Here is a 72089-nt window from a genome sequence, read left to right as displayed (position 1 = left end):
CACACAAACTCTCACACACACAGTCAAACACAGATATACACTCTCAGACACACACACACACACACACACACACACACACACACACACACACACACACACACACACACACACACACACACACACACACACACACACACACACACACACACACACACACACACACACAGAGACAGCCCTACCTGCAGACGTCGACGTCCACCTGCCGGCCCGGGGGCGGGGCCACCTGGGCGGCGCCCAGCGGGGGTTTGAGGGCGTCGGCTGCCGTCATGTTTCTCGGCATCATGATCTGGGGGAGGGGCCTGGGGGGCGTCTCGGCGCCCCCCCCTCCGTCCTCCACCTCGGCCTCCTTGGGGGGGCCCCGGGGCCTCCCCCCCCTCCGTGCGCGCCGGGCGGGGGGGGGCGGGTCGGGGCAGGCGTCCTGGTCCAGGCGGTCCGGCCGCGCCCCGCAGCAGTAGCGGGCGTGGCAGGTCCCGCAGCAAGAGGCCCCCGGGCAGCGGGCGGAGGCGGCGGCCCGGCCCCCCAGGTCCCAGTGGCCCCTGCACAGCCCCCCCCCACAGGTTAGAGGGGTCCCCATGACACCCCCCCCCCACAGGTTAGAGGGGTCCCCATGACACCCCCCCCCCCCACAGGTTAGAGGGGTCCCCATGACCCCCCCCCACAGGTTAGAGGGGTCCCCATGACACCCCCCCCCCACAGGTTAGAGGGGTCCCCATGACACCCCCCCCCCCCACAGGTTAGAGGGGTCCCCATGACCCCCCCCCCCACAGGTTAGAGGGGTCCCCATGACACCCCCCCCCCCCACAGGTTAGAGGGGTCCCCATGACCCCCCCCCCCACAGGTTAGAGGGGTCCCCATGACACCCCCCCCCACAGGTTAGAGGGGTCCCCATGACACCCCCCCCCCACAGGTTAGAGGGGTCCCCATGACCCCCCCCCCCCCACAGGTTAGAGGGGTCCCCATGACACCCCCCCCCAGGTTAGAGGGGTCCCCATGACACACCCCCCCCCACAGGTTAGAGGGGTCCCCATGACCCCCCCCCCAGGTTAGAGGGGTCCCCATGACACCCCCCCCCACAGGTTAGAGGGGTCCCCATGACACCCCCCCCCCCCACAGGTTAGAGGGGTCCCCATGACACCCCCCCCCAATAGGTTAGAGGGGTTCCCATGACACCCCCCCCCCCACAGGTTAGAGCGGTTCCCATGACCCCCCCCCCCCCCCCCCACAGGTTAGAGTAGTTCCCATAACACAGCCCCCCCCCCCCCCCCCCCCACAGGTTAGAGCGGTTCCCATGCCCCCGCCCCCCCCCACTCCACAGGTTAGAGCGGTTCCCATGCCCCTGCCCCCCCCACTCCACAGGTTAGAGGGGTTCCCATGCCCCTGCCCCCCCCCACTCCACAGGTTAGAGCGGTTCCCATGCCCCTGCCCCCCCCCACTCCACAGGTTAGAGCGGTTCCCATGCCCCCGCCCCCACCCCCCCCTCGTAAGAGAGCACTTGGTCTGGGAACATCTCCACAGACGTAAGAGCAGGACCACAGGGGCTCTGAGGAACCCGGGTCCACTGCTGGCGGGCGGGGAGGAGGTCTCTCCTCTGGTGACATCCCAAGTGGGATGTGACTCCCCTTTGTGACGTCACCAGTGGACGGGTTTTGAAAGGGCTTGAAGCATCACAGCTGCTGGGGGAACAGAGGCTGAGCTTCATGAACAACCTCCGACCAGCGGGGGGAGATGAGTCAAAGGGGTTTGACAGTCAGTCATGAATGGGGTGGAGAGGACCTCTTTATTTATTCTCCATCAGCTCCTGAACAGAGGTGACCTCATCTCCTGCCTTTCAAACATCCCATAATGAAAAAGTGACGAGCTGTCAGTGTTGACTCCTCCTGACCGCCTTTCTGCTCCAAACATTTTCCCTTTTGGACCCAATAAACATCTGCCCGTCACATCAGGAGCAATCGGTGCTGAGAGCAGCTAAAAGCAGCATCTGTAGAGAGACAGCGTCTGTAGAGAGACAAGCAGCGTCTGTAGAGAGACAAGCAGCGTCTGTAGAGAGACAGCGTCCGTAGAGAGACAGCGTCTGTAGAGAGACAAGCAGCGTCTGTAGAGAGACAAGCAGCGTCTGTAGAGAGACAGCGTCTGTAGAGAGACAAGCAGCGTCTGTAGAGAGACAGCGTCTGTAGAGAGACAAGCAGCGTCTGTAGAGAGACAAGCAGTGTCTGTAGAGAGACAAGCAGCGTCTGTAGAGAGACAGCGTCTGTAGAGAGTCAAGCAGCGTCTGTAGAGAGACAGCGTCCGTAGAGAGACAGCGTCTGTAGAGAGACAGCGTCTGTAGAGAGACAAGCAGCGTCTGTAGAGAGACAGCGTCTGTAGAGAGACAAGCAGCGTCTGTAGAGAGACAGCGTCTGTAGAGAGACAAACAGCGTCTGTAGAGAGACAGCGTCTGTAGAGAGACAAGCAGCGTCTGTAGAGAGACAAGCAGCGTCTGTAGAGAGACAAACAGCGTCTGTAGAGAGACAGCGTCTGTAGAGAGACAGCGTCTGTAGAGAGACAAGCAGCGTCTGTAGAGAGACAGCGTCTGTAGAGAGACAACGTCTGTAGAGAGACAGCGTCTGTAGAAAGACAGCGTCTGTAGAGAGACAAGCAGCGTCTGTTGAGAGACATGCAGCGTCTGTAGAGAGACAGCGTCTGTAGAGACACAGTGTCTGTAGAGAGACAAACAGCGTCCGTAGAGAGACAGCGTCCGTAGAGAGACAGCGTATGTAGAGAGACAGCGTCTGTAGAGAGACAGCGTCTGTAGACAAACAGCGTCCGTAGAGAGACAGCGTCTGTAGAGAGACAAGCAGCGTCTGTAGAGAGACAGCGTCTGTAGAGAGACAAGCAGCGTCTGTAGAGAGACAACGTCCGTAGAGAGACAGCGTCTGTAGAGAGACAAACAGCGTCCGTAGAGAGACAGCGTCCGTAGAGAGACAGCGTCTGTAGAGAGACAAGCAGCGTCTGTAGAGAGACAAACAGCGTCCGTAGAGAGACAGCGTCTGTAGAGAGACAGCGTCTGTAGGGATGCATCCAAAGCTGTCGGCCGTTACCATCGGAAACTCACGGAAACCCTAGCAACATACGGTAACTGTGGCATCGTTCGGTAACCATAGCAAGTGTCCATAACAACAGCCACTTACCATAGAAACAAGCAGCAACCCTAGCAACGCACAGCAAAGTTCAACCAAACCCCCACAGTACAGATCTGTTACACAACCTCATCTATCTGACCAACAGTCACACACACATTGACACACACACAATAACACACACAACCACACACACACACACACACACACATAGACAGGCACATTAACACACACAAACACACACACACACACACAGGCACACAGAATGACACACACACAGACACGTAGAATGACGCACACACACACACACACACAATGACACACACACACACACACGTACCTGCAGTCCTCGCCGTCTCCCAGTGGGGGCTCGTGGGCGTCGGCCGCGGTCTCGTAGTGCGGCAACGTGATCCGGGGGAGGGGCTTAGGGGGGAGGGGCTTAGGGGCCGTCTCGGCATCCCCCGCCTCCCCGGGGGGCGCCGTTGGAGACGGTCGCCGTGGCGACGTGAGTCCGGTCAGCAGGGGCATGGCGCCACGCCGCCCCGCGTCTCCGTGGTCGCCGATCGCCACGGAGACGGCAAGGAGCAGCAGGAGGAGGGGGAGGGGCGTCGCCCCCTGGTGGCGGGCGGAGGTCATTCTCTTGAGGAGGTGTTCTTGGACGAGTGTCTTTAAGTAAACATGCCCCCCCCCCTCGGTGAGCAGCTTCCTGTAAACGCTGAGGCCGATGGGGGCTAGCTAGCTAATGGCTATTGTTTATAAACACTGACCGATGGGGGCTAGCTAGCTAATGGCTATCGTTTATAAACACAGACCGATGGGGGCTAGCTAGCTAATGGCTATCGTTTATAAGCACAGACCGATGGGGGCTAGCTAGCTAATGGCTATCGTTTATAAACACAGACCGATGGGGGCTAGCTAGCTAATGGCTATCGTTTATAAACACAGACCGATGGGGGCTAGCTAGCTAATGGCTATCGTTTATAAACACAGACCGATGGGGGCTAGCTAGCTAATGGCTATCGTTTATAAACACAGACCGATGGGGGCTAGCTAGCTAATGGCTATCATTTATAAACACAGACCGATGGGGGCTAGCTAGCTAATGGCTATCGTTTATAAACAAAGGCTCTCAGCCCAAACCGCAGCTAGCGGAAATCTGTTTTTACGAAATAGTCAACAAGTTCCGAAGTTCATCGACTTGTCCGATGTGTAAACAAAGTGCAGACTTAAACAGAGTCGAGGGACCAAAGGTCTGACGGCCGCACGACCCGACGCTCAGCAGGAGACGGGCGGTCAGCGTTGTAAACATGTAGCGCAGGGCGTAAACTTTACTCAGGTTCCTTTGTGTTCCTTTGAAATGTTTTCTGGTTTGGCACTTATATCTGGGGGGCGGTCCTCCGCCTTTCTCCCCTCAATCTCTCTGTAAACACGGTCTGACCTCCAGGTGAGACCTCCAGGTGAGCCCCCAGGTGAGACCTCCAGGTGAGACCTCCAGGTGAGACCCCAGGTGAGACCCCAGGTGAGACCTCCAGGTGAGACCCCAGGTGAGACCCCAGGTGAGACCTCCAGGTGAGACCTCCAGGTGAGACCCCAGGTGAGACCTCCAGGTGAGACCTCCAGGTGAGACCCCAGGTGAGACCCCCTGCTGTCCCCAGTGGAGACGGGACCGGTCTGCTGCCTCTGACCCGTCGGCCTCCGGACCAGGAGAGCCACTCAGGAGGGGTTCACCGTCAGCAGTGCTAACAGTCAGTGCTAGCAGTCAGCGCTAGCAGTCAGTGCTAGCAGTCAGTGCTAGCAGTCAGTGCTAGCAGTCAGTGCTAGCAGTCAGCGCTAGCAGTCAGTACTAGCAGTCGGTGCTAGCTGTCAGCGTTAGTTAGGTACCATGTAGTATGAGTTCTGCTCTGGTGCACCTCCTGCAGGGTGAAGGGTCAGGGTGAGGAGGAGGTGGAAGGAGGTCTATGTGCGCGGACCGTGGTCGCAGGGTCTCTGCTCTGAGCTCAGTGCTGCCCAGCGGAACAGGACGAAGGCGGGGCGGGCTCCGGCTCTGGAGGGGCGGGGCTCGGACCACACGACACGCATGGAAATATCTCGACTCATCCGTCGATGGGAAGGGCACACTCCAAAACCTCTGAACCTCGCTGTGGGAGGGGCCTAACCTCGCTGTGGGAGGGGCCTAACCTTGCTGTGGGAGGGGCCTTACAAGGTCAGCGCTCTCTTGAGGAGGAGTTACGAGCCGGAAAATCGGTGTACAAAAATCCACTTATCACCAAAAGCCTCTGAAGGTTGGAGGCTGAGTGGAGGCTGAGTGGAGGCTGAAGGTTGGAGGCTGAGTGGAGGCTAAGTGGAGGTTTGGTGGAGGCTGAGTGGAGGTTTGGTGGAGGCTGTGTGGAGGTTGGGTGGAGGCTGAGTGGAGGCTGAGTGGAGGCTGAAGGTTGGAGGCAGAAGGTTGGAGGCTGAGTGGAGGCTGAGTGGAAGCTGAAGGTTGGAGGCTGAGTGGAGGCTGAGTGGAGGTTGGGTGGAGGCTGAGTGGAGGCTGAAGGTGGAGGCTGAAGGTTGGAGGCTGAAGGTTGGATGCTGAGTGGAGGCTGAGGGTGGAGGCTGGAGTGTGAAGGCTGAGGGGGAGGCTGAAGGTTGGAGGATGGAGGCTGAAGGTTGGAGGCTGAGGGTGGAGGCTTAAGGTTGGAGGCTTAAGGTGGAGGCTGAAGGTTGGAGTGCGTCTCCCTCCCTATGGCAGGTCTCATATGGCTTTAGGCTCTGCTGCTCTGAGGGGTGACAGGGCGTGGCCCCAGAGGGCGTGGCCTCCTGGGGGGACCTGGGGAGTCCGGGCGGGTCCTGGGGAGTCCGACGGGGTCCTTGGGGTCCTTGGCCTCAGCTGGCGGCCCTCGGACCGGCTCCGAGGGAAGGCCTCATGTCGGCGGGAGGAGGAAGAGGACGAGGAGGACGAGGCCGAGGACGAGGAGGGGGTCACGCTGATATAGTGATCGACCTCGCAGCGGAGGAGGGGAGGCGTTGCCGGGGGCGATGGTCGCCGTAGGGACGCTGATGCTTTGGTTTGATTGGAGGAGAAGGGTTCCTTCTGGAAGCTTCTTCTACCGACGACGGCCCTAAGAAATACTGGAACACAGGAGGGGGGGGGGGGGGGGACAGGTCAGAGGGAGGTAAAGGTCAGAGGTCAGAGGGAGGTAAAGGTCAGAGGTGGGTAAAGATGCAGTATGGCGGGTTATGCGTCCTAGCGGGGAGGTTGCAGATGAGTCTAACAGAACCCTCCTCCCCCCGCCCCCCCACTGTGCCCCCCCCCCCAGCGGCCAGCGACGCAGGAGGCGGAGCTACAGAGGCCTGCCAGCCTGTGGACGTAGAGGAGCGTGTTCTGTAGCCAGTGAGTCACTATGGACACTATAGCTCCAACACGGAGATGACCCATATACACACACACACACACACACACACACACACACACACACACACACACACACACACACACACACACACACACACACACACACACACACACACACACACACACACACACACACACACAGGGCCTCAGCTGCCTGAATCCTGACCTTGATAAAGTGAGAGTCACCATATGGAAAGAGAGTGTGTTTGGTGTGTCTGTGTCAGTGTGTGTGTCTGTGTGCTTGCGTGCATGTGTGTGTGTCTGTGTGTGTGTCTGTGTGTGTGTCTGTGTGTCTGTGTGTGCAAGGTTAGAGAGAGGAAGTGGGTGTGAGAGAGAGAAACGGAGAAAGAAGAGCAGAGTGGGCGAGCGAGGCAGAGCGGGAGAGGCCACAGATGTGGGTCCTCCTCGGTCCTGTTCAGCCTCCTCTCCTCTCAGACCTCCTCTCCTCTCCTCTCCTGTCCTCTCCTCTCCTCTCAGACCTCCTCTCCTCTCCTACTCTCCTCTCCTCCTCTCCTCTCAGACCTCCTCTCCTGTCCTCTCCTCCTCTCCTCTCCTCTCAGACCTCCTCTCCTCTCCTCTCAGACCACCTCTCCTCTCCTCCTCTCCTCTCCTCTCAGACCTCCTCTCCTGTCCTCTCCTCCTCTCCTCTCCTCTCAGACCTCCTCTCCTCTCCTCCTCTCAGACCTCCTCCTCCTCTCCCCTCCTCTCTCCTCTCTCCTCTCCTCTCCCCTCCTCTCCTCCTCTCCTCTCCTCTCCTCCTCTCCCCTCCTCTCCTATTCCTCTCCCCTCCTCTCCTATTCCTCTCCCCTCCTCCTCCTCTCTCCTCCTCTCCTTTCTCCTCTCCTCTCTCCTCTGCCCTCCTCTCTCATCTCTCCTCTCCTCTCCTCTCCTCTCCCTCTATGAGGCTGGCCTCTCTGCCTCTATGAGGCTGGCCTCTCTGCGTCTCTCCTCTCCGCCTCTATGAGGCTGGCCTCTCTGCCTCTATGAGGCTGGTCTCTCTGCCTCTCTGCCTCTATGAGGCTGGTCTCTCTGCCTCACTCCTCTCTGCCTCTATGAGGCTGGTCTCTCTGCCTCTCTGCCTCTATGAGGCTGGCCTCTCTGCCTCTCTGACGCTGGCCTCTCTGCCTCTATGAGGCTGGCCTCTCTGCCTCTATGAGGCTGGCCTCTCTGCCTCTATGTCTCTCTGCCTCTATGAGGCTGGCCTCTCTGCCTCTATGAGGCTGGCCTCTCTGCCTCTATGAGGCTGGTCTCTCTGCCTCTATGAGGCTGGCCTCTCTGCCTCTATGAGGCTGGTCTCTCTGCCTCTATGAGGCTGGCCTCTCTGCCTCTATGAGGCTGGCCACTCTGCCTCTATGAGGGACACACACAAAGCACTTTGACTCCCATTCGTCCTCATTAGAATGACCAGATTAACTGAAACTATTTATACATACATGTCAATCTATAATGTATGATACATCATTTATGATGTTTAATGTATGATTTTTAATGTATGATATATAATGTATGATTAGATAGATACATAAACCTTTATACATAATTACAGATATTTTCTTTTGAATATTTATAGTTATTTATAGATTAATTTATGCATCCATGTATACATTTGCGTGCTTACATTTTCAGATATTAAGATATTTATTATTGTATGTATAAATAATAAATGATTTATAGGTATTCGTTTCACTTATTTAGATACGGTATGCAAAACACGTGACCAGAGTTATATATGTGATATAAAATGTGATTGTTATTCACTCATTTATTGATCCACACACCCCATGGAGTCCGAACATATACCAGCATGCTTTGGGCTCCCGTGAGCTATGACACCAGTCAAGACTCAGTCAATAGGAGTGATCAATTAAACTTAAACCCAAACCAAGGTGTAGGGTATTGGAACCCGAGCACATTGCTAAACGGTTGCTAGTGCAATACTAGCCTGTTGCTAGCTGTAGGTGCTAGCGCTGGGCCGCTGCCTCCTCATTTCTTGTTGCGTCAGAAACATCCCTTTGGGTAATGACAGTCCCTCAGTGACACCAGTAATGGCCCGTTCAGATTGTCGGGAATTATGGGGAAAACCTTTTTGCGACGTTGGAAGGTTCTGGTGAACAACACCTCATGACGCTCTGATGATTCGACTTCCTTTCGGCAACTGGGGCCAGATTTTGCCAACAGAGTTGCTGGTTGGTGACATATTGTTTACTGGTGACATGACACCCATGAACATGGGGCACCACAAGGCAAACATTTTTTGATCCGTGCGACAGTTTAACTCAAAATAAAAGAATCAACCATCATATCACATATTTTCCGCCATGTCTACACTTTATTATTGTCTAAACTTTACTATTGATGTTGTAACCGTCTGTTGGCATCGACTTTGCTCAGTTTTAAACGTTGTGTACTGGTAAACCCTCTCTAGATAAGGGCAAGTGCAGCCTTCCATACAGTCACAATACAATGTCTTCTCATCAATAAAAGCAAAAGGACAGTAGGTGATGGGTTCTGTTTTGTAGCCTATGTACGTTTCTGACTTGTACGTCTGTAACTTGGAAGGTTCTAACTGGTACGTCTCTAACTTGTAACTTGTACATCTCTTTCTTGTAGGCTCTAACTTTTAACTGGTACATCTTTAACTTGTAACTTGTACATCTCTTACTTGTACATCTCTAACTTGTACATCTCATACTTGTACGTCCCTTACTGTTAACTGGTATGTCTCTAACTGTTACAGCTCTAACTGTTAACTGGTATGTCTCCAACTGTTACAGTTCTTACTGTTAACTGGTATGTCTCTAACTGTTAGGTCTCTAACTGTTAACTGGTGTGTCTCTAACTGTTAACTGGTATGTCTCTGACTGTTAACTTGTATGTCTCTAACTGTTAACTGGTATGTCTCTAACTTTAACTGGTATGTCTCTAACTTGTAACTGGTAGGTCTCTAACTGTTAACTGGTATGTCTCTAACTTTAACTGGTATGTCTCTGACTGTTAACTTGTATGTCTCTAACTGTTAACTGGTATGTCTCTAACTGTTAACTGGTATGTCTCTGACTGTTAACTTGTATGTCTCTAACTGTTAACTGTATGTCTCTAACTTTAACTGGTATGTCTCTAACTTGTAACTGGTAGGTCTCTAACTGTTACTGGTAGGTCTCTAACTTGTAACTGGTATGTCGCTAACTGTTAACTGCAGACGGCTCGATGTCAACATGTGAGTCGTATCTAGGGGCCGATCTATCGTTGTGGAAACGGGACCAGTATAACCCTAACCCTAAACCTACCCCAGGTACCGATGTAACCCCACCCCTACCCCAGGTACCGATGTAACCCCAACCCCTACCCCTAACCCAGGTACCGATGTAACCCCAACCCCTACCCCTAACCCAGGTACCGATGTAACCCCAACCCCTACCCCTAACCCAGGTACCGATGTAACCACCAACCCCTACCCCTAACCCAGGTACCGATGTAACCCCAACCCCTACCCCTAACCCAGGTACCGATGTAACCCCAACCCCTACCCCTAACCCAGGTACCGATTTGTAACCCCAACCCCTACCCCAGGTACCGATGTAACCCCAACCCCTACCCCTAACCCAGGTACCGATGTAAACCCCAACCCCTAACCCAGGTACCGATGTAAACCCCAACCCCTACCCCAGGTACCGAGTAACCCCAACCCCTACCCCAGGTACCGATGTAACCCCAACCCCTAACCCACCAGGTACCGATGTAACCCCAACCCCTACCCCTACCCCAGGTACCGATGTAACCCCAACCCTACCCCAGGTACCGATGTAACCCCAACCCCTAACCCAGGTACCGATGTAACCCCAACCCCTACCCCAGGTACCGATGTAACCCCAACCCCTACCCCTAACCCAGGTACCGATTGTAACCCCAAACCCCTACCCTAACCCAGGTACCGATGTAACCCCAACCCCTACCCCTAACCCAGGTACCGATGTAACCCCAACCCCTACCCCAGGTACCGATGTAACCCCAACCCCTACCCCTAACCCAGGTACCGATGTAACCCCAACCCCTACCCCTAACCCAGGTACCGATGTAACCCAACCCCTCTACCCCTAACCCAGGTACCGATGTAACCCCAACCCCTACCCCAGGTACCGATGTAACCCCAACCCCTACCCAGGTACCGATGTAACCCCAACCCCTACCCCAGGTACCCGATGTAACCCCCAACCCCTACCCCTAACCCAGGTACCGATGTAACCCCAACCCCTACCCCAGGTACCGATTGTAACCCCAAACCCCTACCCCAGGGTACCGATGTACCCCAACCCCTACCCCTAACCCAGGTACCGATTGTAACCCCAACCCCTACCCCTAACCCAGGTACCGATGCCTCGCGGGTCTTAGAGGATGGAGACTGGGCTCACCTGCTGGACCGGAGGACTAGAGGGACTCTGAGGATCAGGAAGACCAGGGGGGACCAGGGAGACCAGGGAGACCAGGGGGACCAGGGAGACCAGGGAGACCAGGGGGACCAGGGGGACCAGAGGGACCAGGAGGACCAGAGGGACTAGAGGGACTCTGAGGACCAGGAGGACCAGGGGGACCAGGGAGACCAGGGGGACCAGGGAGACCAGGGGGACCAGAGGACCAGAGGGACCAGGAGGACCAGGAGGACCAGGAGGACCAGGGGGACCAGGGGGACCAGAGGGACCAGGAGGACCAGAGGGACTCTGAGGATCAGGAGGACCAGGGGGACCAGGGGAGACCAGGGGGACCAGGGAGACCAGGGGGGACCAGGGGGACCAGGGAGACCAGGGGGACCAGAGGGACCAGGGGGACCAGAGGGACCAGAGGACCAGAGACAGAGGGACCAGAGGGACAAGGAGGACCCAGGAGGGCCAGAGGGACCATGAGGACCAGAGGACCAGGAGGACCAGAGGGACCAGAGGGACCAGGAGGACCAGGAGGAGCAGAGGGACTCTGAGGACCAGAGGGACCAGGAGGACCAGAGGGGACCAGAGGGACCAGAGGGACCAGGAGGACCAGAGGGACCAGGAGGACCAGGAGGAGCAGAGGGGACTCTGAGGACAGAGGGACTCTGAGGACCAGAGGGACCAGGAGGACCAGGAGGACCAGAGGGACCAGGAGGACCAGAGGGAGCAGGAGGACCAGAGGACCAGAGGGACCAGGAGGAGCAGAGGGACTCCGAGGACCAGAGGGACGAGGAGGACCAGGAGGACCAGAGGGACCAGGAGGACCAGAGGGACCAGAGGGACTCTGAGGACCAGGAGGACCAGGGGGACCAGAGGGACCAGGAGGACTAGGAGGACCAGGGGGACCAGGAGGACCAGAGGGACCAGAGTCCCTCTAATGCCATGTGACTGAGAGTCCCGCCCCCTCTCAGGACTCTAATGCCATGTGACTGAGAGTCCCGCCCCCTCTCTGTACTCTACTCGCCATGTGACTGAGAGTCCCGCCCTCTCTGTGAACTCTACTGCCATGTGACTGAGAGTCCCGCCCACTCTCTGTACTCAACTGCCATGTGACTGGGAGTCCCGCCTCTCTGTACTCTAATGCCATGTGACTGAGAGTCCCGCCCTCTCTGTGTACTCTAATGCCATGTGACTGAGAGTCCCGCCCTCTCTGTGAACTCTAATGCCATGTGACTGAGAGTCCCGCCCTCTCTGTGTACTCTAATGCCATGTGACTGAGAGTCCCGCCCTCTCTGTGAACTCTAATGCCATGTGACTGAGAGTCCCGCCCTCTCTGTGAACTCTAATGCCATGTGACTGAGGATGATTCTCCTCCGGTCTGTGAACTCTTTATTGTTTACCCTCGTCGGCTGAACTTTAACAGACATTAACGTTAGTTTGCTCAACAAGTGTGAGGGGACAATTATCTCATCTCACACACACACACGCGCACTTAGGTAACTGCGCACCTGTCCGCGAGGCAGCAACACCGGTCGGGGGGCTCACACGCATTAGCTCCATCATGAATGCTAATGATGCTACATTAGCATTCATGAGGACACGGTGGTCGCGCTCGGAGCAGAGCTGTGGTCTGAAGGAACACGCACACACAGATGGTATCCGTTTATAGGCAGTGGTGCATTCAGAGAGAGAGAGAGAGAGAGAGAGAGAGAGAGAGAGAGAGAGAGAGAGAGAGAGAGAGAGAGAGAGAGAGAGAGAGAGAGAGAGAGAGAGAGAGAGAGAGAGAGAGAGAGAGAGAGAGAGAGAGAGAGAGAGAGAGAGAGGGAGAGCACGGCAGAAGGCCCTTGGAGCAGAACCAGAGACTACACGTTACTGCAGCCACACACACACACACACACACACACACACACACACACACACGGAGGGCCTTCACCTGGGTGCCGTGTTGAACCAGGATGATCGAGAACATTCTCCATTAAATATGAAAGTTGGATTCAGCCCTTGGAGGACGACACGCGGTGTAACGGCTTCAACAGGCATCTCACCACACACACACACACACACATACACGGCAGTCGCCACATGCACACACACATACGCGCAAAACATGGCAGTCCACTCACACACATACGCGCAAAACATGGCAAGTCCACACACACACACACACACACACACACACACACACACACACACACACACACACACACACACACACACACACACACACACACACACACACCACACACACACACACACACACACACACACACACACACAACACACACACACACACACACAGACGCGCGCGCGCCCTCCTCGACATACAGAATAAAACGCCACATAGCGCGAGACAATGCCGACCAGTTCCCCGCCAACCGAGCGACGCACCGACGACCTCGCGGCGTTTCGGACGACGACGTGCGCGCGGGTTTATCAATGCTCTGGGTTGTGTTTTACGGGCGAAAATCCGCCGATTGCCTTTGAAGTTGGAGGAGGAAGGAAGCGCGCTCCGTCCCGGAGGGTTCATGACGGTACCTGTAGGTCTCTCTCTCCCTCTCGCGCTCTCGCTCTCTCTCCGGGGGGTCGGCAGTCGTTCTGGGGCTGGCGCGCGTGTCGTCTACATGTTTCATTGTAATCCCAGGTATGGAAGAAATCCGGTGGAATCCACCGGGGAAGACCGAGACCGCGTCAGGATCCTCTGGTGTGGAAAACCAGACCGAGGTACAAAAGCTGCATGGGGGGGCGCGCGCGCGTTAAAAAGATCGCGTGCGCGGGTCCGCGTGAAGCGCTGCCGGTGAAGCGGCAGTCGCTCCTTGTCTGATGCCAGAACCTCCACGGAGCGCGACGATGTTCTCATAGACCCCCCCCCCCCCAAGCCCTCTCATAAACCCCCCCTCCTCCCCCACCGATGGCTTTCAACAAGGTCCGCTGCGCCCCGCGCGCGTGTCATTGATTGGACGATATGGCACGTGCCTTCGTTTGCATTCGCCGAACGGCGAGCCAATTGGGCAACGCGCGGGCGTTCTACCGCCTGAGACGCGTTCCCGCTCCAGTCAAACCGTCGAGGACACGTACAGCCCGAGTGTCGTCCGATCCGCGGTAGTGCGCGTGTCCATGCGCTCGCGTGCGCGCAGGGAAAGGGAAGACAAAGGGGGACGCGGCGTGGCGGCGTAATGCGCGTGGCTCTGATTTAGCGACACAACCCGCGCGAGCTGTTGAGGGCGGAGGTTATTACGCGCGCGCGATCGAACCTGCTGCACTGACGGCTCATCGCTCATGGCCAGCAGGGCGTGGAGCCTTTAGGGGCGTCAGGGGCCCGTTGAGGGGGGGGGGGGAATAATGCAGTGTCATCACTTCCCATGAGAACCCCCATGGCCCACAATCCTCCGCGTTAATTAGGATTTCGCCGGAGAATTAACAGAGAATCTTGATTGGCCTTTCCACAACCCCCCATCCTGTAAATTTCCTATAGAACATTTCTTTTTGCTCAATACCTTCCATGGTATGGGACCAAAACATCCCAAACCAATACAGAACTGTTCGATTAGGTGGGACTTAATATGTCCAAACAAAGATAATAGCATTCTTTGGAACTACAATTTTATTTAAAGAATCCTATTTTTGCTCAATAGCTTCTATGTTCTGGGACCAAAACACCCCAAACCTGTGCAGAACTGTTCTACTAGGTGGTACTCATTAGACACACCCAAGGATAATAGTTTGTTTGCACCTACAATTGTATCTAATAAAATAGAAAATATTCCAACGATACGAAGCTTAATGCAAATAGGTGAAGTGTTCCTTTAAGGAATAAAGTGCATCTTGGCAGAAGTTGTCGTGGCCCCCCCATCCACATGCAGCATGTTGCTTTCTTCTAAGTGTCCCGCAATGACATTAAATTGCTTGTTCATACCAACAATTTAACAGATTTGCATGATTGAGTTCTATAGCATCATTGAAAGTCTTGGTTTTTCATAGCTGTTCTTACACTTTAACTGGTTGCAAAAGCGGCACTCTTGGTTTTGTGTTGGCCCTTGACGGTGTATATTTTACTGTATGTGGCCCATAAGCAAAAAGGTTTGGCCACCCTGACAGCAGCATGCAGAAGAACTACATACATCACGCAAAGAAACAGGGTCGTAGCCAGGATTTTTCAAATGAATGAGGTCAACATAAAAGTTGGTGCGTATGGATAAGGGGGATCTGGGGGGATCATTTTGAATTCGGTAGATGTGATTTCCTTTATTCTGTTGCATTTTGGGGATGGCCAATACCTAAATTCAATTAGATTCACATCCTACAGGGTGACCTGCAGGGAGAAGCTTCCACTGCATACATTCCTACGATACGGCCATTCCCCCAGCCATGGCTGACCATGGGGTTGGAGCTGTTTTAACAATGGGTGCCTTGGCTTTGCTGCTTGGCCCACCATAGTAATATAATGAGCCACCACACTCAGGTTGGCTGAAGGAAGGCCTGAGGACCAGCAGGTGGCGTCCATGAGCTCGATTGATGCCGACCTTAATGTACATGAAGAAAGAGTTGAGAGCGCATGGAAGAGGAGTTGAGTTGAGCAGTACATGGAAGTTGATAATGGGGCGGTTCCAACGTGGACAGAAAAACGAATGAACAGCCCTCCGGCGACAGGCAGTAGGAAGAGATGGCATCGCCAACTCTTTCATTTGTCACAGGTTTGGAGAGACAGCAGAGCAGGTCCTCTGTGACGCTAGCTGTGGTCAACAGAGAGAAGGCGTCTTCAGACGGGGTGGGGTCGACGGCCTAACCCTAACCCTAACCCTAGCCCTAACCCTAACCCTAGCCCTAACCCTAACCCTAACCCTAGCCCTAACCCTAACCCTAGCCCTAACCCTAGCCCTAACCCTAGGGTCGACGGCCTAACCCTAACCCTAGCCCTAACCCTAGGGTCGACGGCATGACAGACAGGAGTCCGCACTGAGGTGATGCAAAAAGGTTAGCTACCACCAAAAATGAATTTGTGAACCTTAGCAGCAGTAGGGAGGAGCTAAGGTGCACTGATATAGAGAGATATTAAAGCAGCAGTAGAGCTAAGGTACACTGATATAGGAGATATTAAAGCAGCAGTAGAGCTAAGGTACACTGATATAGGGGATATTAAAGCAGCAGTAGAGCTAAGGTTCACTGATATAGGAGATATTAAAGCAGCAGTAGGGAGGAGCTAAGGTACACTGAAATAGGAGATATTAAAGCAGCAGTAGAGCTAAGGTACACTGATATAGCGGATATTAAAGCAGCAGTAGGGAGGAGCTAAGGTACACTGATATAGAAGATATTAAAGCAGCAGTAGAGCTAAGGTACACTGATATAGGGAGATATTAAAGCAGCAGTAAGGAGGAGCTAAGGTACACTGATATAGGGAGATATTAAAGCAGCAGTAGGGAGGAGCTAAGGAACACTGATATAGGAGATATTAAAGCAGCAGTAGGGAGGAGCTAAGGTACACTGATATAGGAGATATTAAAGCAGCAGTAGAGCTAAGGTACACTGATATAGGAGATATTAAAGCAGCAGCAGGGAGGAGCTAAGGTGCACTGATATTGAGAGATATTAAAGCAGCAGTAGAGCTAAGGTACACTGATATAGGAGATATTAAAGCAGCAGTAGGGAGGAGCTAAGGTGCACTGATATAGAGAGATATTAAAGCAGCAGTAGAGCTAAGGTACACTGATATAGAGAGATATTAAAGCAGCAGTAGAGCTAAGGCACACTGATATAGGAGATATTAAAGCAGCAGTAGAGCTAAGGTACACTGATATAGGAGATATTAAAGCAGCAGTAGAGCTAAGGTTCACTGATATAGGAGATATTAGAGCAGCAGTAGGGAGGAGCTAAGGTACACTGATATAGGAGATATTAAAGCAGCAGTAGAGCTAAGGTACACTGATATAGGAGATATTAAAGCAGCAGTAGAGCTAAGGCACACTGATATAGGAGATATTAAAGCAGCAGTAGAGCTAAGGTACACTGATATAGGAGATATTAAAGCAGCAGTAGAGCTAAAGTTCACTGATATAGGAGATATTAAAGCAGCAGTAGGGAGGAGCTAAGGTACACTGATATAGGAGATATTAAAGCAGCAGTAGAGCTAAGGTACACTGATATAGGAGATATTAAAGCAGCAGTAGAGCTAAGGTACACTGATATAGGGAGATATTAAAGCAGCAGTAGAGCTAAGGCACACTGATATAGCGGATATTAAAGCAGCAGCAGTAGAGCTAAGGTACACTGATATAGGGGATATTAAAGCAGCAGTAGAGCTAAGGTACACTGATATAGGGAGATATTAAAGCAGCAGTAGAGCTAAGGCACACTGATATAGGAGATATTAAAGCAGCAGTAGAGCTAAGGTACACTGATATAGGAGATATTAAAGCAGCAGTAGAGCTAAGGTTCACTGATATAGGAGATATTAAAGCAGCAGTAGGGAGGAGCTAAGGTACACTGATATAGGAGATATTAAAGCAGCAGTAGAGCTAAGGTACACTGATATAGGGGATATTAAAGCAGCAGTAGAGCTAAGGTTCACTGATATAGGAGATATTAAAGCAGCAGTAGGGAGGAGCTAAGGTACACTGATATAGGAGATATTAAAGCAGCAGTAGAGCTAAGGTACACTGATATAGGAGATATTAAAGCAGCAGTAGAGCTAAGGCACACTGATATAGGAGATATTAAAGCAGCAGTAGAGCTAAGGTACACTGATATAGGAGATATTAAAGCAGCAGTAGAGCTAAGGTTCACTGATATAGGAGATATTAAAGCAGCAGTAGGGAGGAGCTAAGGTACACTGATATAGGAGATATTAAAGCAGCAGTAGAGCTAAGGTACACTGATATAGGGGATATTAAAGCAGCAGTAGAGCTGAGGTACACTGATATAGGGAGATATTAAAGCAGCAGTAGAGCTAAGGTACACTGATATAGCGGATATTAAAGCAGCAGTAGGGAGGAGCTAAGGTACATGGATATAGGAGATATTAAAGCAGCAGTAGGGAGGAGCTAAGGTACACTGATATAGGAGGTATATTAAAGCAGCAGTAGAGCTAACGTACACTGATATAGGAGATATTAAAGCAGCAGTAGGGAGGAGCTAAGGCACACTGATATAGGAGATATTAAAACAGCAGTAGAGCTAAGGCACACTGATATAGGAGATATTAAAGCAGCAGTAGAGCTAAGGCACACTGATATAGGAGATATTAAAGCAGCAGTAGGGAGGAGCTAAGGTACACTGATATAAGAGATATTAAAGCAGCAGTAGGGAGGAGCTAAGGTACACTGATATAGTAGATATTAAAGCAGCAGTAGAGCTAACGTACACTGATATAGGAGATATTAAAGCAGAAGTAGGGAGGAGCTAAGGCACACTGATATAGGAGATATTAAAGCAGCAGTAGAGCTAAGGCACACTGATATAGGAGATATTAAAGCAGCAGTAGGTAGGAGCTAAGGTACACTGATATAGGAGATATTAAAGCAGCAGTAGGGAGGAGCTAAGGCACACTGATATAGGAGATATTAAAGCAGCAGTAGAGCTAAGGCACACTGATATAGGAGATATTAAAGCAGCAGTAGAGCTAAGGTACACTGATATAGGAGATATTAAAGCAGCAGTAGAAATCGGTCGGACTAGGAGGGCTGGTCTGGAAGCTTGCCGAGCTCGGTCCCAGCGTAGGGGAAGGGGTCTCATTGGGTTAGGGCTCTAGTTGGGGAAGGGGTCTAGTGAGCCAGGCGATCCAGTCCTTGGCGGGGGGCCCCGGGCCTGGGGGCCTGGTCCAGATCCAGGTCGATTCGTAACCTAAACTCACACTTGCCTTGTTTGGTTTGAACCAAACCAAAAAAACGCTGGTGCGGACCTTTTGGGCTGGTGTGAATACAAACCATCAAACTCTGGGGCGGACCAAACAGCCGGACCGAGACCCAGCCAGAGATGTGGTCTCGGTTCACTTCCAAACGAACCCTGGAGGAATTCGCTTGAGATGTGAAAGCGAACGCACCTCAGTCAGATCCAGTTCTAAAGATCAAACGCCTCTTTTGGTGTAACAGACACCCGCTCAGCCGCACGCATTATGGGAATTATTGTTTGATTAGCTGTAACTCAAGATAAGCAGCACATTGCTGGACCGTCGGGTGAAAATGAGCTGAGGCTCAACATGGAGCCAAGAGGAGACGGAACGTCTGTTTGATATTTGGGTCCGATAGAAGACACTCAGTCTCCCCTTAGCTCCATGTTGACGCCATCACGCTGGATATCCATGATTGTTAACTTTCACTGGTGCATTACCCCGCCCCAGACCTTTTTGGCCAATGATTGAACAACCTTTGCACACATGTGGGTTTGTTGTCAAATTCTGGGACTGTTGCGAAAATTGCAATGTGAAAAGGAACCGAACCAAACCAAAAAATAAACATTGTATTTTGGACCGGACCAAAGAGCGAACTAAAGGGCGTTCTTGGTGTGAACACGCCCTCAGTCTGCTGTCGCTGGCTCCATCCCCCTCCTCCTCCTCCCGGGACCAGCACCTAAGGTCCCCTGGTGGCTGATGCTGGTAGTACATCACTAATATCAGGAGCTCCGAGACAGAGAGACAGATCGAGTGAGAGCAAGACAGACAGAGAGAGACAGAGACAGACAGACAGACGGAGAGAGCGACACAGAGAGAGAGAGACAGAGAGCAAGATACACAGACAGAGAGACAAACGGACGGAGACAGACAGACAGACAGACAGACAGACAGACAGACAGACAGACAGACAGACAGACAGACAGACAGACAGACAGACAGACAGATAGACAAACAGACAGACAGAGAGAGAGAGAAAGATTGACAGACAGAGAGAGAGAGAGACAAAGACCGACAGACAGGGAGAGAGAGCAGCTCTTGTAACACACAGGGATGAGTCAGTCCTGGGGCCAACACACACACACACACACACATATATATAGAGACATACACAAACACACACACACGCTTACATGTACACACAAATCAGGACACAAACGCTTACACGTACACACAAACAACCATACATACACAACCCTGGACAGAAAGCACACACACGTTCATGTACACACAAAAGCTTACACACACACACACACACACACACTAGACACCTACATGTTCACACACAACCATACACGTATGCATGCAAACATAGCCATACACAAACACACGCACCCATTATTGTTGTTGGACTTGAACTGAGTCACTCTGTAGTCATCTGGTTTATTAAAGCAGCAGTGAGTCCAGACCAGCTCATTAAAGCTGTGCTATAGAAGGCTGAGGAAACAGCCTGGCTGAGCGGACCTCCCACCTCCAACAAACGAGACACGCCCCCAAAACACGGGACACGCCCCCAAAACACGAGACACGCCCCCAAAACACGAGACACGCTCGCTAGCGTCAGCATATTCTGATGGAAGTGGCATGAGAGCATGGGCAGGTAGACGGGTAGGTAGTTGGACAGACAGGTAGGACCGACAGGCGGCTAGGAAAGACAGATAGGTAGGACAGACAGAGAGACAGGTGGGACAGACAGACGGGTAGGACAGACAGACAGACAGACAGGTAGGACAGACAGAGAGACAGGTGGGACAGACTGACGGGTAGGACAGACGGAGAGACAGGTCAGACAGACAGGTAGGACAGACAGACGGGTAAGACAGGCTGGCCACAGATCCCAGATTGTTTTCTTTTGCCTGACAGTTGGATGGCTGAAGTGATAAAGGGCCAACCCTATATCTAAGGAGCAGGGAGAGAGGGCTAACCCTAGCTCTGGGGGGGGGCTAACCCGAGGGGGGGGGGGGGGGGCTAACCCTAGCTCTAGGGGGGGCTAACCCTAGCTCTAGGGGGGGCTAACCCTAGCTCTAGGAGGGGGGGCTAACCCTAGCTCTAGGGGGGGCTAACCCTAGCTCTAGGGGGGGGGGCTAACCCTAGCTCTAGGGGGGGGGGCTAACCCTAGCTCTAGGGGGGGGGGCTAACCCGAGCTCTAGGGGGGGCTAACCCTAGCTCTAGGGGGGGCTAACCCTAGCTCTAGGGGGGGGGGCTAACCCTAGCTCTAGGGGGGGGGCTAACCCTAGCTCTAGGGGGGGCTAACCCTAGCTCTAGGGGGGGGGCTAACCCTAGCTCTAGGGGGGGGGGCTAACCCTAGCTCTAGGGGGGGCTAACCCTAGCTCTAGGGGGGGGGCTAACCCTAGCCCTAGGGGGGGCTAACCCTAGCTCTAGGGGGGGGGGCTAACCCTAGCTCTAGGGGGGGCTAACCCTAGCTCTAGGGGGGGGGCTAACCCTAGCTCTAGGGGGGGCTAACCCTAGCTCTAGGGGGGGGGCTAACCCTAGCTCTAGGGGGGGGGCTAACCCTAGCTCTAGGGGGGGCTAACCCTAGCTCTAGGGGGGGGGGCTAACCCTAGCTCTAGGGGGGGGCTAACCCTAGCTCTAGGGGGGGGGCTAACCCTAGCTCTAGGGGGGGCTAACCCTAGCTCTAGGGGGGGCTAACCCTAGCTCTAGGAGGGGCTAACCCTAGCTCTAGGGGGGGCTAACCCTAGCTCTAGGGGGGGCTAACCCTAGCTCTAGGGGGGGCTAACCCTAGCTCTAGGAGGGGGGGCTAACCCTAGCTCTAGGGGGGGGGGCTAACCCTAGCTCTAGGGGGGGCTAACCCTAGCTCTAGGGGGGGCTAACCCTAGCTCTAGGGGGGGCTAACCCTAGCTCTAGGAGGGGCTAACCCTAGCTCTAGGGGGGGCTAACCCTAGCTCTAGGGGGGGCTAACCCTAGCTCTAGGGGGGGCTAACCCTAGCTCTAGGGGGGGCTAACCCTAGCTCTAGGGGGGGGCTAACCCTAGCTCTAGGGGGGGCTAACCCTAGCTCTAGGGGGGGCTAACCCTAGCTCTAGGAGGGGCTAACCCTAGCTCTAGGGGGGGCTAACCCTAGCTCTAGGGGGGGCTAACCCTAGCTCTAGGGGCAGGGGGAGGGCTGGAGGCCAACCCTAGCGTGTGCTGGGGAGAGGTACCTGCTTCATGGGAAGGACACCAAGTGGTTAGTTATTGGGAGTCTCTTCCCTGTTCCTAAACTCTTATATTACATATTAATGTCCCCACAAATATGAACACCCTCAACCATTAGTGTCTCTGCGTGTTAGGGCATCAATAAACCAATAAGCTTAGCGTGCTGACCTCGGGGAGCGCTAAAAGTCCTGAACACGACAGCCCTCCGCGCTGAACACCTGCGTGACATCAGGTCCCGAGGAACGCTGAGTGAGGTCCCCCCGCCCCCGTAAGAGCTTTGTCCCAACGCACAAAGCGCAGCACAATCAAAACGGCTAAGAGCCGTCGGCGGCGTGGGGCGCGGCTCCATGTAATATTAAGGCGAGCGGGCGGGGGTCCACAGGGACGGCCGGGGCCCTGCGCTGCCGGAGTCGCTCCCTGACGCAGCCCGTTCTCCGCTTGGTTCCCCAAAGCTTCCCTTAGAGGCCGAAAGCCGCTCGGTATGAGGAGAACACACACACGGTGCTGAAATGGGCTCTGTAGGAAGGGGAGACGCAGGAATGTTGTTGGATGAATCTATAGTGTGGCAGCAAAAACAATTCTCCCAATCAAGGCCAACAGCAGACTATTGTACGAAAAGCATAGACTACAATAATATGAATTCTAAAAATATTAAAACACAATTGATTAGGCCTAGGCCGACATATGCTATATCAGTTCTAATCCTGCACGCACTGTGGGTACATTTATTCACGGCTGTTTTCCCCCTGAAATAATTGGTTGTGTGACGACGACATTCGTCTTAATGTGCTGATTTCAACGACATTCATCTTAATGTGCTGATTTCAACTGCATTCGTCTTAATGTGCTGATTTCAACGACATTCATCTTAATGTGCTGATTTCAACGACATTCATCTTAATGTGCTGATTTCAACTGCATTCGTCTTAATGTGCTGATTTCAACTACATTCATCTGAATGTGCTGATTTCAACGACATTCATCTTAATGTGCTGATTTCAACGACATTCATCTTAATGTGCTGATTTCAACTACATTCATCTTAATGTGCTGATTTCAACTACATTCGTCTTAATGTGCTGATTTCAACTGCATTCGTCTTAATGTGCTGATTTCAACGACATTCATCTTAATGTGCTGATTTCAACTGCATTCGTCTTAATGTGCTGATTTCAACGACATTCATCTTAATGTGCTGATTTCAACGACATTCATCTTAATGTGCTGATTTCAACTGCATTCATCTTAATGTGCTGATTTCAACGACATTCATCTTAATGTGCTGATTTCAACGACATTCATCTTAATGTGCTGATTTCAACTACATTCATCTTAATGTGCTGATTTCAACTACATTCGTCTTAATGTGCTGATTTCAACTGCATTCGTCTTAATGTGCTGATTTCAACTGCATTCAGGCTTCCAGTCAATGGAAAAATGGCTTCTCCCCACTGGCGATTGTTGTTGTTTACGATTTTCTATCAGTTCTCACCACACAACGACGTCTCATCTTTGCTCCTTGAATGTCGATATGTAATGGTATGGAGTTATTGAAACTTACGTGTAAAAAAGACTAGAAATTGAATGTTTATCTTTCATTGAATGTTTACATAAAGTTGCACTGGGTGCCTTTAATGTGCTGATTTCAACTACATTCATCTTAATGTGCTGATTTCTGAAACGCGCTTAGCGCAGCAATTCTGCATAAGGTTACATTGATTGGCGCGGACTCTAGTCTAGAATCTTTGGTGTAAACATTACAATTGCAACGTTCCATTCATTATCATTCAAAACGCAGAAGCTAGGCATTGACACGGCTAATGCTGACCAGGCACGCATCGCCGGTATCCCGCAGCAGTCTACGTTCACTGCAGAAACACTCAACTGGGCGATAGTGCCCTCCGAGATCAGGGATGTTTGGAACCGTCTAGAAACGGTCCAAGAGACAGTGAGCGTCATCACAGCCTCACCGAAGCGGCTAGTGCTTTATGGCAAACAATCGCAACAAAAAACGCCTGCAGAAATTTTCCGACACCCACCGGTCTCAGCACGATTCATGCGTGTCTTCTGTCTATAACTATGAAGACATTTTAACCACGATAGTTGAGTTAAAATAGGGAGACAGCAAGTGCAGCTCCAAAGCGACCTCCCACACAAGAGCAATGGAATCGGGTTATTTTATTATATAGCTTGTGACGTGAAGCTTTATTTGTAAATTTCGGCTACGCAAACATTTTGGGAATGTTTAATTGCTGCAATAAATGTTGTCGTTGACTTCGAACAGGTTTGTCTTTGCTGTTTAAATCTAACAGTAGTCTACGAGTAATGCATCGTCAGTAACTGCTGTTTTTGGGGTATTACTGTTATAATAAAACACATCCAATACCACTGAATGTCCAGCTGGTGACTCCACTGAGGCTAAAGTTGCGATGCTCTTAGCCCTCTACGAGTACCCCTGGAGCCCTCGTTAGCTACGAGTGTTTCTTCGACATTCGTTACACAACAATGCATTTGGGAAACGGGGTGAAAACTTTCTGATGCTCGAACGACAAACTTCCCGAACAACCTTGATCCCGGCGTCACCAGACCGCGTCCGACCGCGTCACCCCCTAACACAGAGCCCCCTAACCCTAGCCCCCTAACACAGAGCCCCCTAACCCTAGCCCCCTAACACAGAGCCCCCTAACCCTAGCCCCCTAACACAGAGCCCCCTAACACAGAGCCCCCTAACACAGAGCCCCCTAACACAGAGCCCCCTAACCCTAGCCCCCTAACCCTAGCCCCCTAACCCTAGCCCCCTAACACAGAGCCCCCTAACACAGAGCCCCCTAACACAGAGCCCCCTAACCCTAGCCCCCTAACGCAGAGCCCCCAAACGCAGAGCCCCCTAACGCAGAGCCCCCTAACACAGAGCCCCCTAACACAGAGCCCCCTAACCCTAGCCCCCTAACGCAGAGCCCCCTAACCCTAGCCCCCTAACACAGAGCCCCCTAACCCTAGCCCCCTAACACAGAGCCCCCTAACGCAGAGCCCCCTAACGCAGAGCCCCCTAACACAGAGCCCCCTAACGCAGAGCCCCCTAACACAGAGCCCCCTAACCCTAGCCCCCTAACGCAGAGCCCCCTAACCCTAGCCCCCTAACCCTAGCCCCCTAACCCTAGCCCCCTAACACAGAGCCCCCTAACACAGAGCCCCCTAACCCTAGCCCCCTAACCCTAGCCCCCTAACACAGAGCCCCCTAACACAGAGCCCCCTAACCCTAGCCCCCTAACCCTAGCCCCCTAACCCTAGCCCCCTAACACAGAGCCCCCTAACGCAGAGCCCCCTAACACAGAGCCCCCTAACCCTAGCCCCCTAACCCTAGCCCCCTAACCCTAGCCCCCTAACACAGAGCCCCCTAACACAGAGCCCCCTAACGCAGAGCCCCCTAACACAGAGCCCCCTAACACAGAGCCCCCTAACACAGAGCCCCCTAACACAGAGCCCCCTAACGCAGAGCCCCCTAACACAGAGCCCCCTAACCCTAGCCCCCTAACACAGAGCCCCCTAACCCTAGCCCCCTAACCCTAGCCCCCTAACACAGAGCCCCCTAACGCAGAGCCCCCTAACACAGAGCCCCCTAACACAGAGCCCCCTAACGCACACAATGAGACAAGACAGGAAGCCAGCTCTTCTGAAAAGTAATTCTTTTAATAATATTTTACAATCCTTTATTCATTTTAAGTCATTATTTACTTTGTTTTTTCCTCCACGGACACTTCACAAGTGTCATTTTTTCAATGCCGTCATGACGACAACAAACAAAAAAAGAAAAACAAAAAGGAGAGGTTGAAAAACTAGAGTCTCTATGCGGTCTGCTGAGGCCTAGCCCGAGTTCACCTGGCGGCTCTCGAACCGTCTGGACCTCTTTGATTTTGCTCGCCAAAATGTGCTAAATGAAACATTAAAAGCCGGACCGTTGGTCGAGTGAATCGCTCTATTTTTCCGTAAAACAACCGGCTTACAAACCTGAAGAGAGACCCCACGGGACCATTGTGTCTAAAATCCGACCCCTTAGAAACGTCTCATTATACGAACAGTACGACGTCTCTCTTACAGGTTTTGCTCCGAACAATGGAGGATAATAATCATTTTACAAAAGACAGATGAAATGAAAAGGCCGTTGGAACATTAGCTAGCTGGGCTAGGAAAAAAATAAGCTACTTTAGGCGGGAAAGTGATGCTGGGGGAGGGGGGGGGGGGGGCTGTGGTTCTGTGCTGTAGTGACAGCAGCTGCTGGTACATTTCCTCATTTATTATGTTAACCACTTCCTGAGAACGAAGGAAACATCGACCTGGAGTAACACAGAGGGGGAGAGGGGGGAGATAAGAAGGGAGACAGGAAGGGAGGAGCTTACAGAGCAGACGGTATCTTGGCCAAACCTTATTGTGATTCTGTTTGCCATAATGATTAATGCAGTCAAAGGGAGTGGATTCAGAAGTGTGGTTTTAGTTTTGGATGCGCTATTGTAGTCACTGGGCAGTGGACTTTGTGTGTTTTTACTGGGCAGTGATCTTTGTGCGTGTGTGTGTGTGTGTGTGTGTGTGTGTGTGTGTGTGTGTGTGTGTGTGTGTGTGTGTGTGTGTGTGTGTGTGTGTGTGTGTGTGTGTGTGTGTGTGTGTGTGTGTTAAGTAATTTACAACAGGTTGACTTGGCAATGGATGTGACAGTTGTGACGTCGGTAAGGAACTGTAGAGAAGGGGGGGGGGCTTGTCTCGATCCTGTCCAGTCACAGAAGGTTTCGGGATGATTGGCCCTTTCGATTTGTGATGCTTTCCCCTACAGGAAGCCCTGGAGCTCTCTCTGGCCCTGAAGTCAGCTGAGCTCTGCTGGGGGGATTCATGATTCATCGTTCCTCCTACTGACGGGGAGACTCCCTCGTGCTAGGTGTTAGCGGCCCCCGCCCTGGGGGCTAGGTGTGTTAGCGGCCCCCGCCCTGGGGGCTAGGTGTGTTAGCGGCCCCCGCCCTGGGGGCTAGGTGTGTTAGCGGCCCCCGCCCTGGGGGCTAGGTGTGTTAGCGGCCCCCGCCCTGGGGGCTAGGTGTGTTAGCGGCCCCCCGCCCTGGGGGCTAGGTGTGTTAGCGGCCCCCAGGTGTCTTGGTGTTTGGCTCACTGAGGGCGGGATGGGGAGGGGGGCCTCGGGGGTGGAGGCCTGGGGACCCCCCCCCCCACTGAGCCCTTTGACGGACAGCAGTTCAGTGCAGACGATGAGACCCCGCCCTATTGGCTGGTTGACTCCAGAGGGACGCAGTGCTCCCATTGGACACTGCGTTTTTCCTTTGGAGGGGAGCACCTGGGGAGGGCGGGGCCTGTGAGGGGGCGGGGCCTGAGAGGGGGCGGGGCCTGTGAGGGGGCAGGGACTGGCTGAAGGAGCCTAGCCGCGGCCCATGGCGTTAAGATGAGGAGGAGGAGCTATGGACGCACTGACCATTGGACCACCCTGCGGCCAGTCAAGCGAAGGGGGTGGGGCGTACTTTGCGCGGTGACCAATCATCTTTGGTTCAGAAGGGGGGGGGGGGGGGGGGGAGCCAGACTAGCAAATCAAAGTCCAACGGAGGAGGAGTAGGAGGAGGGTGTGTGGTAGAGTTCTTCCAGAGGGCGGGGGGTAAAAAAACATCATTAAACAGGAGGGGGGGGGGGGGGGGGGGGGCTTCCACGTCTCAGAACCCGCCCTGCGTGGGGGAGGGGCTCCATCAGGAATGTCAGCATAAGTCGGACCAGGACCGGGAGACCGGGACCGGGATCAGGACCGGGACCAGGGGACCGGGACCGGGACCAGGTCTCACTGGAGGTCGCGGTCCTCCAGGTAGCGGTACTCGAAGGTGAAGCCCTCCTTCTTCCGCTGGCCCCACTTCTCGTAGTCGAAGTAGATGTAGGTCCCCTAGAGAGAGAGGAGCACTGTTAGTAGATGGAGGGCCCCTAGAGAGAGGAGCACTGTTAGTAGATGTAGGTCCCCTAGAGAGCACTGTTAGTAGATGGAGGGCCCCTAGAGAGCACTGTTAGTAGATGGAGGGCCCCTAGAGAGCACTGTTAGTAGATGGAGGGCCCCTAGAGAGAGGAGCACTGTTAGTAGATGGAGGGCCCCTAGAGAGCACTGTTAGTAGATGGAGGGCCCCTAGAGAGCACTGTTAGTAGATGGAGGGCCCCTAGAGAGAGGAGCACTGTTAGTAGATGGAGGGCCCCTAGAGAGCACTGTTAGTAGATGGAGGGCCCCTAGAGAGAGGAGCACTGTTAGTAGATGGAGGGCCCCTAGAGAGCACTGTTAGTAGATGTAGGTCCCCTAGAGAGCACTGTTAGTAGATGGAGGGCCCCTAGAGAGAGGAGCACTGTTAGTAGATGGAGGGCCCCTAGAGAGCACTGTTAGTAGATGGAGGGCCCTAGAGAGAGGAGCACTGTTAGTAGATGGAGGCCCCTAGAGAGAGGAGCACTGTTAGTAGATGGAGGCCCCTAGAGAGAGGAGCACTGTTAGTAGATGGAGGGCCCCTAGAGAGCACTGTTAGTAGATGGAGGGCCCCTAGAGAGCACTGTTAGTAGATGGAGGGCCCCTAGAGAGAGGAGCACTGTTAATAGATGGAGGGCCCCTAGAGAGCACTGTTAGTAGATGGAGGGCCCCTAGAGAGCACTGTTAGTAGATGGAGGGCCCCTAGAGAGCACTGTTAGTAGATGGAGGGCCCCTAGAGAGCACTGTTAGTAGATGGAGGGCCCCTAGAGAGCACTGTTAGTAGATGGAGGGCCCCTAGAGAGAGGAGCACTGTTAGTAGATGGAGGGCCCCTAGAGAGAGGAGCACTGTTAGTAGATGGAGGGCCCCTAGAGAGAGGAGCACTGTTAGTAGATGGAGGGCCCCTAGAGAGCACTGTTAGTAGATGGAGGGCCCCTAGAGAGCACTGTTAGTAGATGTAGGTCCCTAGAGAGAGGAGCACTGTTAGTAGATGGAGGGCCCCTAGAGAGCACTGTTAGTAGATGGAGGCCCCTAGAGAGCACTGTTAGTAGATGGAGGCCCCTAGAGAGCACTGTTAGTAGATGGAGGGCCCCTAGAGAGCACTGTTAGTAGATGGAGGGCCCCTAGAGAGAGGAGCACTGTCAGTACTGCCCCGGTGGTTCTACTGCCCCGGTGGTTCTATTGCCCCTAGTGGTTCTACTGCCCCTAGTGGTTCTACTGCCCCGGTGGTTCTATTGCCCCTAGTGGTTCTACTGGCCCTAGTGGTTCTACTGCCCCTAGTGGTTCTACTGCCCCGGTGGTTCTACTGCCCCTAGTGGTTCTACTGCCCCAGTGGTTCTACTGCCCCTAGTGGTTCTACTGCCCCTAGTGGTTCTACTGCCCCGGTGGTTCTACTGCCCCGGTGGTTCTACTGCCCCGGTGGTTCTACTGCCCCGGTGGTTCTACTGCCCCTAGTGGTTCTACTGCCCCAGTGGTTCTACTGCCCCAGTGGTTCTACTGCCCCAGTGGTTCTACTGCCCCTAGTGGTTCTACTGCCCCGGTGGTTCTACTGCCCCTAGTGGTTCTACTGCCCCAGTGGTTCTACTGCCCCAGTGGTTCTACTGCCCCTAGTGGTTCTACTGCCCCAGTGGTTCTACTGCCCCGGTGGTTCTACTGCCCCTAGTGGTTCTACTGCCCCAGTGGTTCTACTGCCCCTACTGGTTCTACTGCCCCAGTGGTTCTACTGTAATGGGGACGGCTTTCAAACCAGACCTAGGAACGTTGGGGAAGGAACCTGGCTGAAGGAACCTTGAGAGGAACCATGCTGAAGGAACCTTGAGAGGAGCCATGCTGAAGGAACCTTGAGAGGAGCCATGCTGAAGGAACCTTGAGAGGAGCCATGCTGAAGGAACCTTGAGAGGAGCCATGTTGAAGGAACCTTGAGCGTGCCCTACCTGTTCAAACTCGTCCGTGATGGTCTTTGGTTCCTCGTGGCGCTGGAACCACATCATGTACTTGGTGTGGAACCTCCACGACTGCTTCTTCAAGGCCTTCGCTGCCAAATACTGAGCCTTCGTTCCCTGGGGGAGAGAGGAGGAGACGAGGTAAGAGGAGAAAAGGGGGGGAGGAGAGGAGATAAGGGGGGAGGGGAGGAGATGAGGGGGGAGGAGAGGAGATGGGGGGGAGGAGAGGAGATGAGGGGGGGGGAGAGGAGATGAGGGGGGAGGAGAGTGGAGGAGGAGGAGAGACGGATCTGACGGTGAGCAGAGGCGCAGTAGTCGTGAGTCAGAGTGAGGAGGTGGAGCTGCTGTGAGCAGGAGGTGATGTTAACGATCACCGCTCTGCAGAGAGTGGGAGGACCTCAGCAGTCAGACCCGGCCTACCGGGGGGGGGGGGGGGGGGGGGGGGGGAGGAGCCTACCTCCAGGTAGTAGAAGATGAAGAAGAGCGTCTCGGTGGAGAGCCGCTGGTAGAACTCCACCGAGTCCGAGTGCGGCGGCGGAACCTGGTGGTGGAAGGGCAGCGTGGGGCACGGGTTCCTCATCAGGTACTGCCTGCAACACAACCCGGACGTTAGCATTATGCTAACACACAGCAACCCGGACGTTAGCATTATGCTAACACACAGCAACCCGGACGTTAGCATTATGATAACACACAGCAACCCGGAGGTTAGCATTATGCTAACACACAACAACCCGGAGGTTAGCATTATGCTAACACACAACAACCCGGAGGTTAGCATTATGCTAACACACAACAAAAACCCAGAGGTTAGCATTATGCTAGAACACAACAACAACCCAGAGGTTGACATTATGCTAACACACAACAACCCAGAGGTTAGCATTATGCTAACACACAACAACCCGGAGGTTAGCTAGCTAGTAGCAGCGGTTCCTCATCAGCCACACACACACACACACACACACACACACACACACACACACACACACACACACACACACACACACACACACACACACACACACACACACACACACACACACACACACACACACACACACACACACCTGATCCTCTCGGAGTCGGAGGGGTGGGGCATGTGCGTCCAGGCGGCCTCCTCCATGGCCTGCTGGTAGAGCTGCTCCTTGGACAGCGCCACGGGCCCCAGGGGGCACACGCCCAGCGAGGGCGGGATGCTCACCTCCGACAGGGAGGTCTGGGGCCCGGAGGGGGGTCCTGAGGGGGCCGTCGTGCTGGGGAACACGTCTGAGGAGGAGGGCTCAAACGTCACGCACACATCGTGTCTAGATACATCATGCACACATCATGGGTAGATCACGCACACATCGTATCTAGACACATCATGTACACATCATGGGTAGATCACACACACATCGTGTCTAGACACATCATGTACACATCATGTGTAGATCACGCACACATCGTGTCTAGACACATCATGTACACATCATGTGTAGATCACGCACACATCGTGTTTAGATTAGGGATGCCCCGATGTATCGGTGGAACATCGTAATGGCCGATATTTGCGTTGTTGACTGCCATCGGCCTATCAGGAAAAAAGATGACATTCACCGATGGCAGTGGCCGACGTTTATCTGTTGTATCATATTCCGTATAGTCCGCACTATAAAGGCGCACTTAAAAGCCTTTAATTTTCTCAAAAAACGACAGTGCGCCTTATAGTCCGGAGCGCCTTCTATGGCGAACACACGAGCACTTAGAAGGCGAACACACGTTCACCAAGACGGGGAGACAGCGCCGGGCGACTTACGCCACTATCTGCCAATGGATCGTGGATGCCTGGGCTGATATATCAGTCTCAACTGTGGTCCGAGCTTTCACGAAGGCAGGAATAATCACTGAACTGCCAGGCAACAGCAGCGACAGACTCGGATAATGACGAGAGGGAGCCGGGCATGTTGGATGCCGTACTCGCCCATCTGTTCAATTCGGACACTGAAGAAGAATTCGAGGGAATGAACTGAAAAAGTGAGCTTTACGTGTTATACGTAACTGAACAATGTTGAGGTATGCACTAACGTTTGAATTAGCGGTATCAGACTGTTTCTTTTACGTGTTTACAACTGAACAAGGCTGGGAGATATTCTTAATATGCACATTAACGTTTGAACATCGTTACCATGGGGGTTAATAACAGAGTTGTCAGAACGCTTAATAAAGTTTGACTTTATCTGACTGTTTTGTTGACATTCCCTTTAGCAGCTCGGTCTAGTCGATGCATAATGCAACCCCAGTCAAACGTTTGACTGCAGTATCTTCTATTCTATGCGCCTTATAATCCGGTGCGCCCTATATATGAAAACAGTTCTAAAATAGGCCATTCATCCTTATAATCCGGTGCGCGGAAGATACGGTACATTTTGCGCTGGCTAAATGTTGTGTTGGTTGTTTGCGGTCTGAATTGCAGTTTCGGAGAAGATGCAACAGGTTGTAGGCTAACAATAGTACCACCCATAACAGCCACTGGCTGGATGTGCCTCTGGCATGATGACGGAAGCGGGCAGTTGCCGCGTGCACGTGTGGTTTGTTTACAAATAAAAGTGAAAGAAGATGTCGGTTGTGTGGGAGTATTTCACTGTCTGGAGAAAGATCAGCCATAAGCAGTTTGTTGTTTTTTTGGGCTATGCAAGTACTGAACCCTTCTCATTGAGTAGGCAGTGGTATAGTAGGGGTTAGGGTTAGGGTTAGCCTAACCCTAACCCAAGTACTGAACCCTTCTCATTGAGTAGGCAGTGGTATAGTAGGGGTTAGGGTTAGGGTTAGGGTTAGCCTAACCCTAACCCAAGTACTGAACCCTTCTCATTGAGTAGGCAGTGGTATAGTAGGGGTTAGGGTTAGGGTTAGCCTAACCCTAACCCTAACCCAAGTACTGAACCCTTCTCATTGAGTAGGCAGTGGGATAGTAGGGATGGGCAACGATCGTCAAATAGTCTAATAGTCTGAGTCACGTAGAAAATCGAATAATGAATGTTGAATCGTTATTTATTACACAGCTCTTTTTGATGCTGTTGAACGCTCCGTTCACTTGCATGGGCCTTCACAACTTCCGGTGGTTCATATTTTTTTGATAATTCACCGTTGCTAAGCATATAATGACCGCTTTCAAGGAAAGTGGATTTTTTTTTTTTTCTGTCGTATCACTCCGCAAGTAGTCCGGTCAACCCCAGCGTCCTCGGTTGCTAAGCGACGTCAACGTCTTTGACAGACTATTTCTCAGCTGATCAACACTACGAATGCTGGTAACAAATAAATTGTAAAAAGACACCGTGTGAAGTTACTTCATGGCCATAGTTTCCATGTGCTAAAGACGTGTCTAGTTCACCGTCATGTAGGCTGTGTTCAGTAAAATAAATAGCCATCTGTTTTCGGAGCATGCAGGCCCATCTGCCTAAGCCCACGTATAAACTTTGATGTTGAATGTTGATGGCGCAGTGGTTAAAATAAACAGATTGATTTCATACAAATCATAAAAGCCGCTCCCGGTGTCATTGTGTGAGCGTGTATACGAAGTGCGTGTCTGCGTGCATGCGTGGGGGGTTAGGGTTTGTTTCCCTGGGACAAAAGGGGGAATAAATAACAACGACAACAACAAAAAAACCTCGGTATCGGCTATCGGCCAAATTGTTATTTTAAAGATCGGTATCGGCCCAGAATTTCACAACCGGCGCATCCCTAGTTTAGATACATCATATATACATCACGTGTAGATCACGCATAGATCATACACCATGTACAGTACATCATATATACACATCATGTACATATCATACATACACAACATGTACATATCATACATACACCATGGACTAGGGATCGACCGATATATCGGTCGGCCGATATTATCGGCCGATATTCGCGGTTTTTACGTGTATCGGTATCGGCCGATACGCGGCTGATTTTCGCCGATTTTTTATTTTTTTTTATTTTTTCACTTGTTCTACCTCACCTGTTTTTAATATTTGTTAAATATTGTTCATCTACTTGTTCTTACTTGTTCTACTTCACCTGTTTTTACTATTTGTTAAATATTGTTTTTTATATTGAAGTTCAATAAATGCTCCATTAAAAAAAAAAAAATCGGCTCAAGAAAATCGGTATCGGCGTATCGGCTAAGGCTGAGGAAAAAATATCGGTATCGTATGGGCCCCTACCATGGACATATCATATATACACCATGTACATATCATATATACACACCATGTACATATCATATATACACACCATGTACATATCATATATACACCATGGCGTATCATATATACACCATGTTTATATCACACATATATCATATATACATCATGGACATGTCATATATACATCATATATACATCACGTACATATCATATATACACCATGTTCATATCATATATACACATGTACATATCATATGTACATCATGTGCATATCATATGTACATCATGTGTATATAATATGTACATCATGTGTATCACGTTGTGTGAGGTCATCACGTGTTTGTCAGTCCTCAGTTGGTCTGAACTCAGTTCTCATTATTTATGAAATACATATTTATTGATGTATATATATTACCAGTGTTATATATTTAGTGATGCATATATATTACCAGTGTTATTGCTGTCTATATATTACCAGTGTTAGTGATGTATCTATATTTATTGCTCTGTGTGTGTGTATATATTTTATATATATTTAAGGCTGTATGTACATTACCAGTGTTGAGGTGGAGGGAGGACAGGTCTGTCTCGATCCCAGAGCATGATGTACACATCATACATGTGTATTGATGTACAGATCATACATGTGTATTGATGTACAGATCATACATGTGCATTGATGTACAGATCATACATGTGCATTGATGTACAGATCATACATGTGTATTGATGTACAGATCATACATGTGTATTGATGTACAGATCATACATGTCTATTGATGTACAGATCATACATGTGTATTGATGTACAGATCATACATGTGTATTGATGTACAGATCATACATGTGTATTGATGTACAGATCATACATGTGTATTGATGTACAGATCATACATGTGCATTGATGTACAGATCATACATGTGTATTGATCTACAGATCATACATGTCTATTGATCTACAGATCATACATGTCTATTGATCTACAGATCATACATGTGTATTGATCTACAGATCATACATGTGTATTGATCTACAGATCATACATGTGTATTGATCTACAGATCATACATGTGTATTGATGTACAGATCATACATGTGTATTGATGTACAGATCATACATGTGTATTGATGTACAGATCATACATGTGTATTGATCTACAGATCATACATGTGTATTGATCTACAGATCATACATGTCTATTGATGTACAGATCATACATGTGTATTGATGTACACATCATACATGTGTATTGATGCACAGATCATACATGTGTATTGATGTACAGATCATACATGTGTATTGATGTACAGATCATACATGTCTATTGATCTACAGATCATACATGTGTATTGATGTACAGATCATACATGTGTATTGATGTACAGATCATACATGTGTATTGATGTACAGATCATACATGTCTATTGATCTACAGATCATACATGTCTATTGATCTACAGATCATACATGTGTATTGATCTACAGATCATACATGTCTATTGATCTACAGATCATACATGTGTATTGATCTACAGATCATACATGTCTATTGATGTACAGATCATACATGTGTATTGATGTACAGATCATACATGTCTATTGATCTACAGATCATACATGTGTATTGATGTACAGATCATACATGTGTATTGATGTACAGATCATACATGTGTATTGATGTACAGATCATACATGTGTATTGATGTACAGATCATACATGTGTATTGATGTACAGATCATACATGTGTATTGATGTACAGATCATACATGTGTATTGATGAACAGATCATATATGTGTATTGATGTACAGATCATACATGTGTATTGATGTACAGATCATACATGTGTATTGATGTACAGATCATACATGTGTATTGATGTACAGATCATACATGTGTATTGATGTACAGATCATACATGTGTATTGATGTACAGATCATACATGTGTATTGATGTACACATCATACATGTTTATTGATGTACACATCATACATGTTTGTTGATCTACATATCATACATGTGTATTGATCTACATATCATACATGTGTATTGATGTACACATCATACATGTTTATTGATGTACACATCATACATGTGTATTGATCTACAGATCATACATGTGTATTGATGTACACATCATACATGTGTATTGATGTATTACCAGTGTTGAGGTGGAGGGAGGACATGTCCGTCTCGATCCCAGAGCTGAGGGCCGCCTGATGGGCCATGGTCTTCAGACTGCTCATCGACTCCTGGGGCTGCAGAACACAGTGCATGATGGGTAACGTAGTTCAGACCAGTGTGCCCTGTAGTACAGTCTCTTTATGGGGCAACTACTATCTAGAGGTTTGAACCCACAATACACAAGAAGGCAACAGCTCTATTCATCTCTTGTGCTGCAGCAGTCTTCCCCAAACTAGATTTATTTAACGTTCTAAAACAGTATAAAATGAAATACGGTACACAGGTTGGTTCAGGGTTAGTTCAGGGTTGACGGTGGGTCCAGACCTGAGTCTGTGAACCCTGGACTAGACGAGGCTGTACCCCCGATGGGTCCCGGCGGGTCCTGGGACGATGGCCCCCAACAATATAATATTAAATAGTTATTTGATCATCAGGGTGTTTTGAAGTGGAGGAGAAGGAAAATGTTTGGTGATATAACGTTGGGTGGTTCCTGGGTCTCGGGGTCTGGTCCCAGGGGGCTCACCTTGATGATGTCAGAGGCCTGGGGGAGGAGGTAGCTCACCTTGATGATGTCAGAGGCCTGGGGGTAGGACAGGGGCCCGTTGAGGAGGGGGCTGCTTCCAGACGAGTGCGCCTCCGTGTAGCAGAGAGGAGACGCAGAGCAGGAGGCCAGGGTGAGGGACCCCAAGAGGCTGGGGCCGCTGTCCTTACTGAGGAGGAGGAGGGAGGAGGAGGAGGAGGAGGAGGAGGAGGAGGAAGAGCAGGAGGAGGAGGAAGAGGAGGAGGAGCAAGAGCAAGAGCAGGAGGAGGAAGAGCAGGAGGAGGAAGAGGAAGAGCAGGAGGAGGAGGAGGAGGAGAGGAGGAGGAGGAAGAGGAGAGGAGGAGGAGGAGGAAGAAGAGGGGGAGAGGAGGAGGAGGAAGAAGAGGGGGAGAGGAGGAGGAGCAGGAGGAGGAAGAGCAGGAGGAGGAAAAGGAGGAGGAGGAAGAGCAGGAGGAAGAGGAGGAGGAAGAAGAGCAGGAGGAAGAGGAAGAGGAGGAGGAGGAGGAGGAGGAGGAGGAGACAAGAGAAGAGGGTTGAGAGGATTCTTCTGACCGATGGCTTATTTCCATGTGCGAGGCGATAACCGTAGACTTAATGCTGATTGATACGAATACACTGAACCAAACACTCACAGCTGATTGGCTGTGGAGGTCAAACAGGAAGGCTGGCTGCTCTGTGATTGGCTGGCACTGGTGAGGACAGAGTCCTGCGTGCTGTCTGACACCACGGCACTGTAACCTAGGCGGGAGATAGAACCGTTACCATGGTGATCACGGACATTGTGGTCATAAATCTAAAGTAGGGTAATATAAACTAGGGTCAAATGGTGTAAGTATTATAAAGCACATATAGTGTAAAGTATTGTTAAAAACATGTTGTGTAAAGTACTCTAAAGTACGTGCAGTGTAAAGTATTGTAAAGTACATGTAGTGTAAACAATTATAAAGTACATGTAGCGTCAAGTACTCTAGAGTAAAGTACACGAGTATGTGTAGTGCAAAGTACTGTAAGACACTCTAGAGTACGTGTAGGGTAAATAATTGTAAAGTACTCTAGAGTAGGTGTAATGTAAAGTACACTAGAGTATGTGTAGGGTAAAGTATTGTAAAGTACTCTAGAGTAGGTGTAATGTAAAGTACTCTAGAGTAGGTGTAATGTAAAGTACTCGAGAGTACGTGTAGGGTAAAGAACTCTAGAGTAGGTATAATGTAAAGTATTGTAAAGTACTCTAGAGTAGGTGTAATGTAAAGTACTTTAGAGTACGTGTAGGGTAAAGAACTCTAGAGTAGGTGTAATGTAAAGTATTGTAAAGTACTCTAGAGTAGGTGTAATGTAAAGTATTGTAAAGTACTCTAGAGTAGGTGTAATGTAAAGTACTCTTGAGTATGTGTAGGGTAAAGTACTCTAGAGTAGGTGTAATGTAAAGTATTGTAAAGTACTCTAGAGTAGGTGTAATGTAAAGTACTCTAGCGTACTTGTAGGGTAAAGTACTCTAGAGTAGGTGTAATGTAAAGTATTGTAAAGTACCTCCGTTCTGTTTCTGCCGGCTGGGCGGTCGATTGGAGAGCAGAGAGCTGCCTGTGACTCCGCCCACTGCGCTGCCCACAGCTCCGCCCCCTCCGCTGCCGATGACCCCCACGCCGCCCCCGGGGGCCATGCTCCCCATGGAGGAGCCGGCCTGCCCCCCCAGCGGGCCGGACCCCAGGCCCAGCAGCCCGCCGCCCCCGCCCGGCGAGGTCCCCAGCAGCCCCCCCGTGGTGGAGGTGGGGCCCCCCACCGTGATGCTGCAGCCACCCCCCGCCGCCCCCGGGGCCGAGGAGACCCCGCCCAGCAGGCCCCCGCCCACCGGGCCCGAGGCGGCGGCGGCCTGGGCGTAGGGCGCCGGCGTGGAGCCCGAGATGAGGCCCGCCATGCCGCCCGACGACACGGGGCTGCTGGCGTCGCCGCGGCCCGGCCCGGAGCCCTTCCCCAGGCCCATGCCCAAACTGAGCCCCAGGCTGTTGGTGGGCATGGAGGCCGGCGAGGCCTGGGGCTGGGTGATGGCGTTGGGGGGAGAGGCGGAGGCGGCGGAGGAGCCGGGGTGGTGGAGGCCGGAGGAGGTGGAGGCGGAGGAGGGGTTCTTGGGCAGGTGGTGCTGCTGGGTGGAGGGGTGGGGCGGCTGCTGTGTGGCGTTGCTGTAGCTGCTGGCCAGGCTGCTGGACAGAAGGCCGCCCATGCTGCCCAGCAGGGTGTTGCCCCCCCCGGCCCCCGCCAGGGAGACCAACGAGGAGGAGGCGGGGCCCGAGGAGGAGGCGGGGCCCGAGGCGGAGGACGAGGACGAGGAGGACGAGGAGGACGAGGAGAACGAGGAGGACGGGTTGCCGTTCTTCACAGGAGACTGGAAGGAGAGGGAGAGAGTTACAGGTCAGAGTGGAGTCAGACCGGTCCAAACCGGTTGGACCGGGCCGCCCCACCAGATGGGTTCCCCTAAACCGTAGTTGATGATGTCACTACGTCCGTCACATGTGCAGGTCAAAGGTTAAAAGACTGGGCATGGCATTGAACCCAGAACCTGGAGCTGGGCCTCATCTTTACACCACACTACTGTACAGTACACTACACCACACTACTGTACAGTACACTACACCACACTACTGTACAGTACACTACACCACACTACTGTACACTACACCACACTACTGTACACTACACCACACTACTGTACACTACACCACACTACTGTACAGTACACTACACTACACTACTGTACAGTACACTACACCACACTACTGTACAGTACACTACACCACACTACTGTACAGTACACTACACCACACTACTGTACAGTACACCACACTACTGTACAGTACACCACACTACTGTACAGTACACTACACTACTGTACAGTACACTACACCACACTACTGTACAGTACACTACACCACACTACTGTACAGTACACCACACTACTGTACAGTACACTACACCACACTACTGTACAGGACACTACACCACACTACTGTACAGGACACTACACCACACTACTGTACAGTACACTACACCACACTACTGTACAGTACACTACACCACACTACTGTACAGTACACTACACCACACTACTGTACAGTACACTACACCACACTACTGTACAGTACACTACACCACACTACTGTACAGTACACTACACCACACTACTGTACACTACACCACACTACAGTACACTACACCACACTACTGTACAGTACACTACACCACACCACACTACTGTACAGTACACTACACCACACTACTGTACAGTACACTACACTACACTACTGTACAGTACACTACACCACACTACTGTACAGTACACTACACCACACTACTGTACAGTACACTACACCACACTACTGTACAGTACAGTACACCACACTACTGTACAGTACACCACACTACTGTACAGTACACCACACTACTGTACAGTACACTACACCACACTACTGTACAGTACACTACACCACACTACTGTACAGGACACTACACCACACTACTGTACAGTACACTACACCACACTACTGTACAGTACACTACACCACACTATTGTACAGTACACTACTGTACAGTACACTACACGACACTAATGTACAGTACACTACTGTACAGTACACTACACCACACTACTGTACAGTACACTACACCACACTACTGTACAGTACACTACACCACACTAATGTACAGTACACTACTGTACAGTACACTACACCACACTACTGTACAGTACACTACACCACACTACTGTACAGGACACTACACCACACTAATGTACAGTACACTACTGTACATTAGTGTACAGTACACTACTGTACAGTACACTACACCACACTACTGTACACTACACCACACTACTGTACAGTACACTACACCACACTACTGTACAGGACACTACACCACACTACTGTACAGTACACTACTGTACAGTACACTACACCACACTAATGTACAGTACACTACTGTACAGTACACTACACCACACTACTGTACAGTACACTACTGTACAGTACACTACACCACACTACTGTACAGTATACTACACCACACTACTGTACAGTACACTACTGTACAGTACACTACACCACACTACTGTACAGTACACTACACCACACTACTGTACAGGACACTACACCACACTACTGTACACTACACACCACCACACTACTGTACAGTACACTACACCACACTACTGTACACTACACACCACCACACTACTGTACAGTACACTACACCACACTACTGTACACCACACTACTGTACACTACACCACACTACTGTACAGTACACTACACCACACTACTGTACAGTACACTACACCACACTACTGTACAGTACACTACACCACACTACTGTACAGTACACTACTGTACAGTACACTACACCACACTACTGTACACTACACCACACTACTGTACAGTACACTACACCACACTACTGTACAGTACACTACTGTACAGTACACTACACCACTACTGTACAGGACACAACACACCACACTACTGTACAGTACCCAGCCTCCCACAGCCCCTCCCCCTAGTAGACCCACCCTCCCCCTCCCCCTCACCCCTCACCTCTCCTCTCCTCTCCTCTCCCTTCCTCCCCCTCCCTCCCCCTAGTAGACCCACCCTCCCCCTCCCCCTCACCTGGCTGACCTCGCTGTCTGTGGAGCGGCCTCTCTTCTTGTCGTCCTCCGAGTTCTCCTGCAGGGGGAGGACACAGGTTAGGGGGTACAGGGGTTAGGGGGTACAGTACAGGGGTTAGGAGGTACAGGGGTTAGGGGGTACAGGGGTTAGGGGGTACAGGGGTACAGGGGTTAGGGGGTACAGGGGTTAGGGGGTACAGGGGTTAGGGGGTACAGGGGTTAGGGGGTACAGTACAGGGGTTAGGAGGTACAGGGGATAGGGGGTACAGGGGATAGGGGGTACAGTACAGGGGTTAGGGGGTACAGGGGTTAGGGGGTACAGTACAGGGGTTAGGAGGTACAGGGGATAGGGGGTACAGGGGTTAGGGGGTACAGTACAGGGGATAGGGGGTACAGGGGTTAGGGGGTACAGTACAGGGGTTAGGGGGTACAGGGGTTAGGGGGTACAGTACAGGGGTTAGGGGGTACAGGGGTTAGGGGGTACAGTACAGGGGTTAGGAGGTACAGTACAGGGGTTAGGAGGTACAGGGGTTAGGGGGTACAGTACAGGGGTTAGGAGGTACAGGAGTTAGGGGGTACAGTACAGGGGTTAGGGGGTACAGTACAGGGGTTAGGGGGTACAGGGGGAACAGGGGTTAGGGGGTACAGGGGTTAGGGGGTACAGTACAGGGGTTAGGGGGTACAGTACAGGGGTTAGGGGGTACAGTACAGGGGTTAGGGGGTACAGTACAGGGGTTAGGGGGTACAGGGGTTAGGGGGTACAGGGGTGACCTAGTCTCTACTTTACTCCTCACGGATGCTAGCCAACAGTAAGAATACTGTGTTTTAGCATGTTTTAGCTCTGTGGGCTAGGCTAGCATAGCATGTGTTAGCACGTATCAGCGTACATTAGCAGATAGTAACATGTTTCAGATGTTTATACCATATGCTACTTTAGAGTAGCATGTGTTAGCAGGTATCAGCGTGCACTGGCAGACACTAACATGGACCAGCTGTTGAGCGTAGCATGTGTTAGCAGGTAGCATGTGTTAGCAGGTAGCATGTGTTAGCAGGTAGCATGTGTTAGCAGTAGGGCTGTAACGATACACAAATTCACGATTCGGTTTGTATCACGATTTTTGACCCACGGTTCGATACATCCCAAGATTCTTTTAAATTTAAAAAGCATTTTATTTAAACAACACTTAAATCAGGCCGTATAGAATGCAACATGTTTAATAGCCTAACTTTCAATAGATGAGGAAAAACATGAACGTCGCAATAACGAGGCATATTGTTACGAGTAGCATATGTGTGTGCGGGAGAATGGCAGTGTGCGTATGCGTGTGACATCAGCGAGTGAGTGGACGAGCGAGGAGAGCGAGCGGTAGCGCGTGTGTCGAGTGAAGAAGCGAACGAGTCCGGTAGAATAAAGTACCCATCCTGTCAATAATCGGTGGCCGCTTCATTCCGACCTATAAGCAGACAAACTGCCAGTCAAATCACACAAAACAATAGAGACAGGATCACACAGGTAGGCCTGTCACGATAACACATTTTTCTGGGCGATTAATTGCCCCAGAAATTATTGCGATAAGATTGCCGTTTTTCAACTAATATAATGATAAAGTACACCCTTCCGAAGGTCAATAAACTTTTATTTTTAAAGAACACTGGGACTGGACGTCTGGAAGACATTTAAAATATCCAGAATAAATTAACAAAACAACCAAAAACAATCTATTATTAACAAATAATGCTCTTGAATAAAAACGAAACACCACCAAAAACAAAAAATAAAATTGAAACACTAAATAAAAAGGATGTAAACGCGATTGCGCTTCAAAAAATAATAAACACGCGCCAGGGCTCCGCCTCCCACACAGACCATGCAACAAGTGACTGACACTTGACGAGGGGGTTTATTCGTTGTGCCCTGTAATTATGAGCCGGAGCCCGATTTCAACCCGACATTTGTTACTTAGGCCTACCCTGCTAAATATATATAATATATATAAATATATATAATGCATGTGCTGATGAGTCCTTAGCCCAAGTGAATGAGTTCAAGTACCTCGGGGTCTTGTTCGCGAGTGAGGGTACTATGGAGCGTGAGATTGGCCGGAGAATCGGAGCAGCGGGGGCGGTATTGCGTTCGCTTTACCGCACCGTTGTTACGAAAAGAGAGCTGAGCCGCAAGGCAAAGCTCTCGATCTACCGGTCGATCTTCGTTCCTATCCTCACCTATGGTCATGAGGGCTGGGTGATGACCGAAAGGACGAGATCGCGGGTACAAGCGGCCGAGATGAGTTTTCTCAGAAGGGTGGCTGGCGTCTCCCTTAGGGATAGGGTGAGAAGCTCAGCCATCCGTGAGGAACTCGGATTAGAGCCGCTGCTCCTTTACTTAGAAAGGAGTCAGCTGAGGTGGTTCGGGCATCTGGCAAGGATGCCCACTGGGCGCCTCCCTTGGGAGGTGTTTCAGGCACGTCCAGTGGGGAGGAGACCTCGGGGAAGACCCAGGACTAGGTGGAGAGATTATATCTCAACACTGGCCTGGGAACGCCTCGGGATCCCCCCGTCAGAGCTGGTCAATGTGGCCCGGGAAAGGGAAGTCTGGGGCCCCCTGCTTGAGCTGCTCCCCCCGCGACCCGACCCCGGATAAGCGGATGACGATGAGATGATATATAATGCATGGAACGCCGGTCATTATCGGGAAAATAAGCCCCGACAGGGCGAACAGGCGACCGACGCGCAGCGGAGGTGTCTTGCTTCGCCCTGAATGACCGGCGACGTTCTATACATTATCCCGCTTATTACAAGGCTACTTGCCAAGATGAAAAAATAACTTCACATGGTGTGTCTTTTTACAATTTATTCGTCAATTTATTCGTTGACGTTGCTTAACAACGGAAGACGCTGGGGTTGACAAGTTACCGGACTACTACCCATGCAAGTGAACGGAGCGTTCCACGGCATTCAGAAGACCCGTGTAATAAAGGCCTATAATATTTCTGTTTATGGCATAGATTTCTTTTCAGATTAGGCCAATAAAGCAATGATTTAAAAAAAAGTGTGAATGGAAATTATTGCGGCAGGCAAAAAATTATCGCTCTTTTTAATTTATCGCGCAATTAATTGATTTATTGCATATCGCGACAGGCCTACACACAGGCAATTTTTTTCGCGCTTGGCCCACTCTGGATAAATGTCGTTCATATCGCATATGAGGACTTCGACGGCTGTGGAGAAATGCAATCCTCCGTAGCCACGGAGAGCTGTGATCACAGAGAGGGCATCTCGTCACATATTTACGGCATCGATAGGAGGGGGCGCTGTCAGCAGACTATGATTTAGACAAATTATTAGCAAATTTCAATCTGACAATTTGACCGAAGAGTTAGAAAGGGCATATCGGCTTCTGCCTTCTCACACCGCGAGAATCGTTACAGCCCTAGTTAGCAGGTAGCATGTGTTAGCAGGTATGCTAGGCGGAGGCTGTGCTCACCGTGGTGCAGGTGGCCGGGGAGGGCGGCGTGGGGGAGGAGGAGGTGGTGGAGGTCGGCGTGCTGCTCGAGTGCTGCAGGATCTCGTCCTCCAGGGTGGTGCCGGGGGGGGAGGTGGCCAGCAGGGCGGTGGCTGGAGGGGGGGGAGGTACAAGAGCTTTCAGTCCCTGGTCTCCATCAACACTATCCAACACACTATCCATCACGGTTCTGTCTGCGGTTCTGTCTGCGGTTCTCTCTGTGGTTCTGTCTGTGGTTCTGTCTGTGGTTCTGTCTGGGGTTCTCTCTGTCTGGGGTTCTCTCTGTCTGTGGTTCTCTCTGTCTGTGGTTCTCTCTGTCTGCGGTTCTCTCTGTCTGCGGTTCTCTCTGTCTGCGGTTCTCTCTGCGGTTCTCTCTGCGGTTCTGTCTGCGGTTCTCTCTGTCTGCGGTTCTCTCTGTCTGCGGTTCTCTCTGTCTGCGGTTCTCTCTGTCTGCGGTTCTCTCTGTCTGCGGTTCTCTCTGTCTGCGGTTCTCTCTGTCTGCGGTTCTCTCTGTCTGCGGTTCTCTCTGTCTGCGGTTCTCTCTGTCTGCGGTTCTGTCTGCGGTTCTCTCTGTCTGCGGTTCTCTCTGTCTGCGGTTCTCTCTGTCTGCGGTTCTCTCTGCGGTTCAGTACTCACGGATCTCGTCCAGGTCCAGGTCGTCGTACAGGAACTCGTTCTCCTCAAAGTCCGGGTCCTGGGAGGAGTCCAGGTAGTACTCCACGTCGTCCTGCAGAACCCCGTTCAGAACACGTTAGAACCTTCATCACAGAACCACAGAACCTTCACACTAGAGCTCCAGGACCGGAGAGCATGAGGTTAGAACCTTCACCACAGAACCTTCACCACAGAAAACCACGGGCCCCCCCCGGGTCTGACCGGTGGGGGGGGTAGTGCTGGGGGGCCCGGGGGTCTGACCCCTGGGGGGGGTAGTGCTGGGGGGCCCGGGGGTCTGACCCCCGGGGGGGTAGTGCTGGGGGACCCGGGGGTCTGACCCCTGGTGGGGGGGGGGGGTAGTGCTGGGGGGCCCGGGGGTCAGACCCCCGGGGGGGGTAGTGCTGGGGGGCCCGGGGGTCTGACCCCTGGTGGGGGGGGGGTAGTGCTGGGGGGCCCGGGGGTCTGACCCCTGGTGGGGGGGGGGGTAGTGCTGGGGGGCCCGGGGGTCTGACCCCTGGTGGGGGGGGGGGGGGGTAGTGCTGGGGGGCCCGGGGGTCTGACCCCTGGTGGGGGGGGGGGGGTAGTGCTGGGGGGCCCGGGGGTCTGACCCCTGGGGGTAGGAGTGCTGGGGGGCCCGGGGGTCTGACCCCTGGTGGGGGGGGGGGGGGGTAGTGCTGGGGGGCCCGGGGGTCTGACCCCTGGTGGGGGGGGGGGTAGTGCTGGGGGGCCCGGGGGTCTGACCCCTGGGGGTAGGAGTGCTGGGGGGCCCGGGGGTCTGACCCCTGGTGGGGGGGGGGGGGTAGTGCTGGGGGGCCCGGGGGTCTGACCCCTGGTGGGGGGGGGGGGGGTAGTGCTGGGGGGCCCGGGGGTCTGACCCCTGGTGGGGGGGGGGGGGGTAGTGCTGGGGGGCCCGGGGGTCTGACCCCTGGTGGGGGGGGGGGGGTAGTGCTGGGGGGCCCGGGGGTCTGACCCCTGGTGGGGGGGGGGGGTAGTGCTGGGGGGCCCGGGGGTCTGACCCCTGGTGGGGGGGGGGGGGGTAGTGCTGGGGGGCCCGGGGGTCTGACCCCTGGTGGGGGGGGGGGGGGTAGTGCTGGGGGGCCCGGGGGTCTGACCCCTGGTGGGGGGGGGGGGTAGTGCTGGGGGGCCCGGGGGTCTGACCCCTGGTGGGGGGGGGGGGTAGTGCTGGGGGGCCCGGGGGTCTGACCCCTGGTGGGGGGGGGGGGTCTGACCCCCGGGGGGGTAGTGCTGGGGGGCCCGGGGGTCTGACCCCTGGTGGGGGGGGGGGTAGTGCTGGGGGGCCCGGGGGTCTGACCCCTGGGGGTAGGAGTGCTGGGGGGCGGTCACCTTGATCTTCCGGATGGAGTCCACCTGGATGGAGTGGTTGTCCAGCATGCGCAGGATGGTTTCCAGCATGCGGATGTGGTAGCGGTGCTTCTCCACAAACTGCTTCAGCTCCTCGATGCGCTCCTGCTGCTGCAAGGGGAGAGGCAGGGGGTCACATGCTTCAGGTGTAAGGCCGTATGCTAGTTTAGTATAGCATGGGTTAGCACGCATTAGCGTGCAGTAGCAGGTAGTAACATGCTTCAGGTGTAAAGCCATATGCTAGGTTAGCATAGCATGGGTTAGCACGCATCAGCGTTTATTAGCAGGTAGTAACATGCATCAGGTGTAGAGCCATATGCTAGGTTGGCATAGCATGGGTTAGCACGTATCAGCGTGCATTAGCAGGAAGTAACATGCATCAGGTGTAAAACCATATGCTAGGTTAGCATAGCATTTGTTAGCACGTATCAGCGTCCATTAGCAGGTAGTAACATGTATCAGATGTGTAACCATATGCTAGGTTAGCATAGCATTTTCTAGCACGTATCAGCGTGCATTAGCAGGTCGTAACATGTATCAGGTTTCAAAACCATATGCTAGGTTAGCATAGCAATTGTTAGCACGTATCAGCGTGCATTGGCAGTTAGTATCAGGTATCAGATATATAAACCATATGCTACCGGCTAAGGTCCATGGAAGGTGATGGGTGATGATGATGATGGAGGCGGTGATGTGTTTATGAGGAGGGAGAGAGAGAGGAAAAGCAGTTTAGAAGTCTCTCTTAACTCAGTCGTCAGCCAGACTGCTTGAGTATGTTTTCATTCATTCATTCAATCAATCATTCATTCATTCATTCACTCACTTCTGGCACTTAAAGGTCCCATGGCATGCTACTTTATGGATGCTTCTACATAGGTGTTAGTGGGCCCCTAATACAGTAATTGAACACGTTCCAAGAAATTCAGCCTTGTTGCAGAATTACAGCCACTACGAGATGAGCTCTCCACAGACGTGCCGTTTTTAGAGGCGGGTTAAGGAGGAGGGTGGGGGTGTGGCCCTGAGCAGCTTGCGACTACGGTACCATGCGCTCTGTTTACAGCGGATGCATCACAATGGCGAGGTGCACACAGCCTTTAGCCGTGTTCTGTAAATATTCTAGAACACTCTGGGTGCTCCGGCGGGAGTCCTGGAGCTCTCTATATAAATAATATCATATTATATATCGATAACTATATATAATAGTCATTATTATCACGGCAAAAAGCTGTGTGCGCCTCCAGATATCAAGAATATCAAACGACTGTGTTGGGTTCTCCGACTCCTCTGGTTCTTCCACATCAATCTGAAGTCACAGACTGAACCGCGACACGGAGAAAGGATGGTTGCAGTTCGCAGACTCCCGTTACTTTCACAACTAGACTCGTAGTGGGGGTTCAACAATCCCTTTCTCCTCCATGGCGCGGTTCAATCTGGACTTCAGAGTCAAAGCCAAAGTTCCTTTCCCCAAAATCCCTCTCAACCATGGCCGAGTTAACCCGCACAACGAGTCTCGTTGTGGAAGTAGCAGAGACAGAGAACCCGACCCAGTCTAGACTTTTCACCAAATGGGAGCTTGACACAAGCTTGCATTATTGTATTGCGTGTTACGCGCCATAACACCAACAGCAGAACGGTTATCCAAACAACAAAGAAGTGTACAACATAGGGCTGTACAGTATGGACTAAAATGTAGATCATGGTGTGATTTGAGGCATCGACGGTAACGGTAGTACATCAGGGTATGTTAAGTGTATCTTCTAATTTCGATTTAAATGCTTCTGAAGGGCTGGATTTCTTTCTCCACTTGCTTGCGGACCTCCCCGTATAGTTTTGGCAGCGCAATTTGGCTGAAGTGTGTGCGGGCATGTAACGCGTACCTGGGATCGCTGTCAAGTCTGTCCCTGGGAAAGGTAACGTTGCGCCGAATTGAAAAAGGAACTATGTTTCGTTACCATATATTCAGTAGTTGCGAGTAACTTTACATTTTACATGCAAAAGTTGTAACGTTACTGTATTAACGTGCTTTACTTGGTAACGCGTTACACAGAACACTAACGCGTAGCACAGAACATGTCTACCGGTCACTCCGGTAACGTCAAAATCCATACCGTAGCGCAAATTTCACTTTCTATACCGTTTATACTGTACACCCCTAGTACAACACATGCTTTACACACACACACACACACACACACACACACACACACACACACACACACACACACACACACACACACACACACACACACACACACACACACACACACACACACACACACACACACACACACACACACACCTCATTGGGGGGCCAAATTCTCTGGGCGGGCAAAGAAGAGAAAGAGGAGGTCACCTGGCCCCATATGATGACACATGGGGCCAAATTCCAAATCTAAACTTCTGAGCCTTGTTTTTTCGAAGGCGGGGCAGGATACCTTGTTCTCGTTTTACAACGCCATTTCTAGCCACTGGGGGACCATAGACAGGCTAGGGATACTCATATTATTGTTAGAAAACCTCATAAAGTGAAATTTTCATGCCATGTGACCTTTAATGTACAAACTTATTGTATGTTGTACATCCTGGCACTTAAAAAGAGTACTTAGCATGGTGTAGCATCTTATCCTAGCTATCTCTAGTACCTAGCATGGTGTAGCATCTTATCCTAGCTGTCTCTGTTGTGTACGGGGAATGGGCTAACCTAGTGATGGTCAGTGCTTTAGTGGGCTAACCTAGTGATGGGCAGTGCTTTAGTGGGTTAACCTAGTGATGGTGAGTGCTTTAGTGGGCTAACCTTGTGATGGTGAGTGCTTTAATGGGTTAACCTAGTGATGGTTAGTGCTTTAGTGGGCTAACCTAGTGATGGTGAGTGCTTTAGTGGGCTAACCTCGTGATGGTGAGTGCTTTAGTGGGTTAACCTAGTGATGGTGAGTGCTTTAATGGGTTAACCTAGTGATGGTTAGTGCTTTAGTGGGTTAACCTAGTGATGGTGAGTGCTTTAGTGTGTTAACCTAGTGATGGTTAGTGCTTTAGTGTGTTAACCTAGTGATGGTTAGTGCTTTAGTGGGCTAACCTAGTGATGGTGAGTGCTTTAGTGGGCTAACCTAGTGATGGTCAGTGCTTTAGTGGGTTAACCTAGTGATGGTGAGTGCTTTAGTGGGCTAACCTAGTGATGGTGAGTGCTTTAGTGGGTTAAGCTAGTGATGGTGAGTGCTTTAATGGGTTAACCTAGTGATGGTTAGTGCTTTAGTGGGCTAACCTAGTGATGGTTAGTGCTTTAGTGGGCTAACCTAGTGATGGTGAGTGCTTTAGTGGGCTAACCTAGTGATGGTTAGTGCTTTCGTGGGTTAACCTAGTGATGGTGAGTGCTTTAGTGGGCTAACCTAGTGATGGTGAGTGCTTTAGTGGGCTAACCTAGTGATGGTTAGTGCTTTCGTGGGTTAACCTAGTGATGGTGAGTGCTTTAGTGGGCTAACCTAGTGATGGTTAGTGCTTTCGTGGGTTAACCTAGTGATGGTGAGTGCTTTAGTGGGCTAACCTAGTGATGGTGAGTGCTGGGCCCTTGGTTCTATGAACATCCTTAGCGTACCCACAGAGGTATATTGATGATTCTCTTTCTCCTGGCTGATCTCATATTGTAGGTGGCTCTGGATAAAGGGTCTGCTGAACGTAGCTCCTCCTCTCTCATGCGTTTCCTCACCTCCTTCTCGCCCTTCTTCTTGCGTGTCTGGACGGAGAGCGACTCCACCTCGCTCTCGTACTGGTCCACCTGCATGTTCAGCGTGTCGATGGTGTTCTGAGGAGGAAGAGGAGAGACACAAGCGGTCAAGGTTCATCCTCGGTGCACGGCTGGGGTGAGCGTGCTCACCGGTTCCTGACCACGCCCCTGGCCACGCCCCTGAAATAGGCTGCGAGGCTACGAGGCTACGAGGCTCACCGTCAGCCAGGTGCCGACCTCCTCCTTCTCCTTCTGGGCGGGGTCCACCTTCTGGGCGAGCCCCAGGCCTTCCTTGGAGTAGGCCTTCGTCTTGGTCTCACGCTCCACCACCTTGAAGCGCTCCATTTGCTGCTCGGACAGACAGACAGACAGACAGAAAGACGAGCCCACAGGAAGAGAGGGACAGACAGACAGACAGACAGAAAGACGAGCCCACAGGAAGAGAGGGACAGACAGACAGACAGACAGACAGACAGACAGACGAGCCCACAGGAAGAGACGGACAGACAGACAGACAGACAGACAGACAGACAGACAGACAGACAGACAGACAGACAGACAGACAGACAGACAGACAGACAGACAGAAAGACAGAAAGACGAGCCCACAGGAAGAGAGGGACAGACAGACAGACAGACAGAAAGACGAGCCCACAGGAAGAGAGGGACAGACAGACAGACAGACAGACAGACAGACAGACAGACAGACAGACAGACAGACAGACAGACAGACAGACAGACAGACAGACAGACAGACAGACAGAGGAGCCCACAGGAAGAGACAGACAGACAGACGGACAGAGGGACATATTGAGGGACAGACACAGAGAAGGTTTGAGCGTTCAACTAATTTTGTGGCAGAACTCTGTAACAGTCTTTAACAAACAAAATGATAGACAATGATTAATTATTCATTCTCAGACAACACTTAATAGCAGAGTTTGGTGTTTAACAATAACCGTATAATAACAATAACTTTACAACCTAGCAGATAACCTCATGTCTGTCTGTCTGTCTGTCTGTCTGTCTGTCTGTCCCCCACTCAGCGTTTAGAACATCACGTCTGTCTGTCTGTCTGTCTGTCCCCCACTCAGCGTTTAGAACCTCACGTCTGTCTGTCTGTCTGTCCTCCACTCAGCGTTTAGAACCTCACGACTGTCTGTCTGTCTGTCTGTCTGTCTGTCTGTCTCCCACTCAGCGTTTAGAACCTCACGACTGTCTGTCTGTCTGTCTGTCTGTCTGTCCTCCACTCAGCGTTTAGAACCTCACGACTGTCTGTCTGTCCTCTACTCACCGTTTCTATGAGTTTGCGGTTCTCGACGAGCTGCCGTTTGTCTTTGATCTCGTTGGATGCGACCCACGTCTTGATCTGGTCCCGCAGCCGCTGAGAGAAAACGAGAGAGAATGAGTTAATCAACCCTGCACTGCAAAAACATGCGTTGTTCCGTCATGGTTGTGAGCACAGCTTGTCTGTCGATCTGCTTTTGCTGACCACAATGATATTTAATAGGTGCAATTAATGCACACGCACACACACCTGTAGTTTCTTGATCTCCTTCTTGAGGTCTGCTTCATATTTCTCCTTCTGGTTGGCGTTTGCGGCGTTGTGCAGCTGTTGGGAGAGTGTGTGTCAGCAGAGCCCCAGCACAGACCACCACAGCGGACTGGGAGGAAGGCTGACACTGGGAGAGCACCACAGAGGACTGGGAGGAAGGCTGACACTGGGAGACCACCACAGAGGACTGGGAGGAAGGCTGACACTGGGAGACCACCACAGAGGACTGGGAGGAAGGCTGACACTGGGAGACCACCACAGAGGACTGGGAGGAAGGCTGACACTGGGAGAGCACCACAGAGGACTGGGAGGAAGGCTGACACTGGGAGACCACCACAGAGGACTAGGAGGAAGGCTGACACTGGGAGACCACCACAGAGGACTGGGAGGAAGGCTGACACTGGGAGACCACCACAGCAGACTGGGAGGAAGGCTGACACTGGGAGACCACCACAGAGGACTGGGAGGAAGGCTGACACTGGGAGACCACCACAGAGGACTGGGAGGAAGGCTGACACTGGGAGACCACCACAGAGGACTGGGAGGAAGGCTGACACTGGGAGAGCACCACAGAGGACTGGGAGGAAGGCTGACACTGGGAGACCACCACAGAGGACTGGGAGGAAGGCTGACACTGGGAGACCACCACAGAGGACTGGGAGGAAGGCTGACACTGGGAGACCACCACAGAGGACTGGGAGGAAGGCTGACACTGGGAGACCACCACAGAGGACTGGGAGGAAGGCTGACACTGGGAGACCACCACAGCAGACTGGGAGGAAGGCTGACACTGGGAGACCACCACAGCGGACTGGGAGGAAGGCTGACACTGGGAGACCACCACAGCAGACTGGGAGGAAGGCTGACACTGGGAGACCACCACAGCAGACTGGGAGGAAGGCTGACACTGGGACCCTCAACAACATCTGGACCATTGGTCACAGCGCACAGACTGGGCCCTCCCAATCAGAGTAGGAAGTGCTATTAAGGACAGAGTGGGCCCCCAATACAGACTCGTATGCCGCGTTTCCACTGCAGGGTGCGGAACGGATCGGTTCGCCTCAGTCCGGTAGGGAGGGGCCGGTATAGCCCAGCTCAGTTCCGAGGTTGCGTTTCCACCGCCGACAGTACCCTTTAAGGTAGGCCGGATGTCGATCGCCGCGGCAGCTAGGTAAACATCGTAAACAACGTCTTCCTCCCCAAGAATGCAGAGGAACGTCTCCACCTCCTTGTTCGCCCAAGCAAGCGTTTTACGCGACATGTAAATTGTAAAGAATAATACCTCGAGGCTACTGTTTGTTTGTTTGTTTGTTTTTATCCCCACGTTGCCCGGAAGTGATGATTCTGTCGACCAATCAACGGAGGGGTTGTGTAGCTCGAATTTCCCGGGACCCTTTCAGGCGTCTCGTCTCGTTTTCAGTACCCCAACGGAGGAGTACTGAAAACGAGGCCAAAACGGGTACAGCTAAGTCCGGGTCACGCCCACTTTTGGCGGTGGAAACGCAACCCGTACCGCACCTTTACGAACCGATCCGTTACGCACCCTGCAGTGGAAACGCGGCAATAGGGGCCCCCAATACAGACCCATGGGGCCCCTACTGCGCCCCCTGGAGAGTTAGTCATTAATACACAGACTCATAGGGCCCATGAAGAGTTAGTCATTAATACACAGACTCATAGGGGCCCCTGAAGAGTTAGTCATTAATACACAGACTCATAGGGGCCCCTGAAGAGTTAGTCATTAATACACAGACTCATAGGGGCCTCTGAAGAGTTAGTCATTAATACTCAGACTCATAGGGGCCCTTTGGAGAGTTAGTCATTAATACACAGACTCATAGGGGCCCTTTGGAGAGTTAGTCATTAATACTCAGACTCATAGGGGCCCTTTGGAGAGTTAGTCATTAATACACAGACTCATAGGGGCCCCTGAAGAGTTAGTCATTAATACTCAGACTCATAGGGGCCCCTGAAGAGTTAGTCATTAATACACAGACTCATAGGGGCCCCTGAAGAGTTAGTCATTAATACACAGACTCATAGGGGCCCCTGAAGAGTTAGTCATTAATACACAGACTCATAGGGGCCCTTTGGAGAGTTAGTCATTAATACATAGACTCATAGGGGCCCTTTGGAGAGTTAGTCATTAATACACAGACTCATAGGGGCCCCTGAAGAGTTAGTCATTAATACACAGACTCATAGGGGCCCCTGAAGAGTTAGTCATTAATACTCAGACTCATAGGGGCCCTTTGGAGAGTTAGTCATTAATACTCAGACTCATAGGGGCCCTTTGGAGAGTTAGTCATTAATACTCAGACTCATAGGGGCCCTTTGGAGAGTTAGTCATTAATACACAGACTCATAGGGGCCCCTGAAGAGTTAGTCATTAATACATAGACTCATAGGGGCCCTTTGGAGAGTTAGTCATTAATACACACTCATAGGGGCCCCTGAAGAGTTAGTCATTAATACACAGACTCATAGGGGCCCCTGAAGAGTTAGTCATTAATACTCAGACTCATAGGGGCCCTTTGGAGAGTTAGTCATTAATACTCAGACTCATAGGGGCCCTTTGGAGAGTTAGTCATTAATACTCAGCCTCATAGGGGCCCTTTGGAGAGTTAGTCATTAATACTCAGACTCATAGGGGCCCTTTGGAGAGTTAGTCATTAATACACAGACTCATAGGGGCCCTTTGGAGAGTTAGTCATTAATACTCAGACTCATAGGGGCCCTTTGGAGAGTTAGTCATTAATACACAGACTCATAGGGGCCCCTGAAGAGTTAGTCATTAATACAGACTCATAGGGGCCCCTGAAGAGTTAGTCATTAATACACAGACTCATAGGGGCCCTTTGGAGAGTTAGTCATTAATACACAGACTCATAGGGGCCCTTTGGAGAGTTAGTCATTAATACACAGACTCATAGGGGCCCTTTGGAGAGTTAGTCATTAATACACAGACTCATAGGGGCCCCTGAAGAGTTAGTCATTAATACACAGACTCATAGGGCCCCTACTGCGCCCCCTGAAGAGTTAGTCATTGATACACAGACTCATAGGGGCCCTTTGGAGAGTTAGTCATTAATACTCAGACTCATAGGGGCCCTTTGGAGAGTTAGTCATTAATACACAGACTCATAGGGGCCCCTGAAGAGTTAGTCATTAATACACAGAATCATAGGGGCCCCTGAAGAGTTAGTCATTAATACACAGACTCATAGGGGCCCTTTGGAGAGTTAGTCATTAATACACAGACTCATAGGGGCCCTTTGGAGAGTTAGTCATTAATACACAGACTCATAGGGGCCATTTGGAAAGTTAGTCATTAATACACAGACTCAAAGGGGCCCTTTGGAGAGTTAGTCATTAATACACAGACTCATAGGGGCCCTTTGGAGAGTTAGTCATTAATACACAGACTCATAGGGGCCCTTTGGAGAGTTAGTCATTAATACACAGACTCATAGGGGCCCTTTGGAGAGTTAGTCATTAATACACAGACTCATAGGGGCCCCTGAAGAGTTAGTCATTAATACACAGACTCATAGGGCCCCTACTGCGCCCCCTGAAGAGTTAGTCATTGATACACAGACTCATAGGGGCCCTTTGGAGAGTTAGTCATTAATACTCAGACTCATAGGGGCCCTTTGGAGAGTTAGTCATTAATACACAGACTCATAGGGGCCCCTGAAGAGTTAGTCATTAATACACAGAATCATAGGGGCCCCTGAAGAGTTAGTCATTAATACACAGACTCATAGGGGCCCTTTGGAGAGTTAGTCATTAATACACAGACTCATAGGGGCCCTTTGGAGAGTTAGTCATTAATACACAGACTCATAGGGGCCATTTGGAAAGTTAGTCATTAATACACAGACTCAAAGGGGCCCTTTGGAGAGTTAGTCATTAATACACAGACTCATAGGGGCCCTTTGGAGAGTTAGTCATTAATACACAGACTCATAGGGGCCCCTGAAGAGTTAGTCATTAATACACAGACTCATAGGGGCCCTTTGGAGAGTTAGTCATTAATACACAGACTCATAGGGGCCCTTTGGAGAGTTAGTCATTAATACACAGACTCATAGGGGCCCCTGAAGAGTTAGTCATTAATACACAGACTCATAGGGGCCCCTGAAGAGTTAGTCATTAATACACAGACTCATAGGGGCCCCTGAAGAGTTAGTCATTAATACACAGACTCATAGGGGCCCTTTGGAGAGTTAGTCATTAATACACAGACTCATAGGGGCCCCTGAAGAGTTAGTCATTAATACACAGACTCATAGGGGCCCCTGAAGAGTTAGTCATTAATACACAGACTCATAGGGGCCCTTTGGAGAGTTAGTCATTAATACATAGACTCATAGGGGCCCTTTGGAGAGTTAGTCATTAATACACAGACTCATAGGGGCCCCTGAAGAGTTAGTCATTAATACACAGACTCATAGGGGCCCCTGAAGAGTTAGTCATTAATACTCAGACTCATAGGGGCCCTTTGGAGAGTTAGTCATTAATACTCAGACTCATAGGGGCCCTTTGGAGAGTTAGTCATTAATACTCAGACTCATAGGGGCCCTTTGGAGAGTTAGTCATTAATACACAGACTCATAGGGGCCCCTGAAGAGTTAGTCATTAATACATAGACTCATAGGGGCCCTTTGGAGAGTTAGTCATTAATACACACTCATAGGGGCCCCTGAAGAGTTAGTCATTAATACACAGACTCATAGGGGCCCCTGAAGAGTTAGTCATTAATACTCAGACTCATAGGGGCCCTTTGGAGAGTTAGTCATTAATACTCAGACTCATAGGGGCCCTTTGGAGAGTTAGTCATTAATACTCAGACTCATAGGGGCCCTTTGGAGAGTTAGTCATTAATACTCAGACTCATAGGGGCCCTTTGGAGAGTTAGTCATTAATACACAGACTCATAGGGGCCCTTTGGAGAGTTAGTCATTAATACTCAGACTCATAGGGGCCCTTTGGAGAGTTAGTCATTAATACACAGACTCATAGGGGCCCCTGAAGAGTTAGTCATTAATACACAGACTCATAGGGGCCCCTGAAGAGTTAGTCATTAATACACAGACTCATAGGGGCCCTTTGGAGAGTTAGTCATTAATACACAGACTCATAGGGGCCCTTTGGAGAGTTAGTCATTAATACACAGACTCATAGGGGCCCTTTGGAGAGTTAGTCATTAATACACAGACTCATAGGGGCCCCTGAAGAGTTAGTCATTAATACACAGACTCATAGGGCCCCTACTGCGCCCCCTGAAGAGTTAGTCATTGATACACAGACTCATAGGGGCCCTTTGGAGAGTTAGTCATTAATACTCAGACTCATAGGGGCCCTTTGGAGAGTTAGTCATTAATACACAGACTCATAGGGGCCCCTGAAGAGTTAGTCATTAATACACAGAATCATAGGGGCCCCTGAAGAGTTAGTCATTAATACACAGACTCATAGGGGCCCTTTGGAGAGTTAGTCATTAATACACAGACTCATAGGGGCCCTTTGGAGAGTTAGTCATTAATACACAGACTCATAGGGGCCATTTGGAAAGTTAGTCATTAATACACAGACTCAAAGGGGCCCTTTGGAGAGTTAGTCATTAATACACAGACTCATAGGGGCCCTTTGGAGAGTTAGTCATTAATACACAGACTCATAGGGGCCCCTGAAGAGTTAGTCATTAATACACAGACTCATAGGGGCCCTTTGGAGAGTTAGTCATTAATACACAGACTCATAGGGGCCCTTTGGAGAGTTAGTCATTAATACACAGACTCATAGGGGCCCCTGAAGAGTTAGTCATTAATACACAGACTCATAGGGGCCCCTGAAGAGTTAGTCATTAATACACAGACTCATAGGGGCCCCTGAAGAGTTAGTCATTAATACACAGACTCATAGGGGCCCTTTGGAGAGTTAGTCATTAATACTCAGACTCATAGGGGCCCTTTGGAGAGCCTTTAAGGTGTGTGGAGCTCTCTTGTAGAAGCAGCCGCACACGGCCTGCAGTACGGGGCCGCTGCCCTGACGGGAGTGCGATAATTCAGCACGTGCGCACGTACACATCGGCACCGTGCACACCTCCAGCCCAACATCATCATCATCAAAGTGCCCCACACACACACACACACACACACACACACACACACACACACACACACACACACACACACACACACACACACACACACACACACACACACACACACACACACACACACACACACACACACACACACACACACACGTTAAGGGGACCTCAGAGGGCCGTGTGGGAACAGGAAGTGAGCGGGCGCTAGATCAAACACACGCTGACTGACAGGTGTCAACACAACATGACAGAGTGCTGGCGGGGACCAGAGCAGTACTCTCATCCACACGGGGGTTGCCCTGAGCAACGGGATGAGTTTACCTCGACGCGACCTCCGCGTACCTTCAGCCAGATGTCTTCAAACTGCTCCACCCCCTCCGCTACCTTTTTCAAACATCGATCTATTTCACCTGTCGGGCGAGAGAGGGAGACACGGTTAAAAACATCAACACACTGACCTCCACCACACACACAGTTAAAGACATCAACACACTGACCTCCACCACACACACACACACACACACACACACACACACACACACACACACACACACACACACACACACACACACACACACACACACACACACACACACACACACACACACACACACACACACGGTTAAAGACATCAACACACTGACCTCCAGCACACACACACACAGAGACACACACACACAGACACGGTTAAAGACATCAACACGCTGACCTCCACCACACACACACACACACACACACACACACGGTTAAAGACATCAACACACTGACCTCCGCCACACACACACACAGAGACACACACACACACACACACACACACACACACAGACACGGTTAAAGACATCAACACGCTGACCTCCACCACACACACACACACACACACACACGGTTAAAGACATCAACACGCTGACCTCCACCACACACACACACACACACACACACGGTTAAAGACATCAACACACTGACCTCCACCACACACACACACACACACACGGTTAAAGACATCAACACACTGACCACCACCACACACACACACACAAACACACAGCAGAGAGGGAGAGACACGGTTAAAAACATCAACACACTGACCACCACACACACACACACACGAGAAGAGGAGTGGAGACAGGAGGACCAACGGGAAGAGGGCAGAGGAGAGGAGGAGAGAAAGAGGAGAGGAGGAGGAGAAGAGGAGGAGAGGAGGAGGTAGAGAGGAGGTAGAGAGGAGAGGAGAAGGTAGAGAGGACACCAACATCTCACCTTGGAGTTTTCGTTTATCGGCCATGACTGATGACTAGGCTGATGTCCTCATGCCTTCACTGAAACACACGGAGACCTGGGTTAGTGAGGCTGGGGGGGAAGGAGGCGAGGGGGGGGCACGATGACGTGTGATCTCTCTGTTGTTTTCTACTCTTTGTGGCCCTCCAGTCCGTTGTGATAACGCACTCTGACCGGTCTGGGACGGCCTGTACCGGACGGCCGCCCCCCCAGCTGGGGGACCCGGGGCCTTCAGCGGGGAACACAGAGTGAGTGACAGGACCTGTCACGAGGTCGCAGTCCCCTCGGACCACTCCTCGCTGCTCTAGGCCTGGTTCACCCTCTCATTGATCACTCTGTTAACCACTCCATTCACCCCTTCAGCAGGCTGGGGGGGCAGGCTGTAGACCTTCAGGGGGGGTCCAAGTGGATTTGGAGTCAGGATCTTGTGAGGTTACACATTTCTTAACTTCATCCAACATAAATACCAAATGTATTTTGGCACATGGCCGCGGTCAGACGCATTATTATTATTATTATCCTTAAACATGGTTCCGTCAATAAACGAGGAGGAGGTGAGGCAGAGGCAGGGCACTGAGACGACCAAGAGTCTCTCAACACCCACCTCAGAGTCACGGTCCGGTGCCTCCGCCGGGACGGGACGGGGTCCGAGGCCGGCCTTTTAAACACCCGGATGCCGACCTACCAGGATGCCTTCATGAGAGAGGGTCAGGCAGGCTGCTCTAGCACTCTGAGGTAGACCTCCACACGGCTCAGTACGAGGATCAGGTGTTTACTACTACCACGCAGCTCTCCCCCCGCTGCCGTTATGATGAGGACACAACTTTGGAATCAACACAACGCTGCAACATAGTGGTCAGCGACGCAACCATCGGCGGGTCAGACACGCTTGACTTTGCGCAAAAGAGTGACCCCGCGGCGGGCCAGGGTCCCGGGTGAGACCCCCACGGGGTTGTGCTGGGTCGTGGGACCACCCCACAGACCCGTCTCAGCGGTCAGAGAAGCCAGGTTGATAAACACACCGTTAGCCAGAGAAAGACCCCCCCCCCGCCAAGTGTTGATCAACAGAGGAGCCCTTAGTGTGCAGAACAGGCGCCAACCCCGCGGTCTGCACCGCCTCCCCGGTCCACCCGGGTCCGACCGGAAGGACCGCCTCGCCGCACGGTCGGAGGGGTTCCATGCAGACCCTCCCGCCGGGACCCCGAGCAAAGACGCCCGCCGGGACCCCCTAGGTCCCGGCCGGCTCGGGGTGTCGACAGCCCGTTGGGAAGAAGCCCCGCGGACCGGTTACCTGGGTCAGCCCGGGTCCGTGTGTTTGTCTTCTGGTGTCGGTCCTCCGGTAGCTGCGGCTGTTTTCGGTCTTTATGTGCTTTACTCCCGATTCTTTTCACTAAACAATCAGCCCGCACATCCAAGATGGCTGCCAGTGCCAGGACCTCCTCCTCCTCCTCCCTGATGGAAAAAAGCCCCGCCTCCCGAGCCACGCTGTTGGCTCCCTTCGCCGACCCCCGTTTCACCGTCGGGCCAATAGGGCGAGTTCTTCTAACAACGCGCCAATCAGAGCCCCGCTTGGGGGAGTGAGTTCCGCTACTACCAGGGTACACGCGCTGTGATTGGTCGGCGGGGGAAAGGTGAAAGGTGAGATGTTTGTGGACAGATGCTGGTCGCTGATCGCTTTGTTTTAGATTCCTCCTCCTGATTGTGTCCGCAAAGGATCAATACTAAACTACTGACGGATCGATACTCACACATCTTCACCAAAACTCACTTCATCCGTGAAGGCTATTAGTAAAATACATATATGTTCATATATACGGAGATGTCGCTTATGAAGTTATCCTGATTAGAATATATCCCAATGAAATTTATAATAAGTTAATAACAATGCATGTGCGTATGCGTATTTATCGAGACGTGTCGTAGCCTACATTTGCCTACTCAGGTGCAGCTGATTATATTAGACTGATAAACATTACATCCTGTAAAATGTAGGTTATATTTGTATTTTCCGTAGGAATCTTAAAAGTCCCACGGAATATGACTCAGACGACTGGCCTATTTCCACTCCGTGTATATTGAATATCCATCCAGGCTATAGTAGATACAGGAGATACATGAAATACATGAGATACAGGCCTACAGCTGAGCTCCTATGATGAGAGAAAAGGGCCAGCAGCCTTAACGTATGTTCATATCCGGTGTGCATTAGAATAAACACATCAGGGTGTAGGTTCTCCTCCTTTCCACTAGAGGGCGACCTCGACAATTAGTGGGTTCGTAGCAGGCACGTCGAACGATTCGATGAATGACACACGCAGGGCCGTAGCCAGCATAGACATCTTATAGATAGACGGAGCATCGAATGCTACCGCCTACTGGCGCTGACGAGACGCGGGGCCGCCATCTTGGAGTGGTCATCCGCTCCACTCAGTGTAATCCGTTTGGCTGGAGCAATGAACTGTCAGCGCATTTAATTAATCATACCTCACTGAATACCACTGATTTTCATGCGGTTTTTTGTCATACGTGTAGCTATGATAAAGGCCACATGGTTTGGCGTGTTTTATTATTCGATACTAATTATACCAATAGTACGGTAATGTTAAATCTTGCTTGTGAAAAGTAATCCCCCGATTCCTATTATGGATTGTCCGCCGATTTGAGCAGGAATACGCTGAACAACAGCCCAGCATCCTGTTTCTGCTGCTGTTTCTGCTCCCGGTTGACCACTCCAAGATGGCGGCCGTATTTCTCGCGTCCCAGCAGCCAATGCTCCGTCTATCTATAAGATTAAGTTAAAGGTTGGGTACGCGATTTGCGAAACGCCAGCAGATTTTGAAAATACACAACTCAAATGGTCCTACCCCCTCTCCTTCAACGCTGACTCTGACTCCACCCATTCCAAGTACCTGGACGCGCAATCATGCACGAGCGCGAACAGTGATGCGCGAGAGCGAGCCAGGCTAGCGTAGGTTTTCGTTTAACAACATGGCACTACATTCAGCTGTAAATTGCACCCAGTACCGCGGGAAGTAGGGGTTTTGGGGGTGCTGCAACACCCCCTGTCCGAGGCCCTGTCTTATCACAGAAAACGATCATTTCTAAAAACTCCGGCCAAAGTGGAGATTTCTGAAAACGCCGGTTATGTGTTGTCGTATCAACGGGGAGAAACGGGATTTTAGGTTCTGAAGCGTCACATTATGCACCAGGAAATGCTTAACGTCATGTGAGCGTCCGCTGTACCGTATTGGTCCGAATATAAACACAAACCCCATTGTAATACGACCTATATTTGGAAAAAATATTTGAAGACCAGATCTTGATTTCATGAATAAATAAATTGTATTAATTGAAATAATATACGAAAATAAAAAGGCATAGAATAAAACACTGCATTGCCACTAAACAGTAGTGCAAATAGGCCGTACTGATGTGTACACCAAAGACTTCCTGACACTCCTCTGCCCCGCTGTGTTCGCTCTGGCTGTGGTCGCTCCGAACTGTTTCGGCCCGTGGCAAAGCGAGTCATCCTCGCTGCTGTCCAAGGCATGTTGAGACGCAGCATTTATTTAATGCTCATATGTCCTAGTGCTGAAAAAAGGTTATATGAAAAAGTGTGAGGGTAGCGGTGGTGCGCTAAACTTGTTCTGTGAGCAGCTGGATGTGAACCATGGTGTGAAGGAAGTGAACACAACGATCGATTTTCAACTGTGCGCGCATGCACTGGTGTAATTGAGTTGCGCTGCTATATATCTTTTTTATCAATGTAACGAGTTGCGAGTCTAGTGCAGGCCGGGTTTTTTTTCCCAGCACCCCCTGCTGAGAATACGTTCTCGCGGCTATGGTTGCACCAGATGTTATAAACATTAAACGGTCACATAAATCATTACTATTTTTAGAAAATGTATGTTTGTTTCATCCTCTCCTCTGTGTTGTTACCTTGCCGTGGTGGGGAGGCTTGTGTACTTCCGTGACCCTGGAGGCTATACCGGCGGGGGTAATACCCCTGGCAGGTCTTACCAAGCCGGGCAGGTTTTAGGGTAGAGGTCCGACTAAAGGCAACACCTGGTCCTCCAGGTTGGGGGTTAGGCGTGGGGCTAACAACCCCACCCCATAAAACAATACCTGTTACAGAAACGCAAACAAGAGTAAACCAAGATATCCCGCCCCGGAGTGAAGATGGACCTTCGTCAGAAGGATTTATGACGCAGGGTGGTGAAAGCCAGAAGCACCTGGAAGCCACTCTGCCGAAAACCATCCTCTCAACCGGTGTTACAACCACCATCGGTACATGGAACGTAAGGACCATGTTCGAAGCTGGAAAGACCGCACAAGTTGCCACCGAGATGAACAAGTACAACCTTGCCATACTCGGAATTAGTGAATCAAGATGGACGGGTTCTGGACGGAAGAGGCTTACCACAGGAGAGCTGCTGCTGTACTCAGGCCATGAGGAGGACAATGCACACCACACCCAGGGAGTCGCTTTGATGCTGTCCAAGGCTGCTCAGAGAGCACTCATGGGATGGGAGGCACATGGCTCGAGAGCAATAGCAGCTACATTCAAAACAAAGAAGGAAAGAATAAACATGAACATCATTCAATGCTATGCCCCAACCAACGATAGTGACGAAGAGAGCAAGGACGAATTCTATAGCAGAATACAGACCATCATCCAGAGATACTCAGAAAGAGATATTACCATCTTAATGGGAGACCTTAATGCAAAAATAGGAAGTAACAACAGAGGCTATGAGAGGATAATGGGGCAGCATGGTCTAGGCGAGATGAACGAAAATGGAGAGAGATTCGCAGAACTATGTGCAAATAACAACCTTGTCATCGGAGGAAGTGTCTTCCCCCACAGGCGAGTACACAAAGCCACATGGGTATCACCGGACCTCTCCACTGAGAACCAAATAGACCATGTATGTGTCACCAAAAAGTTTAGGAGGTCCCTCTTAGATGTACGAGTCAGAAGAGGAGCTGACGTAGCATCAGACCATCATCTTCTCGTTGCCAAAGTCCAATTAAAGTTGAGGAGAAACTGGACAGGTGAGAAGAACCAGAGAAAGAAATTCAACACAGCACTTTTAAGAGATCCAGCAGCAGCAGAAAAATTCAAGATCGAGCTAAAGAACAAGTTTCATGCCCTGCAAGAGCTAGATAAAGAAGGTGAGGAAAGAAACATAGATGGGATGTGGAAGGTGGTAAAGGAAACGGTAATTACAACCTGCAATGTAGCACTGGGACCACAGAAAGATAACCACAAGGCTTGGATATCAGCAGAGTCAATAAAGAAGGTGAAGGAGAGGAAAGAAAAGAAGGCAGCTCTTAACAGCAGTCGTACAAGAGCAGAGAAAGTAAAGGCACAAACAGAGTACAGGGAAGCAAATAAGAACGTGAAAAAAAGCTTGAAGACCGACAAGAGGAACTACATAGAGGCCCTTGCATTAGAAGCAGAAGAAGCAGCTAGACATGGGAATCTGAAGGACCTGTATGACACCACCAAAAAGCTGGCAGGAAAGACCAGTAAACCTCAAAGACCAGTAAAGGACAAAGAGGGAAAGCCAATAATGGGGGAGGAAGGACAGAAGAAAAGATGGTTGGAACATTTTGAGGAACTCCTCAACAGACCAGCCCCACAAGACACACCACACATCCAACAAGCAGACAGGGATCTGCCAATAGACCTCAGTGTACCAAGAAGGGAGGAGATCAGGAAAGCCATTAAAAAACTTAGAAACGGCAAGGCTGCAGGACCAGATAGCATCCCGGCCGAGGCACTGAAGACGGACGCAGAGACCATGGGAGAGATGCTCCACCCTCTCTTTAAGAAGATGTGGGAAGAGGAAAACATCCCATGCGAATGGAAGGAGGGCTATCTTGTGAAGATGCCAAAGAAAGGGGACCTGAGCAACTGTGGAAATTATAGGGGGATCATGCTACTCTCCATCCCAGGAAAGGTCTTCTACAGGATCTTACTGGACAGGATGAAAGATGTGATCGACCCCCAGCTTAGAGACCAGCAGGCTGGCTTCCGCAAAGACAGATCGTGTACAGACCAGATTGCTACACTGCGCATCATCCTGGAACAGTCACTCGAGTGGAATTCACCGCTATTCATCAACTTCATCGACTACGAGAAGGCCTTCGATAGTGTGGACAGGGAGACCCTCTGGAAGCTTCTCAGGCACTACGGAGTGCCAGAGAAATTAACTAACATCATCAGAAACACCTATGAGGGAATGACCTGCAGAGTGATCCACGAGGGACAACCTACCGGTGCTTTCAGTGTACAAACTGGAGTGAGACAGGGGTGCCTACTATCGCCATTCTTGTTCCTGCTGGCAATGGATTGGGTAATGAAGCAATCCACAGCAGGAAGGAAAAACGGCATACAGTGGACAATGTGGGCGCAGCTCGAAGACCTGGACTTTGCAGATGACTTGGCCCTTCTCTCTCATACCCAGCAGCAGATGCAAGAAAAGACCAGCACCATCGCAACCAACTCTGCTCGCCTCGGTCTCAACATCCACAGAGGGAAGAGCAAAGTCATGAGAGTCAACTCTGCCAACACTGCACCCATCATGCTGGAAGGCGAAGCTCTGGAGGAGATTGAGGAGTTCACCTACCTTGGCAGCATTGTCAACAAGCAGGGTGGAACAGATGCAGATGTGAGAGTCAGGATTGGCAAGGCCAGAGTTGCGTACCTCCAACTAAAAAACATCTGGAGCGCAAAAGACCTGGCCATCACAACAAAGATCAAGATCTTTAACAGCAATGTGAAGTCAGTCCTACTCTACGGTGCTGAGACATGGAGGACTACGGTGAATACAACAAACAAAATCCAGTCATTCATCAATTCCTGCCTGCGACGAATCCTCCAGATCCACTGGCCTAACACCATCAGCAACAAAGAACTGTGGGAACGTACCAGCCAAAAGCCAGCGGACGAAGAGATCCTCCAACGACGTTGGAGATGGATAGGCCATACTCTCCGTAAACCAGCCACAAACACCACAAGACAGTCCCTCAAGTGGAATCCCCAAGGGAAAAGAAAGAGAGGTCGGCCGCGAAACACCTGGCGTAGAGACTTGGAGGCGGACGCCAAGAAAATGGGCTACACTTGGGGACAGCTTGAGATGTTGGCCCAGGACCGGGATGCATGGAGAACTCTTGTTTGCGGCCTAAGCCCCAGAAGGGGTAGTAGGCGATGATGATGATGATGATGTTTGTTTCATATAATTGTATTGGAAGTCCTGGTTTTCACTAGGGTTGCCGCGGTGTGGACATTTTCACACCGAGTAATACACTCGTCTCAACACCGGTATTACCGAGTATAAACGGTATAAACTTTGAAACTAGGTCAACCGCCACACAAGCATCGGTTTTTAGACCCTTCTCGTCCTTCAGTTGCCGCAAACGTTCAAAAGCAGCGCCTAGGATTATTCTTGATTTCAGTTTTTCTCTTTCAACGTTTTTATTATCAATTACTCTCTGAAAAAGAGTTTTCCTTCTCTTTGCTGGTGGTGGTGGTGGTGGTGGTGGTGGGGATGGTGGCGTCTTGTCTGCCATGGAAATTGTCTTCTACTGCTAGGTCCAAATGTGGATTAACTAGTTCCAGTAGATACCGCAGGATAACAACAAACAGGAGCTTGCTCTGGGTCACGAGCTCTGGGTCACGAGCTCTGGGTCACGAGCTCTGGGTCACGAGTACTGCACGAAGGGGTCGCGCGCGGGGGGAGGGGGAGTGCAGTACGACCGTTTGATTGACGTACTTACTGTCCAATGAAACTCGGTGGCAATGGATATGATTGGCTGGAGTTTTTCGAGCCCTGCACGTTCCACAGATGATTGACAAGTTTAATTTTCATGTCAGTACTTCTAACTCAGTGGCTGTAAGCGGGTTATGATAAGGATTTCAAGTAATTTTGCAAAAATGGCCAAAAAAGCAAATCACCTATGCAACCTTTAAGTAATGGAGTAGGGTCCGACTGCGTCCTGCAAGACGGGGGCGTGTATTTTGAGGAGGCGTGTCTTGTAAGGAGGGCATGTATTTAGTCGGCCCTGATTGGTCTAATTCACGACGGCGTCTGGCGTCACACATAGCCTTCCCTATCGTATGCATAAGTATTGTCTGTAAACAATACAAGTGGAATAGGGGCGAAAATGTACAATTCTAAGGCTTGTATCCTTTAAGTAACTTTACTTTGTACCTCTGTAAAGCCAAGTATATGCATTTGACATCACAGTTATCAGTAAATGCAAATTCGGTTTCTCTTCATTACTCTTTGGTCAGCCTGACATTTTCAGAGTAAATTCCAATCAATATTTTTGTGAATATTAAGAGCCAGAATTTAAATGACACCGCCCATGAGCAAAATATTACACTAACTTTTTAACTCCACTGTTACAGTAAATTGACTCCCTCCCGTAGCCTACAAACACCAGGCAATATCTGGACTTACAGAAGTTAACTGAAATATTGAAACCCCATTTTGTGTACCTATGGTGTGGCAGGCTGTGTAGCTGTATGGCAAAGATAACTACGTTTTGTAGGTTTTGACAAAAACGGAACAGCTTCGTAACAGAAGAGTTAACGATGTTGTTGCTCAACAAGACAACTGCTGGAGCTCCAATAAAGTTGCTTACAAATAAACTCCAACATCAGAGTAAGGAAGGACGGGGGAAACTTCAGTGGAAATCCCATTGTCATTGTGACACCGTACTCGACAGTACAAGGAAAAATATTTCGCTATTTTTTACCCGTCTCTGTGCTACGTTGGAAAATTACTCCCCGATTTCAGTAGGAAATCACAATCCTACGTGTTACGTCATCACGCTGAGATTGGTCAGTCGTAGTATAGGCGTGTATTTCACACGAGGGGCGTGTCTTTGTACACGGGGCGTGTCTTGGCAGGAGGACGCAGGACGCAGTCGGACCCTATTGGGGTTAAGTAATGAGTGAGGTCCAGATTTTTTTCTTTTAATGGAACTTATTGACTGCATTTCTGGACGAGCGAATTCACACTAAAATGGGGGAATTGGTTAGCCTAGCGATTGTAGTACTTGCACTTGGTTCTATGAACATCCTTTCTGTACTGAAAGCGATATATTGATGCACTTCTTATGACAAATGTACTTATTGTATGTCGCTTTGGATAAAAGTGTCTGCTAAATGCCCTAAATGTAAATGTAAATAACTATTGAGCAGAGTCTACATTCATGTGCGATAACTATTTAGCAGATGCGTTTTTCCAAGGCGACCAACCCGGCCTTCGGATGTCGTTGACCGTGGCTCTAGGAGGCCGTCAGACAGACAGACTGACCCTGCAGACTCTGCTGCCGCTGAACACTGAGCAAGGTCCCCGTTCTGCTCACCGTTCTGAAGTAGAAGACCCGCGCTGGGCACTGGGCGCGTTCAGGAACGCAAAGGAAACACGTTAGGAAACGTCAGAAGGGGAGAAAAGGGTTTATTGTGTTAATCCAATATCCTCTAACACGAAAAAGCTGAAACTTATTAATATTACATTAACTGATTAAGGAAATTAGTAAATCACAGTTTATCAGTGTTATTACGATTTGAGACCAAATATCCAGTATCCCTTAACCCCAGAACGTAAGGTACACAGGTTGGGAAAGATCCCAAACAAGGGCTTCAGCAAACACAAATGTCATCCTCTTAAACGATCATTTGAGATACATTATATTCCAGTACTTTGCATCTCTTTACAAAACAAACGGAAAAAAAACATCTGAATCTTCATCATTCATTGGTTGTTTTAAACGGGAGGGACAACCTAAACAGCAGCCATTCGCTTGCTAGATGTAAACAAACTAGATGGCAGGCAAACAACAAGCAAGACTATTGGCTGGAATCTCTTAGTAAATGAACAATCAATCCTAGACAGGGAACTCTGACCATCACGTTCCTATCGGACGGAAATAAATAATATATAAATAATAATATAAATAAAATAATAGATAAATGAAGGAAGGAAATTAGTCACATTTTATCAGCGTTATTGCAATCTTTAACCTAGTAAGTTAACTCCTGAACCAAAATAAAAAAAGAATAATAATGTAATAACCAATATACTCTTGAGTTATAAAATAATAATGTAATAACATAGTCTTCAAATCCCTTCTTGTCTTGTTCTTAAGATGTTGAACCACGAAGACATGTTTCTCAAAACTTCTTCCTGAACAAAAATCTGTTAAACCAACAACAAAATTACTCCTGATCTAGCTAGTGCTAGCTGGCAGCAGACTAGTCTCTGCAGTGGTAGAGACTAGCTCCTGAGGCGGGAGGAGGCCTGAAGCGGGAGGAGGCTAGTTCCTGAAGCGGTAGGAGATGGGCAGCAGCTCGTGGGACTTCTTCATGCTCTGCACCTTGGTGTGAGTGGCCTCGTCCATGGTTTTGTAGCAGCGCCGGGCGTAGTCCAGGAGCTTCTCCTTAGACGCCTCAAACTCCCCCACCTCCGCCATCTGACAGAGGGACCAACATTTACACCACCTGGATCAACCTCCACTGAGATCTACTTCCTGTACATTAATCTTTATAAAGACAAACTGAACCTGGATCAACCTCCACTGAGATCTACTTCCTGTACATTAACCTTTATAAAGACAAACTGAACCTGGATCAAACTCCACTGAGATCTACTTCCTGTACATTAACATTTAAAAAGACAAAAAGACATCGCACATCTAGGTGGACACGCCCACTTGTGATGTCATAAGGGGCAGATTTTCAAAACAGCTTGTAAGGCTAATCACACTCACACCTGGTGGCATGTCATGGGACCTTTAAGGAAACCAAGTCAGAAACGCAGACAAGCACTGTTCCAATGTCGAGAACGCTCGGAAATTCATACCCTTTGTTTTTGAGAATTCCGAGAATTTCCAAGGATACATCGCTGGATCCTCATCAAGCAAAAATACCCACAATCCTCTACGTAAACACGCTGCTCGGTGTGTTACAAAATGTCGGATGGAAAACAATACACATTGCTTCACACAAGTGAAGTTATTTAAACGTTTTCAGAAATATTTTGTGCCGTATTGCATTTTATAGATTATTTAAATGCAAAAAAATAAGATTAAAGACCTTTGCGATTTTTTTCAAATGTTTTTGCAACGTAATGTTAGGCTTAACAATTTAGCAATGAGCCCTAATTTAGCAATGAACCTTAAGCCAGATGAGCCCTAATTTAGATGAGTCCTAAATTAGATGAAGCTTAAATTAGGTGAGCCCTAATTTCGATTAAGATTAAACTAGGTGAGCCCTAATTTAGATTAATCTTAAACTAGGTGAGGCCCAACTTGGATGAAGCCTAAACTAGGTGAGCCCTAACTTAGATGAAGCTTAAGCTAGGTGAGCCCTAATTTAGATTAAGCTTAAACTAGGTGAGCCCTAACTTAGATGAAGCTTAAACTAGGTGAGCCCTAACTAAAATGAAGCTTAAACTAGGTGAGCCCTAATTTAGATGAAGCTTAAACTAGGTGAGCCCTAACTTGGATGAAGCTTAAACTAGGTGAGCCCCTACCTTCTCGGGGGCGACCAGCAGCAGCTCTGCGACCGGCGAGGTGGAGGCCATGGTGTTCCGGTCCACCCCGTGGATCTGGAACGCCCGCGACATGCTCCGCACCTTCTGGTACGTAGTCAGGATCTTCTTGTAGCGCATCAGAACCCCATCAGCATCCTTCACTAGGGTGGAGCGGGAGGGGGGAGGGAAGGAGGGAGGGAGACGGGGGGAGGGAGAGGGAGGGGGGGAAGAGGGAGACGAGGGGGGGGAGGGAGAGGGAGGGGGGAAGAGGGAGACGGGGGGGGGAGTGGGAGGGTGGAAGACAGGGGGGGAGGGAGGCAGGGGGGAGGGAGGGAGACGGAGGAGGGAGAGGGAGGGGGGAAGACAGGGGGAAAGAGGGAGACGGGGGGGAGGGAGGCAGGGGGGGGGGAGGGAGGGAGAGAGGGGGAGGGGGGAAGACGGGGGGAGAGAGGGGGAGGGAGACGGAGGGAAGGAGGGAGACAGGGGGGGAGTGGAAGGGGGGAAGAGAGGGAGGCGGGAGGGAGGGAGAGACGGAGGAAAAGAGGGAGGGGGGAGACGGGGAGGAGACAGAGAGGAGGGAGACAGAGAGAGAGGTTCCATCACGTTTTAGAGCGTTATTGTAGAAGGTTCTCCAGACCCAGAAGGTTCTAGAAGGTTCCCCAGACCCAGGAGGTTCTAGAAGGTCCTCCAGACCCAGAAGGTTCAAGAAGGTTCTCCAGACCCAGGAGGTTCTAGAAGGTCCTCCAGACCCAGAAGGTTCTAGAAGGTCCTCCAGACCCAGAGGGTTCTAGAAGGTCCTCCAGACCCAGAAGGTTCTAGAAGGTTCTCCAGACCCAGGAGGTTCTAGAAGGTTCTCCAGACCCAGAAGCTTCTAGAAGGTCCTCCAGACCCAGAAGCTTCTAGAAGG

At 50.8% G+C, this 72089-nt stretch overlaps 3 protein-coding genes across 7 annotated transcripts in view; all 3 read right to left on the bottom strand.

Moving 5' to 3' along the window:
• Positions 1–574, bottom strand: part of LOC132451336 (protein shisa-7-like) — a 4472-nt gene extending 3898 nt beyond the window's left edge. The window contains exon 1 of the mRNA XM_060043718.1: positions 180–574. Within this exon, the coding sequence (XP_059899701.1) occupies positions 180–574 (395 nt within the window). The remainder of the gene's footprint in view (positions 1–179) is intronic.
• Positions 575–25636: 25062 nt separating this feature from the next.
• LOC132450902 (CCR4-NOT transcription complex subunit 3-like) lies at positions 25637–61091 on the bottom strand. 5 transcript variants are annotated; one of them, XM_060043086.1, is made up of 19 exons: positions 60922–61090; positions 59613–59671; positions 58677–58765; positions 52220–52294; positions 51977–52066; positions 50903–51031; positions 50666–50761; positions 46948–47076; positions 45586–45676; positions 44932–45062; positions 41449–41505; positions 38324–39173; positions 37429–37534; positions 36818–36965; positions 36233–36329; positions 30959–31157; positions 30346–30478; positions 29880–30005; positions 25637–27887 (listed from the first exon to the last, which is right to left on the bottom strand). In XM_060043086.1, the coding sequence occupies exons 2-19, from the start codon at positions 59635–59637 to the stop codon at positions 27789–27791; spliced, it is 2670 nt and encodes an 889-aa protein (XP_059899069.1). In that variant the 5' UTR covers positions 59638–59671; positions 60922–61090; the 3' UTR covers positions 25637–27788. The 5 variants fall into 5 exon arrangements, with proteins under 5 accessions (XP_059899069.1, XP_059899070.1, XP_059899066.1 ...); XM_060043087.1 differs by having other exon boundaries at positions 58698–58765; XM_060043083.1 differs by lacking the exon at positions 25637–27887 and adding an exon at positions 29669–29811 and having other exon boundaries at positions 29864–30005; positions 60922–61091.
• Positions 61092–69089: 7998 nt separating this feature from the next.
• The window catches only part of LOC132451334 (coiled-coil domain-containing protein 106-like), a 5452-nt gene continuing 2452 nt past the window's right edge, over positions 69090–72089 (bottom strand). The window contains exons 4-5 of the mRNA XM_060043717.1: positions 71183–71343; positions 69090–70121 (exon numbers count right to left, since the gene is read on the bottom strand). Coding sequence (XP_059899700.1) covers positions 69966–70121; positions 71183–71343 — 317 coding nt within the window. The 3' untranslated portion in view covers positions 69090–69965. The remainder of the gene's footprint in view (positions 70122–71182; positions 71344–72089) is intronic.

Source organism: Gadus macrocephalus, chromosome 22, assembly GCF_031168955.1.
Source record: "Gadus macrocephalus chromosome 22, ASM3116895v1".
NCBI classification, from domain to species: Eukaryota; Metazoa; Chordata; class Actinopteri; order Gadiformes; family Gadidae; genus Gadus; species Gadus macrocephalus.
The sequence above is the reverse complement of the archived record's forward strand: the minus strand, read 5'-3'. Positions and strand labels throughout refer to the sequence as shown.

What these genes read in the sequence shown, in the direction of transcription:
- LOC132450902 (XM_060043083.1), bottom strand. Translation starts at nt 59,637, where the DNA reads ATGGCCGATAAACGAAAACTCCAAG. An exon ending in AGGAGATCAAGAAACTACAG is followed by an intron (nt 52,067 to 52,219) that starts GTGTGTGTGCGT and finishes GTTTTCTCTCAG; the next exon opens with CGGCTGCGGGACCAGATCAA. An exon ending in CCTGGACCTGGACGAGATCC is followed by an intron (nt 45,063 to 45,585) that starts GTGAGTACTGAA and finishes CCCCCCCTCCAG; the next exon opens with CCACCGCCCTGCTGGCCACC.